Genomic DNA, 72,089 nt, shown 5'->3' on the forward strand with positions numbered 1-72,089 from the left:
AGCCTAGTTAAATGAAATTTTCGCAAGTGCTTGTCCAAGCAAGTCCGGCTCAGGAAAATTTTGACGAGTCCGAATGAGCCCCAAGTGCAAAATATATTTCATGAACTAGTCTGATTGAGCTCCACAATTTTTGACGACCTATGCTGTTAAAATTACACTAGGACACTAGTGTGAATACACATCGTCCTTCAATCACTTTACATTTACTGTTTGCAGGCAATGCCTCACAAACAGGCATGTTATGCAGATACAGTTTATCTTTCATCAGAGTACACTAATCTACTAGCTCTCTATTCAGATGTGTGTAAAGCTCAAAATCGAAGCGACAAATAAAATAAATGCAGAAATCTTCAACGCTCTTCGCACTGACTGGCTTCTCAAAATATGTTTTGTGCGCAAATGTTTGGCAACTCTGAAAGAATCAATTTATATGCTCATGTTATGTGTACATTACGAAAAACTTGAATTGCCAGGACAACTGATTGCATGATGTACACCACTGCTTCACAGAGGTTCAATTTATAGGAACGCCAAATGACTAACACCACTCTTCCATGACTGCACAGAATACCCGCATCCACTCTTTTGTAGCTTGGCATGCTGGTCACATTCATAGCAAAACACTGCCCTGCCGATGAACTCTAGAAACGCACTAAAGTGCTAAAGCAAGTAGAAGCTGCCACACCTTCAATTTTTTTATTCATCTACTCACAGAATGCAACATGCTTACGAGGCAAGGCAAAAATAAACAGGCTATGCCTGTTGCTTCCTTGATGCACGACAATGAAAAAGCAACACGTATTATGACAAAATAATTTATTTCGATATACAAGAGTATAAAAAGTCACCTCAGGTTTTGACATCTCTAAATAAACATCAACAAGTAGGGTCAATAAAACACATCAAAACAGCAGCCTGAGCGCCTCATAAAAACACACGTCAGTTAAAGCAACTCACACAGACACATACGTTTTCTCAAAACACCAAGTCCTACAGCAAAAGCTACCAGCACATAAAGCCCTGTGCTGTAAAATAATGGAGGACTATCACAGCCATCGCACCGACTTAGCATAAAAAAAATTAACAAGGTGCAGCTTGAAAAACTTTCAAGTGACATAACATTTGACACTCTTGTTAAACATTTGCTGGTGCAGTGCAGATTTTAGTGAGCAAAACCAAGCACACGCGTGCAAGAGATTCATCAAAACTCAGCTTGGCAGTTTAGGAACTAAGATGGATAAAACATATCGCAAAACCTTCCATTTGCAACCTGCAAATGAGATAAGATAAAAAAAATTCTTGCGTTACTAGAAGTTACTCGGCATTACCTGCACGAAGTAAAAGCTAAGCTCAATGAAAACTTGCTCTTGTGCATAACCAAAAAACACTGACCCTGTAGAAAATCATATTAACACTTCACACTTGGCTCGAGGGGTGCGAATACTATGCCTTTGAGCTCAAGCCCAATAAACCGTAAGGCACAACAGATTCTAGTAGCCTATGCTCAAGTGGTCTTGTGATGGAGATTAGAAGGAGACTGATACGTTGCTAAATTTGTTTGGCTGGCTCATCATCCTTTTTCATTGGTTATTTGAAGAGTACACAGTGGTATATGCCGAGTAGGGTAGGCACAGTACCATATTTCACAGCGCTGTAACACACAATAGGATGGCAGACATCAGCGATATGGCAGAAAGAAGACACGTCACACAAAAAATGAGCCAATGTACGGTAGTACTATCGATAAGCGCAGCCAAAGTGAAAAAGGTGACATGACGGCCTTTGTAACAGCTTTCGTCAAGGCATGCGGATGGCTAAGGAAATGAATGTGGGCCCACCTTGTTAGGCAATAAAAATGTGAACGCCGTAGAAAATACTTTGATTGCATCACATCAAGACAAGAACAATAACAAGCACTTTGATCCATGAAAAAAAAAAGAAAAAGCGAGACGAGACATGGTTGCGTGCACGGCACTTGTACACACCGGTGAGTAGTAGGGCCTAGTGTAACAACGATGTTACACAGAAAAGAGATTTCTTATAGCAGTTACGGTAAATAACACCAAGCATTCCATGAACTGCTTTTGGATGCCATGCTTTTTTTTTACATGCTTGTCATAGCTAAGAAAGGCTGCGTTCTTGAAATAGAATGCACTGTTTAACACAGGAAGAGTGCTTTCGGAATGATTTGTGCAGTTGTGGCATGCCAAGAGATTCGTGCAATCTAAAAAATTTGAAGCTCCATGACGATATCTTTGTTTGACACTAGCCACTGCCGCACACCCTGCCCCTCCATCCCCCAAATTACAACATACACTAAACTTATGAGTAGCTATGCTATGCTATTAAGTCCTAACGCGTTCCGAGTTTTGAGTTTCAAGTCACGAGTGTTGGCAAAAGTTACCAAGGTAGGAATGAACAATTCACCTGGAAAATGATAGTACCACTATGTTTTTTATGGTATAATAAACTTACACTGAAGATACGTCAATGCAACAACAAAAAGCAGCGATAAAAGAACCAACAGTTTTCATGATCAAAGCTGCCCTGTACTCATGCGTTGGTCTCAAGACGTTTCGGGAAAAAGGGCTGAGCGTCCCGCCACTTCAGACATGCGTCGATGCTACGCTGAAAACTTGACACCGAAGTGCAGCAAACATTACTATATATGTCTATATAATTATATATCTCATAATATCATGACTAAAATCTCACCATGTGTGGTCCATCCTTTAAGAGCAACGTAAAAGTTACCTGCGGGTTTGGCAGAGTGTTTAGCAACAGGAACACGATACTAATGGCACTGTATCACTCAACAAATCTGAGTGAATCACAAGACTAAAGTCTTGGAATGAAAACGCGAACAAAGAACCTCGCAGGATTAGGTGAGTTCTGCAGCATGGCTAAGCTAAACCTTGTTGGTCGGTGACATCACGAAGTCGGTCAGGTCCACGGACACGGCACGTTTTAGCGGCGACTGATTCTTCTTGGCCTTCCGAAGCCTCCGTTCCAGCGTTTTGCTGGTAAATTCTGCTTCGGAGAGTTTCTTCTGCGTTTGCTAGGGAAATGAAAGGAAGTACGATCAAAACTATGTGAAGAAGAATTATCGCACAGGGCATGTATAAATACCATACACTAACATTAGCCTGGTTTGCCATACTCTATGTTCCGGTGAGTTTTTCTATGCCAATAGCAAAAAATAAGTAATGTGGACCTAATGCAAGAGCAAGGGATTTCAGTGTGGCACTAACATTGACTGTATTGGTCAACTTAATCTGATTTATCATAAGGCATCTTCTTTTCCTTCTCAGTTTATAGAGTGACCTGACGAAAACCTAAATACAGCATTGTGACTTGTATTCTGTTTTCAACTTTTGATGACTTGCGACTACTGTGCAGCCCCCTCCCCCCCTTCCACATGCCTATGACCAAGTACCAATTTGCATTTCTTTATGTGCATTATCACCGCTAAAGAGCGGATAAATACACAGCCACAGCAAATGTGTACTGCTTAAAATGACCACCATGACGCCCATTCTTTCTTTTTCCCAATGCTCAGAAATGGTTGGCGTTCTCGCACGACCGCCGTCCAATGACAAGCAATGACAGAACTACTGTGGAGTCCGGGATACCCAGCGACTGACACAGCGACATGATCGGCTGTGCGCTCTATATGTGTACCGCGATTTGCTCCTTAGCGAGAACTGGCACGGCTTTTTTTAGACGTGGTACGGTCGCAGGCAACCGGTCGTCTACTAGATAGTTGTGTGCAGCGCTTCGCCTATTCGCGCACACTGTGCCGAGCCGCTTGCGCCTACTCCGCTTGAGAGAGCGCACAAATGTGGCCAGAAGCCCATTGCATCAACGCGACCATGCGAGCTTCCTGCAAGCGATGCTCCAGTGGTCCTGGAAGCAGGCGGAAGCGCGCTTGGGCTGTCGCCTCATGAAACATGCTACACTTGCTGTCTCGGTGCCTGTGATCCACAACGCGCAAGTCCTCAACAGCGAGCTGCTTTCATTTCTGCAAAGTGATGCACGCTGAAAGCAGTCCTGCACAACAATTGAGACGGTAGCGATCGGGGCCTCAATGGTCTCGCATAGTCGCCGGTTATTAAAAGCGTGCATTAGGAGTCGCCACAATTATGCGGAAGTCAGAATAATTGATTGGCCTATTCCGTGCGTTTTCAGCAGTGCAAGTGTACAGTATGGCGACCATCACGTAACATCCCCTAGCGATGCCTGTTGTCAACAATACTTTTGGTTCCAAAACAACCGTCTTGTGATGCAGCAATGGCACAAGTTAGACAAAAAAGACCCATCTGGAGCAGTATGGCACAGGTTTCCCACCACTGCAAGAACGACCCGAAGATAACGCAGCAAGAGACTTACCTCGAGTTGTGAGTTGAGCAGTACTTTTTCTGTTTTCAACGATGACAGCTTCTGAGCAATGGAGTTGATCTCCCGGTCTTTCTGGCGGCGCAGCTGCTCGAGGTGCTCTCTGCGCCGAGACTCCTCTTCCAGTTGTTTTTGTTGCTCGGCTCTCTCCTGCTCCAACTGCTCTCGCTTCTCCCACTCCTCAGCCAAGATCCTGCCAAAATGCCAAAAAGGTGGCTCAACGCTTAACCATCAACTGTGTTAAGAACTCGAACCTGGTTTTGCTACACAAGTGGTACATGTGAAACTTATTACAAACACCCTGGCTTTCAAATAACTGATCAGCACCGACTAAACACCTGGACAGGATACTGTATTTACTCGCGAAATTTGCGCACTTTCTTTTTCGCAATTTTGGGGCTCCGAGAAAGGGGGAAGAACTATTTAGGGATTTCGGGAACGCATACAAAATAGCTTTCAATAGTACTAATGCACATGATGTCACGGACGGGTTCTCTGAGCTGGGTATTTAAAGATGACAGCCACCAAGACTTTCTATCTCATTAGAGAACGTCAGTGCAGAGCAAGAAAGAGCGTCGTTCCCCCCTCCCGTTCTTTTGCGCTCTGCCCGCTCCCTTCTGTTGGCCAGCCGCGCCAAGGGGGAACACGAAAAATTGCAGGGGACAACGCCACTAATCTGAGGTCAGAGTTTCTTGATCCGCACGGTCAAGGAAGAGTTCATGCAGCACCTTAACTGGCTAGTACCAGAAGATGGCGGACACAGTGACATCAATGCAAGTTAGTTATATACATTGAAAAAAATAAAATAAATTGAAGCAAGAATGAAGTGTACTTGATCGTTTAACAGAATTAGCATGTACTTTAACCAGTCAGATCCGGTCATACACGGTCTAGTCTGAATCGCTGATTGAGAGGTCCAATTGAGAATCATCATCACGACCGCTGTCACCGCCCTCCCAAGTGCATTGCCCTCAGTTCTGTTCAGCGCATTCGAAAGTCCAATTTTCTTGGCAATGCTGGGAGAAACTAGGTCCTACAACATGGCAATACTGGAGGACCTAAGCGTTCGCACATAATTCAAAAGGCCTTCTTCGGCGGCAGAGAACTTGTGTCAGCAAGCGCGCACTCTTCTGCTTTTTCCCGTACTGATCGCATCAATCATCACACGAAGAACTGCACGCTGAGGTGTTTGGCGGTGACATGATCCCCATTTTCTTCAGCAAACTTCACAACAGCAAGCTTGAATTTTGTCGTCTGCACCCGCCACTGACGTCGTCCACGTGACCCTCCTGAAACCATACATCTCCGCATATGATCCTACTCTCCTTTAGGCGCCGAGACGGCACTGCCAGCGGCGGGAAGTTATATGTTACACGACATCGGCGACGAAAGAGCATCATAGACGACAAAGACGATGAAAGCGACCGAGCTCGTGTTGATGTTGCTGTTGTACTTCCATCTTGGCTGCAGCTGCCTCTGACTCTTCCTGTATATTTTGTAAATATATTTATTTCATTCATTCTCTCACCCCCGTGACATTTGGTGGTGATGCAGGATACAACACGATATAACGGAGCTCCGCAGTGGCCGACGCTTGAATTTTTCCACCATGGCAAATCAAGGACCCGCTCTCGCCGAGGCGACTACAACGACAACTGTTGTCCTTCCGCAGCTAAAAGATCTGGGCACGTTCTGTGGCACGGATGATGTCGACATTGAAGAATTGTTGCCATTATACGAACGTACAAGTAAGAATTACCGCTGGAATGAAATTCTTATGTTAGCCAATATCCTGTTCTACTTGAAAGGAACAGCAAAAGTGTAGTTTGAGAACCACGAAGATGAAATGGGAAGCTGGGATGCGTGCAAAGAAAAGATGCACGCCCTTTTCGGCAAGTCCGTGGGTGAAAAGGCAGTGGCCAAGAAGTAGCTGGCATCTCGTGCGCAAACGTCATCAGAGTCCTACGTGACTTACATACAGGACATGCTTGCCCTTTGCCGAAAAGCAGACAATGGCATGGAAGAAACCGAAAAAGTAGCAGACATATTGAAAGGCATTGCAGATGATGCGTTCAACCTTCTCATATGCAAGGACTGCAACACGGTCCATGCCATCATCAAGGAGTGCCAGCGTTTTGAGGCCGCAAAAAGTCGACGCATCACCCATAATTTCACTCGACTACCAAACACAGCAGCAACCTGGTCGTGTGAAGACGGGCCTGCACTACAGACGGCATTAACTGCAGAGCACGTGACGGTCATCAGACGTGAACTTGAAGCTCTGTCTCCTGCGTCCACGTGCTCCCATGCCTGTGACTCAAGCCCTCAGATGGTGCCACTGGTACATGCCATTGTGCGACAAGAGCTTTCCAATGCTGGACTAGCCTCCGAGTGCACTACAGCTCCCTCTCAGCTGATCGACCGTCGTCGACCGCCTGTTTCGTATGCCCAAAGCCAAAACCTTCCGGTGCGCCCTCGCGATCCAGCTGAGTGGAGGACTGCTGACGATCGCCCGATTTGTTTCAACTGCCACCGTATCGGACACGTGGCCCGCCATTTTAACACTCGGTGGTACTGGCATCAAGCATCCTATTGGTACACCCATCGCCCAGAGAGGAATCATGGACACTTTCAAACTTACTGGGAGTCACCTCAGGACACCAGTGAAGACGTTCCTTCTATGCCGCCATATCGTCGTCGCTCTCCATCTCCGCATGCTCACCAATCGCGTTCACCGCTCTCCCGTCGCCCGTCATCTCGCTCGCCCTGATTTCACGGACGAACATCACCGACTGACCACCTGCCACGGGAAAACTAGATGATGCAGCTCCAGGAGGTGATGCTGCATAGACCACTTGCCCACCAAATCCTCTGACCATGCTACCGACTCGACGCAACCTTATTGACGCTGAAGTAGACGACACACCCGCTGTCGCACTTGTGGACACAGTGGCTCACATATCAGTGATGAATTCAGAACTTCGTTCTCGCCTTAGAAAAGTTTTAACGCCACCCAGAGTACCACTCATCCAGGTCGCCAACGGCGGCACAATTCTTGTGCTTGGAATGTGCTCCGCGCGTATAAGTGTGGCCGATCGCTCCACGACAGTGCTATTTGCTGTGCTCAAGAAATGTTCCCATGAACTTATCCTCGGCATGAACTTTTAATCCGCCCACTCTACCCTTATTAATTGTGGAACCGGCATGCTTCAACTTGATTTACCATGTTACCATGACGACCCAACACCAGCTCAACACCGTCTGTATTCTGCAAATCACGTTCGCCTAGCACCTCAAGCTATTACTTACGTGCACCTGAGATCTGTCCCTCCTGTTCCCGATGGTGACTACATGTTGACACCTATTGCTGAGGCTCTACTAGCAAAAAATGTTGCCGTGCCTCACACACTTGACAGTCTTGGGAAATACAGCATCTCTTCCGATCCTATACTTCAGCTGGTGCGCTCCAGTTATCCCACAAGGTATGACTACAGCTGGTGCGCTCAAGCTGGTGCGCTCAAGCTACTTCAGCTGGTGCGCTCAAGTTATCCCACAAGGTATGACTTTGGCAAAAGTTTATTCTATAGATGCTGCCATTTTGGCGTTCGTTGCCGAATCTTTGTCCTCTGCTCCCGTTCTCCTCAAAGAGCGCAGCAGAAGCCACCTTCGACAAGATGATCGCCCCGGACCTTCTTCCAGCACAGACAGCTGATATTCGGCACCTGCTAAAATCCTACCGCGACATCTTTGATTTTGATGACCGCCCTTTGGGTCAGACATCCTTTGTGACTGATAGGATTAACCCTGGAGACGCCAGCCCCATCTGACGGCGTCCTTATCGCGTGTTTAATGCTCAGCGACAAGTTATCCAGCACGAAGTTGAAGAAATGCTCACAAAAGCCGTCATCGAACCTTCCTGCAGTCCATGGGCATCGCTGGTCGTGCTAGTCAAGAAGAAGGATGGCAGCTGGCGCTTCTGCGTAGACTACCGTCACTTAAACAAAGTAACACGTAAAGACATGTATCCACTGCCGCGGATTGACGATGCTCTCGACTGCCTACATGAGTCTGCCTACTTTTCATCTACCGACTTGCGATCAGGGTACTGGCAGATTTCTGTCGATCATCGAGACCATGAGAAAACCGCATTCATCACACCGGATGGACTTTTCCAGTTCAAGGTTGATTGATTGATTGATTGATTGATTTATGGGGTTTAACGTCCCAAAACCACTCCAGTTCAAGGTTATGCCATTCGAATTGTGTAATGCCCCAGCTACATTTGAAAGGATGATGGACCCTCTCCTGCGTGGATACAAATGGTTTACATGCCTGTGCTATCTCGATGATGTCATCGTATTTTCACCTACATTTGAAAGCCACCTTAGCCGCCTATCGGCTGTTCAGGAGGTTTTCTGGACAGCAGGACTTCAGCTCAATTGTTCCAAATGTCGTTTTGGCCGCCGGGAAATCACTGTGTTGGGCCACCTTGTCAGTGCTCGAGGCGTGCAACCTGATCCTGACAAAATTCGAGTTGTCAAAGATTTTCCCGTACCACGTTCCGCAAAAGATTTACGGAGTTTTACCGGCCTTTGTTCTTACTTTCGACGTTTCGTGAAGAATTTTGCTGACATTGTCCGACCACTTACGGAGCTACTGAAGAAGAACATGCCTTTTTATTGGGGTATTGACCAAACAACTGCTTTCAGCACCCTTACAACATTACCTACTTCCCCACCAATCTTGGCCCCTTTCCACTCGTCAGCCCATACTGAAGTTTGTACCGATGCCAGCGGACATAGAATTGGTGCTGTTCTCGCCCAGCGGCAACGAGGACAGAATCGCGTCATTGCTTATACCAGTCGCCTCCTTTCTCCTTCGGAGAGCAAGTTTTCCATTACAGAGCGTGAGTTCATCGCACTAGTCTGGGCAGTCGGGAAATTTCGACCATACTTGTTTGGCCGCACCTTTACAGTAATTACAGATCATCATGCCTTGTGCTGGCTGTCGTCCCTTAAAGATCCAACTGGACGACTTGGCCGTTGGACCTTGAAACTACAAGAATACAGCTTTGACTTGGCATACAAATTTAGCCTATTGCACCAGGATGCCGACTGTCTATCCCGTCCCCCCGTGGACCCACCCGACCTTTCAGCACGATTCTGACCCTTGTGTCTTCGCCATGTCTGCTTTCACCGACATACCCAAGGAACAGTTCAGCGATGTCCACTTGCCGTATATCAAGCACAGTCTACGTTTGCCCCACGTAGACCCGTCGCTACACTTCTTCGTTCTACGTGATGGCATTCATTACCGACGCAACTCTAGCGCCGAAGGACCAGAGCTACTACTCGAAGTTCCTGCGACACTCCGTTTCGCTGTTTTTGAACAGCTTCACGACACCCCAACCACTGGACATCTTGCGGTCACGCGCACGTTCGATCGCGTGCGGCGTAGATTCTTCTGGCCAGGCCTTTGCCGTTCTGTGCGCCAATACGTTGCTGCTTGCGAGTCCTGCCAGCGCTCCAAACATTCCACATTGCCACCAGCTGGTCCACTCCAACCAATAGACATACCCACCGTCCCCTTCTACCGCGTCGGTCTTGATCTCGTTGGACCATTTCCTACTTCTCTCACTGGAAACAAGTGGATAGCCGTGGCCACTGACTACGCAACAAGATACGCTATCACACGAGCGCTACCGACAAGCTGTGCCACTGACGCCGCGGACTTCTTGCTTCATGACGTAATTCTTCACCATCGCGCTCCTCAACAGCTGCTCACCGAACGTGGTCGCTGGTCGCTCATTTCTTTCAAAAGTAGTAGACGACATCCTGCGCTCGTGTTCGACGCGTCACAAGCTCACTACGGCCTATCACCCACAAACAAATGGTCTTACCGAGTGCCTAAATCGAACCTTGACAACAATGCTCTCCATGTACGTTTCCAAAGATCTCCTTGATTGGGATAGTACTTTGCCTTATGTGACATTCGCGTACAATTCGTCACGCCACGACACCGCTGGCTTCTCCCCCTTTTATTTATTGTACGGCCGCCATCCAGCGTTACCCTTCGAGACTCTGCTCCCATCAACTACGCAAACGGTTACAGAGTACGCCCAGGATGCCACTGCTCGGGCTCAAGTGGCCCGCCAAATCGCACGGGAACGTCTTCTTGGCTCGCAGCTCTCTCAGAAGGCCCGCTACGATAGCCATCACAGAGTAGTTTCCTATTCTCCAGGTTCATTGGTCCTCCTCTGGACACCATGCCGCCACGTTGGCCTCTCTTCAAAGCTCCTGTCTCGCTACTCGGGGCCTTACAAGGCTTTACGCCGGCTTAAAGAGGTCACATAAGAGATTGCTCCGTTGTACAGTCAGTCGTCGTCGTACGTACCTGCTACTGACGTCGTCCACGTGACCCGCCTGAAACCATACATCTCCGCATATGATCCTACTCTCCTTTAGGCACAGAGACTGCGCTGCCAGCGGCGGGGGGTTATATGTTACACGACATTGGCAACGAGAGAGCATCATAGACGACGAAGACGATGAAAGCGACCGTGCTCGTGTTGTTGCTGTTGTACCTCCATCTTGACTGCAGCTGCCTCTGACTCTACCAGTATATTTTGTAAATATATTAATTTAATTCATTCTCTCACCCCCGTGATAATATATTTACTGTAGCCCATCGCAAGAGAACACTACAAACACAACGGACGGACGGCGAAACCTAAACTTCCGAAAGCAACCAAGAGTGCGTTGCATCGCAGACACAGAGAACGACGAGAACAGTAGACCCAACAGGCGCATGCGTGCCTCTGGTGTCACAAGTTGTCCATGCCACGATGTGGGCGTGCAGTATCACAGTTATAAAGATGGACAGATCGAGGGGGAAAACGCCAGAGCAGTTCCAGCGATCCGTCAACAGGTTTGAGTGTTCGTGCACAGTATTCTCAGGGCCCTGGTTCGGGGGGAGTCCTGGAATGAAGGGACTTCTCACTCGCAGCCCGTTTGGCTGTGCTCCCCTCATTGGTGGGCCGCGCACCCGGGGTGCCCATCCAAAGAATCCAATAGTCCAAAGTGTCTTCGTGCGCACGCCGGCGAGCTGCCTTGGGCAGGTTGTGGAGCACTAAATATACCAGTAAATAATTTTTTTTGTAGAGCCAGCCAAATATTAGGAGTGCGGAAATTATGTGAGTAAATATGGTATATCAATAACTGAATGACAGAAGCTCACTAGCAAAAGACTTTCAGACATCGAGCGTCAGAGCCCTGATCACATGACTGAAGGAAGATGTAGTAGAAGAATTCAGATTATGTAAAACAGGCTTTCAGACATTGCGGGTCAAAGCCCTAATCACATGAGTGAAAAAAGATGTAACAGAACAATTCAGATTATGTAAAACAGCCAGACATCCCTTAGAATGCACATAAAATTAGTTACACATGTACCTTCTGCATTTTGTGTCAATGGAGACTTAGTAACTGAGGCTGGGATTAAATCCACCATCTCAAGGTCAACCCAGCAATGCAATAACCAGTGGAAACGCATACTAAAAACAGTAGCACCATTTGTTGCATCTTGAAGTCCCACAGCAATATTAGTCGACTGGCTTGCTCATGTTTACTTTTTTTTAAATTTCAATGCTATCTACTTTCCAATCAGAAATGCTATGTCATGCTGATAGCATGCACACTGTTCATGACCTGGAAGTACTCAGCTCGTGGCATTAAAAAAGGCATGCAAGCCAGATGATCATTATCATCATGTAACAAAGATGCGTGAAAAGGTTCCACTATACCATGGCTGGCATCTGAAATTAGTGCGAGAGCGGTGCTCACTATGGTCAATGGTATTATCACGTAGTTGTGACATTTATGAAGACAGTGGTCAGTAAACTCAAGAAAGAACTGTTTATTTGGCCGAACGTGTAGCCGGAAAACGGAAAATAATATTACAGCAATACACACACTTATAGTGGCGGACGTAGCGTCAGTCATCAATCAGCTGACTATCATTGGGCTGTGTAGTCTTTTATACATCACACGTCGAACTTCCTAGCCTTATCACTGTTGGTAGCACAAGCCCTGGAATAATCTTGAGTGTTCGCATCCTGTATGAGACCTGAACAAAACTATCTACTACACGCGCGATGGTTCTTGAACACTGGGGCGCGATTTGCGCCAAGTATTGCTCACAGTCTTTGTTGGTTCAAACCGAGCACACCAAAGTAACACTCATGACAGTATCTTCTTCACAAGTAAAGTAAAGTGGGACACGTGAGAGCATGGACACGTGAAAGCATGCACCTCTCTCATGCTTCAGAATGCCTGTTCGAACTTCTTTTTCTTTTTTTACCACGCCATATTTTTACCACGACTGTGTCTGAGCTGTTCATAGTAAATGTAGGTGGCTTTGAAAAATGTTTGCTATATGTAAGCTCAGTTACAAAAGATAGCATAGGAAAATCGTAAGTGCACGGAAATATGGTCGCTATAACCGATAGATCCTTATACCTGGGATCGTTATAAGTAGGTTCGACTGTACTTTGGAGAAGGCGCAAAGGGACAATCAAGTAGGCTATTCACAGAAGACACGGAGGGGATAATTCAGAGAAGGCATAGCGGGGAAGAAATTGGGTGCTGCGGATCAGCCACCATCACATCGTGGCGGCAGTCTGCCACTCACTGCTTAACAAGCACACAAGAGGGCCCTTTTTGCACAATTCAATGAGTTTCCTACAGCAGAACGTATCCTACGCCCCCAGTTTTCCAGGGTGCTGGACGTGCCTGATAAATACAAGTTCTTACTGGAGACACATTAACGGGTACGTATTACACATATCTTCAGTGGGTTATTTTTAGTCTTCGCCCAGTGCGAGTGTAGGAGCTGAGAAATCGTATTAAGTGGGAACAAATCAACAAAGTTCTGCTGTATTAACTGGTGCCTTTACATCACGGTGAGCTCACCAGCAGAGTCCTATATTAACCATGTATGATAACATGCTAAATAGTTTAATATAAATGCCAATACAGCACATAACACATACAATGTACAGTACTTAAGGATTCAAACGAGACATCAAATTTTTTAGTATGGGGACTGGCATGAGCTTGTGATAACGACATTATGTCGTGACGAATCTGATATCGAAAGATAATGTTGCCTTTGATCTGTGCTTTCGAGTCAGAATTATGCTGATATAACCCGTACCGAAAGCGGGGGAAATGGACATTTCTGCATTACTTAGCCCTAAATTGTTCTGTTTCAGTCCTAAATACTGGACCTAGAATGTGGTGCTGCAGATGACCGATTTACAATGAAGGCCCGTGGAAATGGGCCATTGTATCGCACCCACAGACCTCCCCAAGATCCGACTGTTGCAGATCCCGTCAAGTCACAAAATAGAAAAAGTGCTCTTCCTCAAGCACGCATAACCTTGTTACCATCACACAGCGCTTGGTAGCGCCACTGCCAAAGCACCTTCAGAGACTTCAGCCACTGTGGGAGCACAGCACCACCTCTTGCTCCAGGGCGTTCAATCTAATGACTAATTCGCCAGGAGAACATGTGTCATGAGATGTGGTACATGTGCCACATCTAAAGCTACAAAATAAAACCGGTTGTTTCAATTATTGAAACAATCAATTTAAGGGGGGAGGCTACAATCAGATACCAACTTTTTTGTTTATTGAGATATCTCAATGAAATTTTCAGGATAGATTAATATAGAAAGAGCATTAGAACTACTCCGAAATTTGGTTCTCCAGTTATGGTTCTCCAGTTATGGCAGTATGTTAATGGTTCTCCAGTTATGGCTCCAATCTGGTTCTCCAGTTATGGCAGTATGTTGATTGATATGTGAGGTTTAACGTCCCAAAACCATCATATGATTATGAGAGACGCCATAGTGGAGGGCTCCGGAAATTTCGACCACCTGGGGTTCTTTAACGTGCGCCCAAATCTGAGCACACGGGCCTACAACATTTCCGCCTCCATCGAAAATGCAGCCGCCGCAGCCGGGATTTGATTTCGCGACCTGCGGGTCAGCAGCCGAGTACCTTGGCCACTAGACCACCGCGGCGGGGCAATTATGGCAGTATGTCAGAATAGTGCACATGGTTCTCTTATTCAGGGCCTGGAGAACTTTCAAAAGATGCTGGTAGTGTAAAATTAACATCGATGATTCTCGGCTTGATACACCAGGGGTAACAGAGCTCTTTTTTTTTTTTTGAATTTCCTTACTGGAAAGATTTAACAGACCATCAAATTCAGTGTTTGTGATTGGGATATTATTAATCAAGTTTTGATTAGGTATCATAAATAACAGACACAATATATTAAAAAATGGGCTCGTCTCCCCCTCAGAAATTCATTCACGCACATAACAAAAAAAGACATGAAAATAGGATGAGTGGTTCCCCACATTTGGCTGGAACAAGCAGTCTCACTAGCCAAAACAGTTATTTTGAGAAAACGACATTTGAAAGTTTTGGGCACAACCCTGCAGCATAACTGAAGGTGTCCTTTGGCACTCTCTTTCTTTGCTGCCTTTCCGTCTTCTCCAAGGATCTCTTCTTGGCATTTTTCAAGCGCAGTGAATCTTTCTCGGCTACCCATTGAATGGCCATGTCGGGCTCCATTGATCACGCTCCATTGCCTGAAATTTCTGCTTCGTCGCTGGCATAGCGCCAAGTTCTCTTTAAACAGCAGCGCGTTGTTTACCCGCTGCCTCTTTCTCTTCACACGTAAGAAAACGTGTTCGCAAGTGCACTGTTGACGACGTGATCGCACTCTCGGAGGCGGATGAAGGAGAGGATGTGGAAGCCGCCGTCGGTAAGCAAAAGACACCAGCAGGCGCACTTGCAATGTCAAATTTTAGTACCGGTGGAACAGGAGTCCCGTGTTTAGGCGCGTCAATGCAACCACACTCTTGCGTAGATGAAGAAGCTGCACCACATGTACTGTCGGCGCGATCACCGTTGGAGTACGTGCAAGCGGAGATCATCGCTATGCGAACAACCTTCATAGTTCGCTTCCTTGCACCGAACACTTGTTGCGTCTTCCTTTTCGTTGGACGCATTGTGAGCGAATGCAACAACAGTTTCGTAAAGACAGTTGAAAATCGTCTCATGAACACGTTTGAAAATCCTTTTGTAAAAACAATTGAAACACGGAGTATGCGAACGGCTGCAACGATACACGACAGCGAGCGGAACAAGGAATGCCGGGGACGGACGAGCAGCAGACGATAGAGAGCCGCATTATGTGCAAGAGTACTACGTCTCCGCGCGCAGCAGCCAATCACAGTCTTCTCCTCCTTGAGGAGCATCACAATCACAATCTTCTCCTCCTTGAGGAGCATGCACATTGCCCAATCCCAGCGGCGCGTCTCTGCCGCGGGAAACTTCAAAGCTCTCGCGAGCACTCCAATCATTAGCAGTTTGCTCCTCTCCTGCACTGCCCCCGTAACCGTGGGTGGCAGGAAAAGAAAGTGCAAGAATTCACAAACAAAACACCGAAATGGCGGAGCTCTGTCAAGCAATCGAGAAACTGCGATCGCGCCAAGTTGGGCTGTTTTGAGTGCTCTCATGTCGCTCAAGGGCTGCGGTGGCTTGTTGTTGACATTATTTCAAACAGTTTCGTGATGAGTTAGACATTGATATTTACAGAAATGGTAGTTTACGAGACGTACAGTTGAGACCACATATAACGGCCCCACTTAAAACGAACTTTCGCTTAAAACAAACAATATCCGCGTGACCGTGAAAATACACATTGGTTCAATGGCACAAAATTGCACTTACAAAGAACGTCTCCGAGCGCCGCTGATCGGTTACAGCGAACGAAGTCGGCGGTCTGCTGCCTTTCGGACACCAATTTCGACCACCGATCAGGCATCGGCGCGGTGCCCATACATTTTTATTGCTAAACGCCGACCCTGCCTCCGCGACCCTCTAGTTGCCGCTTTCCCCAAGCCATGGAGGAAGGAAAGCTGTTTCCTTCCTCCATGCCCGACTGGTTTTTTTTTTACGCGCCCCTCCGTCCTTTGTCCTCCCACTACTCTGAGCACCCCGCATTGCCAGACAAGACCCGTGTTTTCACACTGCCACCGATCTTTTGACGACCGGTCGGCCACCTACCCTGTTTTTGATGGCTGGTACTGTCGTTGGCGTCGCCAGCCTGGAGTGACCAGACCATTTGCCAACATCATCGGCCACCGACTGTATCCGATAGTCTGCGTCTAGTGCACGCGCGTACGCTACCCCACCGACACTGATCATTTGCGATTCCTTTCGTGTTTAGGACTTGTTTTCGCTCACTTTGCACTAGGCTCAGCATGCCTTCCCCGTGTGTGCGGAAGCACGAAAACGGCTGTTGATTTGCGTAGAACAAATCGCGAAATATCCAAGTTCTTGAGGCCACCCAAACCCGCCGGTGCAACGAAACGATTTTCTGACCACGGCCGCCGATTCTTCGAACACCGCTGTGCGCACCGATCCAGGAGGCCATGCTTTGACTTCTGCGTGCGCAGGCACTCTTTCAAATTTTTTCTATGTGCGAGTTTCCCGGACCTTTTAAGCAAGCTAGTCAACCTGCCTCCTTCCCGTGTGTTTTGGTTTCTAAGATCGCCCTCCCGCTGCATCCTCCCCTCTCCTTATCGCAACTTCTTGCCCTTCTATCGCAAGTCTGCTCTTCTCTCTTGATCACAAGCCCTTCGCCCGTCTCCATCACTCCGCGACGCCCGCCACACTGGCTCGAATTAGTTTCGTTTTTTTACTGGAAACGGGCCCAGAGCTGTCCCACGCGTTCTAAAGGTGTGTGTCGCGTGTGCGCATCTTGCTCACTCTTGTTTTGCGTGTGTGGTCATGATGGCCGACGAGAGGACTAGCACGATTTTTCCTGCCGCTCAACAAAACGTGGAAAGTGTGACCGCTTGGCTTGAGCGTAATCCACGCGTTAGATGCCGTGTTGCGGAGCGCTTGCTCATAGCTGTTGATTACCTGGCAGCCAACTTGCCGCTTCGGGCGTCCTGGTATTCAGCTGTGGAGATGGTGAATATTTCGTAGGCGGCGTTGACGACTACATGGGCGCGAAACTGTTTTCGCGAGGCCGACTTTGTCGACGTCGGGCCCGATGCCGAGCCTGGAGCTTCCGAACTGCGGTGGCGATTTGTGGCAGCGCATCGTCGATTCCGACCTGGGAGAGCGGGTGGGACATCTGTTGCGGTGGGTTAAATACGGCAGATGATGATGCCGACACTGCAGAACCGTGCAAGGATTGGAGCATTGTGAATTAATTACGTGGCGAGAGCGATTTGGAGAAATCGGATTGCGAGAATGACAAAACTTTGGAGCCAGCGCCTCACGCAGCTTATGCCACGGGCCTCGGCAAACGAGCCCCTTGCCGTTTTAAATGAACTCGAAACCGCTCTCATCATTCCTGCTCTTTGAAACACGTGCATCACGGACTTTTTGGGGCTAAAAAGTTTGTGTTTTCACTCGCAATTTTCTTTAAAAGCTGTGTTCATTTACTACGAACTTCAGGATACTGTGAACAAATGCCGCGTCGCGCTCAGCTGCACTGCCCGAATATGTGGTTTCCTAAAAATCAACTTTTTGGCAATTTTTTTCGTTTTCAAAGGCAGCGTCCCTCCTTAGGAAGCAGGGGCAAATCACGGGCGACAAAAATAAAGTCTGCATTGACAAATACCTGGACTGCAAAGTCCGCACAATCTCCTCGTCCCTCTTGGCCTGCCTCTCTTCCTCGAGCTTTCGTTCAAGTTCCTGCTGAGCCGCTTCCAACTCTTGTCGTTTCTGGTGCTCACTTTTGAGCTGCTCTTCTGCCTGCCTGCGAGCCTGGGAGGACCAATAGAAAGACAATTCTCTGAAGGCATGAAAGCACAGACGTTGAGAACATGTCACTGTCAGAGGAGTTCCTAAAGCACAAATCCACAAGACAGTGAACAGGCATGCAATCAGCAACGAAACAGGCCACTTGCACAATCTGTCAATCAGTCCAAATCATTCAGTCACTTGGTTTTAAAACTCTAGCATATGTCGCTGATTACCCAGAAATGCTATGTGCAACAAGCAGCAGAAAGCCGCAACAGGACATACACCAGTGATGTCCCGCCATGTGTCACGCACACACCACAGCACATGTTCAATGATCGTGCATACAGAACGTGCAAATAAATTTAAAAATGCTCATGCGTGCATGAAAGAAAAAAATATTGCAAGATCTTTAGTAACAAAAAAATGAAGAAAGAAACCTATGAACATTTAGCCTTCCGCTTTCTATGTCAGTTAATCTAGATAAAAAGCGTTTTCAATGAACATAACAGACTAGACCGACTGTGTACTCCACCTTCGGAAGTGTTTTAGTATGCCATTTCTTACAACGACATATTGCTTTTACATTAGTATATACCACAAGCATCCCACGGGTTTCATGACAGAGCAGTCATATTCATGCCAGCAACATTGAAAATCTGTCACCAAAGCTGTCACATTAATGGATAAATGGGGTTCGGTTGTGCAGGCGACTGTGACGTCCATCGTGTCACTCATAGATGTTGCAGGTATTTTTGCACGTATGGTGTTTGGGCTCCAAGAGGTAAGCTATGAGTGTTTTGCACTGACACGGCACTGCCCAATCATTTAAAGCAAGAAAGTGACTCTCAGTAGAGAAAACGAATGTCAAACATGCTGATGAGAGAAAAAAAAAACTTTATTTACTGCTATGTGCTAAAGCTACAGCAGCTCTGATGCCCACCTATCGATTGTCTCTTCCTTGCTGCCACAAAGCAATTCCTACCTGGTATGTATATTTTAGGCTCTGCAATGTCCTGTTCAAGCAAATTTCCTACTTGAACTCAAACTGGAGGCATGTGTTAGATTTGGGGATGTATCACAATTAGGTGAAACAGTGCATTGTTTTTTCTACCTTGTGCATTATTCAACGAATCTATTAATCAAACTTTCCTCACAGGTCCCTTGATGTTGAATAAAATACTAGCCAAGTGTTCTTTTACATTCGAGATGCGCTACCTCTTTCTCCTTCTCGAGCTGTGCGAGGTGCTGCAGTCGCTGTCGCTCCTCTTCCTGCTTCCTGGTGTGACAGGCCTGCCTCTCGTTCCGGCGTTTGATGGCCAGGTGGCGCTGGTAGGAGCGATGTGTGTATGAGTGCTGTGCTGCTGTCTGGATGGCTGCATGTGGCAGGTGGTAGCACGACAATTGTAAGAGAATTCGTCGCTGGGATAGTTGGTTCATAACAGTAAACTGCAGAGCACAAATCAGTTTCCGGACATGACAGAACACACACAGTACAGGACAAGCGCTTATAGCAGCGGGGTGCTCTTTGCAGTTTACTAGGACGGAAATTGTTTTTGAGAGCAACTTTACGACACGTTAGCATAGTGATTCCTGCGTATAGTAAAACTGCCTATGCACCATGTTCACCTACTAATACATATACACTATGCTTAAAACTCAAAGAGAGCTAGTTCTCTTGTTGCCGGAATATAAAAACCCTAAAGCAAACGATCTCAACTGTTGTACTCACAGTAGCAGTTATTCTGCCATCTATTTATTGACAGTAGCTGTTGTCTAATGGTGCATTAAAGTCGACGTCCGATTTCCCAGACACTCAAGGGACCGGGAAAACATTCGGAAAATCGGGCAGTCCGAAAAAATGAATGCACGTGAAAACGCACCTTTTTTTGTAGGTATTTTTCGCTGACGGAGAAAGTAACGGCCGGAGTACAAGAGTCCCATTGCAATTCGGCTAATGCATCGTTTAGGTGGCTTTGAAAACAGCTGTTTATATAAAGAAAGAAATCCGACGTGGCCGGCGCTACCTCATAGGTCACCACTTGGGGGCAAAGAAGTCACCTATTTTCTTTTGCACGACGTTTTGCTTACCCGCAATTATATCTGCCTCAACGTCATGTTGCCGCTGTACACCAATGGCAGTGTCATCAGTGCTCGCGTCAACTCCGAGCTTGTTGGCTGCGTAGGAGATGGCCCTTCGATCTCCATGTCAGAGTCGTCGGAATCCTCCGTAACTTGACGAATGATTTCGTCATCGGTCAAGTCCGCACATAGCTCGAAGTCTGTCAGCGTCGGCGAAGCCCTCAAAGGTTATCCCGGCTGGAATCGACACGCCGGCAGCACACAGGTCGTCGAAGGCAACATCCGCGGATGGCAGTTAGTCACACACGCTGTCCACTTGGGGCGAGACGGTCGTCTCTGCAACGAGTGTGAAGCCCGCATGGCGAAAGCAGTTCCGCGGAGTCTCTTGCATAACCGCCTTCCACGATTCCGCTAGCATGCCGCAGCAGTGTAGCCGCTGCGGCATGCTAGCGGTCAACAGCGTAGCTTTTCTCGTTGTCAGAGCAGAGCCCCATGCGGCTGAGCACGCGTGATTTGCAATGATGCTTTGAGTTCCGAATCACGCCTTGGTCCATCGGCTGCAAGATTGCTGTGGTGCTCGGTGGCAAAAATTCAATCTGTATAGCCTTTAGGTTCTTGATGTGGCCATACACAGCGCAGTTATCCACAAACAGCAGAACTCTTCGATTTTTTTTGCTTGAACCTTCTGTCCAGCTTGCGCACGTACACTTCGAATTACTACTTCGTTACCCGCGCCTTCTTGTTAGCTTCATAGAGAACAGGCAGAGTCACTGCCCCCTTGAAACATCTTGGATGCTTCGACTTGCCTATTACTAGTAACAGAAGCGTCTTGCTGCCTGACATGTTGCTGCTAACGAGCACAGTCAGCTGCTCCTTGCCGTGCTTGCCGCCAAGGCAGGGGTCACCAGCAAACGCAAGCATTTTCTCTGGCAGCAGCTTGTAGAACAGTCGAGTTTCGTCGCAGTTGAAAATATCATTAGGTGGAAACTGCTGAAGCAAAGGCTGCAGCTTTCCAACCAGATATTCAGTGAAAACGGAATTGTCGATGCCGCCACTTTCCCTGCACATCTTCTTTAACTTCAAGTCATTGCGGCTCTTGAAATTGCGGAGCCATCCATCGCTGAACTTGAAGTCTTTCATGCGCATCTGAAGCGCGAAAACCTCTGCCTGCTGCTTCAGGATGTCGCCTTACACCAGGATTTTCTTTGCGATCATGGCACTGAGTCACACGAGCGCTTCCTTGAGCTTTGGGTAAAGACACTGGCTCGCATTCTTCTTTCCAGCCCGTTTATTTGGAAGCCACTTTCAAGATATCGCCTTGTTTTTAATCAAGTCTGAAACAACATCATCATCATCATCATCATGATCATCAGCCAGACTACGTCCACTGCAGGGCAAAAGCCTCTCCCATGTTCCGCCAGTTAACCCGGTCCTGTGCTTGCTGCTGCCAATTTATACCTGCAAACTTCTTAATCTCATCTGCCCACCTAACCTTCTGTCTCCCCCTAACCCACTTGCCTTCTCTGGGAATCCAGTTAGTTACCCTTAACGACCAGCGGTTTTCCTGTCTACGTGCTACATGCCCGGCCCATGTCCATTTCTTCTTCTTGATATCAGCAATGATATCCTTAACCCCCGTTTGTTCCCTAATCCACTCTGCTCTCTTCTTGTCTTTTAAGGTTACAACTACCATCCCAAATTCCGAACTCCCTCTTCACCACTACCTGCGACCAACCGCGTAGGACCTGTCTGATGACGGAGGCTTTCTTCTCCGTCATGAGCCTACGAGGGGGCTTTGTGCGCTTCGAAGGCGCGGACAAAGACGAAGAAGCAGTCAATGTCATCGCTGTAAGTGGCAAATTTGCTCTACGAAAAGCGCAGCACGGAACAGCTAAGACCTCTGTGGATGCTGAAGGTCTGGAAACGTGATCACTGAAGATAGCGTGCAGCATCAAATTATCAACCACAGACACGACCGCAGAGCTGACAAAACAACACGTGAACAAACACAGTGAAGTTTGGCTTGGCTAAGCCGCTAAGCTACAGCTGGCAACGGATTGACATTTGCGGTTTTGAGGCTACGGCAGCCGCGGCGCGGTGGTTGGCGGCGGTGCTGCTGGCCATACATGGGATGCGAGTACAGCGGGTTCGGGGATATGAAATAACCAAAATGGTGGCGTCAGTGGTGACTTTGGGTCGGCGGTTAACAGTAGAAAGTCCAGGAAATCGGATGCCGAAGGCTATAAGCGTATAGAATTTCGGACTTTTTATTACATTGACTCTATAGGGAACCTGACGGTGCCACAAATGAGTCCGGAAAATGGAGCATGTCCGAAATTTCGGACATCCGAGAAATTGGACACCAACTGCACATTGATTTTGTAAACAAGAGGTTTGTAAACAACAGGTTTACAGACCTGGCGCAGGTCTGCAAACCTCTTGTTCAAATGGCAGTTTGATATGAACTTTTTCCAGTTATGACGCACTTTACCACTCTCTCACAAGGCCATGGACTGAACACAAGATATACCACTGAGGCAACCTGACTGCAAAAATTGTATACAAACCAAATTAATAATAATAATAATAATAATAATAATAATAATAATAATAATAATAGGGCCCCCGGAATTCTCAAAAGCTGGCAGATGTCAGAATAGTAAGTGGTCAGATGTAGCACATCACACAATAGCTACCTGACATCCACTGCAACTTCGACTTGTAATCGGAGGCCGAGAGCTCGACAACCTTGTCATCAGTGGTAACAAGGAAACGATGACCTTTCCGAGTAGAGGAGTCACCGACTGGCTGCAAAGAAAACATGTCACGATGTGTTGCTCCTGCCAATAACAGTTTGGCAACAAGCCCGACAAAAATATGTGCCCGCCAAGCTTCATACTCTATTCAAATCAATGCAGGAGACGCGTTACAAACTGCTACTTAACTGTTGTTACAAAGTGTGAAACGTTAACATTGAGTGTCCCCAACCCTGATCAAAAGACTTCTTTCGATTATTTTTTTGTCGTCATGCATGTGGAAACATAGACACTCTTCTATTTTATTTTCAAACTTTGACAGAACCAAACGACCCAGCCAGTGCCTATGGGAATCAGCTTTTATTATTTCAATCCTGAAGTCAGCATCGACCGAATAACCAACTTGGTCATCTCACATGTGCTTGACAACCATAACGGCCACACTTGTGGTTCTAACAGCAGCGGCGCTTGTCTTGGCAGTGAGTGGACCATCCCGAGTTCAGTGAATGTACACCACTTCCCAACCCGATTCCTGTCTCTGACCTGTCCCAGAAAAGCTCTAGCACAAGAATGTCAACTCCCAATGAATTATTACTTAAGCCGATGCAACAGATGCCTACTTTCCTGGGGATAATTATGCACAATACCCCAGTGCAGGCTACGTGCCCTTTTCTTTTTTTTATTTTCAGCCCATCATTCGCATTCACAAAATCTTTCAGTTGATCGCGGTTGATTATGACTGCGGCGCCAGACCGTACCTCTGCCCGTGTGCGAGATGTGATGCAAATCTCGCCACTCTTGCGGCTTCCTTCCTTGGTGCCAAAGTAGGTGAAACTGTGAGGGCGCAGTACAAAGTACATCTCCCACCACAGGCCCAAGGTGGACATTTTCTTTTTGAGCAGTCCCTATAAATAGGAGTCAAAGAAAAAGAAAAAGAAAACAGGAAAGCTGGAGAAACATGGCACTGCCCTAGCTGTAGAACACTTCAGTCTGCAAGGCTTCGCTTGTTCATACAAGTACCCTTCTAGAAGCATTTTCCTGCATGTTTGTTCGCAAATGCATGTACCATATATAAAAATTTTTGGGTGTGGCAAGGAACCACGAAAACATGATTGTCTCACTAGAAAAGCAAAAAAAAAAGAACAAGGTAACGGTGTTCAAATGTCTGTTAGCATTAAAAATAAAGTGAATGAAAGTGCCTTTACCGAAGAGGCATTTATTTCGCGCTACATGAAAATGTGGGCTTAAGCACTCTTGCTTGATATTGTTGCTACGTAGAAACGGCAAGACACAAGACTTTGTTGCAACGAGAATAATCAACGCTGTATTAAAACGCAAGGACACAAGAGTAGACGCCCTAACGTCGTCTTCCTCGGAAAATTAGCAACCGCTGCTCCCTTTGTTCTCCTCTGTTGTGCCGTGGACTATTCATCGTGACAATAATATCGAGGCGGTTGTTCGCCACTGTTCCACAAAGTAGCATGCTGCTGTAAATGAAGACCTTTTAGTATTTATTTTTGACATCAGGGTGATGTATTTCTATGTTATTTTGTTCTGACCACTCTTTGAGAAGCATCATGGTCCCAGCTCTAGTGACCATGATGACGTGCCTATTCGGATTCAAAATAGCCAGCTGCGAGAACTAAAAAGATCACAGAGGCACCGTGGTGGCAGTCCTTACAGGAGTTTATTTTAATTATGATGCAGTACGTGTTAAAATATTTTTACACAGAATGAATAAAAATCTATCTGTCCTTTCCTATGCTGTTTTATGGTGTAAATGAAGCATTCAGCTTGACAGTCCTCTATTTTTGAGAGAAGTTTGTTGTACAGCAGGTAAAACAAACAGCCATTTTCGATTTTATGGGACACAAAAGCATGCAATTATCTGTTTCAAGGCAAGTGTAGTTACATATTTAAAAAGTGCTTAGTGGGGAAAGTTATCATAAAGTTAGAAATGCCTGACAGCCTCTTAACTTCAAAATGTTGTAAATGTTACTGTTCAGTTTTAAATTTTATGTTCCTGTGGTCATTGCCCTTAGATGCGAGAAATGCTGCCACAACCGACTAGTACTTGAAACATCTGCTGGCTATGCAATGTGCTATGCAATGTTCAACTACACTTAAGAAATTTGCTACCCCCAATGCATACCAGCCAAGTCTACAATAACACAAAGAGCTGGCAGAAAAACATGAAGGTAGCATCAGCTGAACTGCTATTGGAGGATGCTGATATCAGTGAGAGGGACTGAAGCAACGCAGCACAAGCAAAGGCCAGGTTTCAGTGCGATTCTTCACCTTTTTGATGACGTCTCCCACGTAGATGTCGTACACCTCTGCACAAGCTTCAACAAGGCCACACGGTTCAGACGATGCTGTGTAACGAGTTTCGAGAAATGCCAAGAAAGACTGGAAGTGGAAAACGGGCAGCAGAGTGGCCAGCTGACGAAAATCCTGAGAGTCCCATTCTTTCCCTAAGGCCTTCACGAACGTACTTGTCACCTGAAAAGATTGAAGCAATGATTTGCTTATCATGTGCCCTGCCACACCCACTCTATACACACATGCACACACACACACGCACTGCAACCAACAACATTCAGTCACTGCCATTATCTGTCTACATGCACGTGTACAACTTACTACATGCATGTCTACACTAGTGTATCTATATTGTTTCGATACTTAAGCAAGGTGCCTAGGCTTGTGTTAGCATGCCATGTACCTATAGTCAGTGCTGCCCACTGTACAACTGTAACACAATGGGCCGGGCTTAGTCAGGCTGCTGTAAGGCAGCTCTTTCCAGCAACCCTCTTTCTCCTTGCTGAGACGAAATGAAGCTTGGTTTGATTCTTTCTTGGCAGTTGCAGCACATAATGTGATCTTGTCCATAGCACCACAATGGGAGGAGGAGGAGGAATAAATGAGGAAGGACAGGGAGGAACACTCTAGACAGCTTGTCAGCTCTCTTGCAGTGTCACTTTCAGTGCACCATAATTTTTCTTTGTTTCCTTTGTCAAAAAATTACGGAACTACAACAGGGCTGCACAAAATACCGTGGCTACTGTCAGAACAAAGGGCCCATTTGGCAATATTTATTGACAGATATGATGTCTTGCATGATTCATGCAGTGCTAAAAACGAAGACGTGTAACGGATTGTACAGGATGAGCATAATCTGTTTGCGATTTTGGTCAATTCAATCTGTTTTACTTTTTAGTCTTTAGCGCTGCATCAATCATGCAAGTACATATACCAACCAGAATGCACAAGCTCGTTCATTTTGTAATTATAATCAAGGCACACCTTTTATCAACCCTTTGGTTACATTGAAAACATGGAACTACATAAAAACATATCTGAGTGCACATGAACTGCCGCATGCAGCAACAGACAGTTTATGCACATAAGCACATTAAAAGGCTATCATATATGCTAACTTTCAAGTATGGATGACGCATGTGCTGACATTTGTCTGGCCTTGAGAGAACAGAACCTACATAGGAAGGGAGCACTTTTATACACGCTACTAACAGCAGAATGAATATTGATGAATGAACAAATTACAAAACATGATCCATGGTCAACACCCTTTGGCATACTTGCGACTGAATATACAGCACATTTAAAAAGCAGCAAATGGGGCAGCAGTGCCACGTAACGTTGCAAAACTAACCTCTTCAACTTCTTCTGCGACCATGATGACCTCTGTCATGTCCTTCTGAGATGTCCGCAGCTCTCCCAAAAAGCAGAACACTCGAAACAGCTGTGCAACGCATTTCTCGGGAAATGCGACAAACTCCCGATCAAGGTATTTCTTTTTGCAGACAAGCCAGCACACTTCTTCAATGTGATCCCTGTATCTAGAAGACATTCGAGAAAAGCTTAAGCACAAAAACAGCACCACTTACTTTGATAATAAAAGGCAACTAAAATAAGTAAAGGCTATGAAACAATGTTTGCGATTCCCAAACTCGAATTTCATCCCAACATTTTGAAATTAGACACAGGGCCGAACCATAATACAAATACGAGGCTTGCCATAATGGGGGAGCTTTGGATAAAATTTGCCAACCTGGGGCTTTATAACCTTCACCTAAAGTTATTTCTAAGTACGCCTTCTTACATTTCAGTCTCTAAAATGCGGCTGCCGTGACCAGGAACCAAACATATGACCATATGGCCTCTAAATGCACAAGCATCGCATGAACATTTTCAATGGATAACCTGGTTTCGACCTGCCCTGCATCGGGAATAGGTAGCTCCACAACAGAACTCACTTTTTAATAGTCTTGAGGTCAAGAGTGCTGGGGAGACCTTGAAAAAGCTCCTTCAGTAGGTACACCATGTATTGTTCAAACTGTAGTTCTTGCGTACTGCAGTATTCTTCCAGAGCAGCCTCTGCCCTGGTGTAACCGAGGACTGTTCCTAAACTTGACGTGAACACCTGATTTGGAAAAGCAGGCAAAAAAAGAAAAAAAAAAGGGGGGGGGGCGCAAAAGATTGCTTACTTTCAAAAGTGTAACACATTTGTAGTCGTAAAATAAGAAAAATGACAGTGAAAAGCTTGTTCCCAATGAATTCATAATAATCCATTCTTATGTCAGCTTCAAGTAACATGTATGGCAGTGATGGAAGTGAATTTTTACTTATTGGAACACACTTTGGAGCAGGGAAAGTACTGTTTTGGAGCAGCCATAAGTGTTTTCAGAGCAGAAAAAATGTTAGTTTAGAGCAGCTATTGGTGCTTCAGGAGCAGATACAAAATTTGCCGTATGCCAATTGGAGTTGCAAGCAATGTCCAAGCATCTTGCAAGTTATATTTACCCCGAAATATATTTCACAGAGAGCAATCAATGTAAATTTCAAGAAGCAAAGAGATGGATGGTTGTCAAAAATGGGCCGTGGAATGAGCTATATATTTAAAATACTAAAGTTTGTGGCAGAAATAAAATCAAATCATTAAGGGTGAGCACCACAATTCAGAAGTAACCACAGTCCCACATAACTGTTGCCAAATCAAGTAGATAATTGGTGTGAGATGAAGGCAATTCAGCTCATTTTCACATTTAACCACCGTAGCCAACAAAAAACCTGCAAAATGAGCTATATGCTTAAATGGCAGATCTTGTCACATATATGAGATCAGAGTCGATAATGCTACACCCTATGTAGTAGCATACTGAAATGCTGGTATACAGATTCTTTTCAGTTTCTTTAGGAGTTATCAACTGGTCAAATAGTATAAGTTTGTCATCCTCATTCTCTCAGTGCCATTTCTGAGCAGGATTGGAGCAATTACTAACAAACAAAAATTGCAGTTTGGAGCAACATGGAGCATCAACACATTTGCACAGCGCAAGACTACGAGTAGCGACGGCGTAACTACAGAAGAAGAAACAAGGACAGACAGAGCACTGACTTCAACTGAAATTTTATTAGCGATAACGCTGAAAATATATACTCATGACAGAACATGACCGCGCAATCGCACAACCTATTGCATCACAGCAAGACAATCATCATCTCATTATATAGTTACGACGCCACAGCTCAGCACAATTTCACGATCTATTGTGTCGAAGCCAGAAACTCGATTTCTTTTTAAATCAGAGCAAGCGAAGGCATGCTGATACATCGATCACCTAGCATTTGGATTTCATTGGCCTCCATAATTTCTCGTGTTAGCTGGTGACTGTGTTTGGCCACAACAGTGCACTTTTCGAATTCCGGTCTGCAACCACAATCTCTGCAATGAATGCCCAAATGACCTTGCAGAGCTGAGTATACATTGTAATGATGCTCCTTTGTTCTGTCACGAGTATATATTTCCAGCGTTTTCACTCATAAAATTTCAGTTGAAGTCAGCGCTCTTTCTGTCCTTGTCTCTTCTGTAGTTACGCTTAACTACTCGTAGTCTTGCGCTGTGCAAATATGTTGATTCCCAATCGCCTACTTGCCCAAGCATCTGTCTTATCATGGAGCATCAGTTCTCTTTCGGAGTAGTTTGGAGCAATTGCAGCAGCACTTCCATCATAGGTATCACAAGGATGAGTGACGTCGAGACATGAATTATGCTGCGCGCATGAAATCACAGTGTGAATAGCATGAAGGAGACAATATGCACAGTCGTGCCCAATGCGAGTTGCAACATGCTACCCAGTCTCAAATTGACCAGAGTAGCTATGCAGTCTTGCTAGTCTGTGATGCTTCTTGGGTATGGACGCAAAAAGAAAGTGTATTTACTTTCTTCCCTTCGTCCTTGTCATGCTGCACCCTTATACAATAAGCCCGGCTCAAAGCAGTGCCACGTCCCGCATGGGGAGGCCGACATACAAAACAATCAGTGACGTAACACTCTTTTGACTACAGGTGTCTGCAAGACAAATTTCACGTTTTCCGGTGTTACAGCACAAGCTTGGAGCCCTTTCAACAATGGTCATCATGTTGCAACTCCTACTGAGCACCACAGAACATTATGAATCTGTTGTTTCATGAGCTTGGCATACATAGAATGCACACAGCATAACATGTACAAGATGCAATCCTGGCCACTACTTTAAATGGTATACCAGAACACATAAACGAGATGGTGCACAAATGCACGTATCTCCTTTACCCACTTATACAAGCACAGGCTAGTGTTGTCTGACTGCTAGCACCGCAAAACTTTTTTTTCTCCTTCATAGTGATTGCCTGAGCTTCCAGTATCAAAATTCGTTGCAACGACAAAACTGCTAAAGGAAATGAGCTTGCGCGATGGAATGCCTTCCTCTGAATCTAAGCAAGAGCTACCAGTGAAACTTTTTCTAACGCCTCAACTTCCCTTTCGTGGCATCATACATCATGCCTGTCAGACTAGCCAGCCGTGATTCAATACAGATTGCCGCACGTACACCCATCCTTTTATTTTTTTTATTTCCTAACTTTATGAAGCAAAAGAATGTGCATCCGCTTGCCAGTGTCGTTGACACAGCAGCACGTCATCATGGCTGGTGCCATGAGCCAAGGCTACCAATAAATGGCAAAATTTGTGTAGCATCAACCTCAAAGTTGTAAGTTTGCTGCACCCAGAATAAAAGAGAATTTCAAGGGATAGTTTCTTTGTTTGACACAAAATTAATGAAAACCAGCTAATAACATGGCTGAGGAATGTATAGTGGAAATTAATTCTACTATTTCAAGTGTATTGCAGTAAATGCGATATACGAGATGTGAAAACAGCTAACTGGACGTAAAGACTACTTGATGCCAGTGGGAACTGATCGAAAGGTTACAGGTTTCGGTGCATGCAACCTTCGGATCAGTCCCTTGTGGAAGGATCGGTTCCTGCATCCACAGATTACAGATTTAGTCACCGCCAGCAGTAAGCCGTCCTTGCGACCAGCTCACCTTCTTCACATCTACATTACAATTACTACAATGCACTGAGAACAGTACAATTATCGTTGCTTGTACTTTCCGTGGTTTCATTATCGACTAAATTTTATTAAAATGCAAGTAGAGTAGTTCAATAATCTCTTCTGTGACGCTGCTGTGGTGAATGCCTGCACCGAAGCACAATCTCTAAAGCTTGACAAAACTTAATTAAGAAATAAAAGTTCACGATCCGTTGGACGCCCGCGCATTTCACGAATTTGAAAATGCAAGCACAGTGCCGAATCTAAATTCGCAACGTACGCAATGATCAGCACCCGAGTTATATCTGCAGCACAGTGATCAAAAAAAGGAACTGAAACGCGCATTGAATGCTGATGTAGCAACCTATTTACAGCTCTAAACTAGGTTCAATGGCATGCTTACGTACACGTTTCTGGAAACATGAGCGCGCAGACGGTTTAACACGACTCGCGCCCAAACACTTATAGAACGATGCTCGCGCAGTACACTGCAATCCATCACCGCTGACAAAGAAAAATACAGTCGTACGTGAGTCGACACGAAGTCCTCGTTCTGTGACACAGTTGCCCGCGACCTGTGGGCATTACGAGACTTCCGCGACCAACTAACGCGCGTCGCTGCGCATGCGTGCATTGTGGTAGCCCGAACTTTAGAAAGCGAGAGCACACGCTGTGAAGAACGCCCCGCGTCAACCAACGCATCTCGCGCCGGTTTAAACTGGGGCGAATGAAAGCAGTGCGAGAAGAAATCTCGTAGGCTGCGCGCGCGGCCTGCGCCGCGATTTGTACCGCACTCACGGACGGTCTTGTTCTAATCAATTCCATCTTCCTTGATTCAATGTCGCCTACACGGGGAGAGTGGAACGTGCAAAGACCAGCGGTCCCTCAGCCGCTGCCGTTATATTCCTATCAAGGAGTGACATCAGCGACATCGAGCCGGACAGCGCGTGTGGCAACCCGACATCCGCCACCCAGAGGCATTCAGTTTTTTTTTTCTTTTTTTTTCATCGCTGTCAATGAAGCAAATCCGGAGCAGGCTCGCGGTGCGTGGAAGCATCTAACGGTCCGACAGGGTTCACTGGACAACGCGCGCTGACGCCGAGTTCGGTACGAAGAGGGGCACATGCACGGGTCACGAGAATTTCGGGTTTCTTCCGCACGATCAGGGCCTCCTCTAATATTTCGGAGGCGCTGGCACGATACGACGAGAGCGCGACAAAAAGGCGCGCTGTGGGCGTCTTTTGCTCGGGTTTTCGTGATTCACGGACACTACGTATATTACTTCGGCGCGGTTCGATATAATTGCCTACCTTGAGGCGAGACTTGGCCGCTTTGCCCGAGTTGCCATCGCCGAGGGTGTCGAAAGCGTGCCATATAGCGTTGGTCACGTCCGTTTCCAGTTGACCCATGCTGCCGTTGCTGTCAACAGCACTCGGCTTCGCCATAATCTGAAAACGCACGCATTCAGCTGCGGGAGTGGGTGACAGGCGGCGACCACGGCTGCGGCGGTCCACGCGACTCTGGCACCACCTGTTGAGCGGCCGACGATGGCGTAAAACATGGCGACCATGACGTAGTATCAGCCCTCAAATTTGGATTGGGTGTTTGCCTTTGAGGTTTATCGCTGATAAACGACACCCAGGGCATAATATTGGACAGGCGAAAGGTCACTAGCTCTATAAATTTGTGTACCCGCTGCCTGCTGCTTCAGCTGCTACCACACACCAGAGGACGCTTAACTAAAATAATTTGGCGCTCAATTCAAATTTCTTTCGAGTGCTCTCGAGTGTGGCAACTGGGGCTAGTTGGTCGAGTGCATGGCCGCTGGGTAAAAAAGCCCACCGTGGCCGTGACTGTAGCATGCGACACGGTAGCATAATATTCGGGAAATAGATATGCGAGTTGTGTATGGCGGGTAAGCTGCAAACTGATGTCATTTGCTCTAGAAATAAAAGATAATAAACAGCGTATTCATACAAAAAACAACTGAAGCACGACAAATATGCGAACTTCTTATTCACATATGCTACTACATGCAGTGGCGAATCCAGAAGGGGGGGGGGGGGGGCAATCGGCCTCCTTTTTCAAAAGGCTGTGTCAGCATCTCCCCCCTCCCCCACTCGTCACTTTAGTGTTTGCAGTTTACCTCATATCCAGTGATGTTCCGTGCAGGGAATTTTCCCTCTTTCGGGGAACTTTCACCAGTCATTTTGAGCCAAAGAAAAAAAGGGAATGTTCGTGATGTTGCAGGTGATTTCATAAATGGTTAAATTCTCCTTTGAAGACCGATAGTTAGCGGTCACAGTGCGCCTTCACCTGCTTTAATCAGTTCTGACGCATGCACCCCGCAAGAATATGCCCTTTGAGATTTGTTTCTGATATTTACGTGCAGTGATTTCTAGTTCACTAGTAGTGTTAGACTTGAAGCCCACAACATGCAGTGTACTAACAGTATGTAAATGAATAAAGTCATGCTCTTGTTGCGTGGCAGTGGAGGGGTTCGTCATGATTTCAAACGTCGCCAGTACGCGAGACACATGTAATTATAGTATGTGCGTGCGTCGATGGGAGCGGAAATTATTACTGTTGTGCAAAGAATTCTGCTGAGAGTTTCCTCAAATTTTGTAAAGAAAAATCCCTGAAATAGCGAATTTTGATGTCTCTGAATGGGAATTCTTCGGCGTAGTACGGAACATAGCTGCTCCTATCACCAATGAAGACAAATGGGTGATACCACATTGAGTGATACCACAGCATCCACAATAATGAGTGATACCACAGCATTAATTAACAGTCTTGATGCTATGAAGCGGTTGTTCTGCTAGTAGAAACAAAAAATAATGACCACGCCCCTCTCTCTGGTGTTACTTAAATTGCCCCCCCCCCCTCCCTAAAATGAGTGGATGAATCCACCCCTGACTATACAGGTTACAAATGCGGATAGCGGCTGTGAGTACAGGTTGTGGATATGTTGAACATTTTAACATTGGAACACTGTTAGTAACGAATAGAAATTATTATAATTATGAACCGACACGCACTCTCTTCATCCTCTTCGTCTTCACCTTTGCCCCAAGAAAATGCGCTCTGATTAGAAATGTGTAGAATGCTATAAATCTGATGAGCGAGAGAACGAATACCGAGAGAAAGAGAAATGAGAGAGAAGATAACACACAAAAAAAGTGTGAAGACATAAAAGAGGAAGCAATAGGCAGAGAGAGAAGGAAAGAAATTATATATCTACAGACAATGAACACGGGAGAAAAAACAGAGACAAGGAGAAAGATGGAGAAAAAAATAAGGAGAAACAGGGACGGCCACCCAGGATTGAAATTTCTTCAGGCTTAGCCCCACTATTGTTGAGCTGCCTTATGCATCAGACAGCTTACTCGCGTCTATTGTGGAGCTAATAAAGCTGTTAGGTTTAATCCCTCCTTCTGCCACTAAAGGCAGCCCACTGCAACAAGCGTCCTTGCCGAGTACGGGGTGGTTTTTTGACAGCCTAAGAATAAATATAAGCTGCACCCACGAGGCTGCATTGCCCTTATTTTGCATGCGTCCGTGCTACAAAGAATTTAGTTACCAAACAATGACAAGCATTTTCACGCAAAAGATTATTATTTCGCAATACTTCATTGATATTGAAATGAAGACACCAAAGCTCGATAAAGAAACTTGGGAAGGCACGGAGTTAGGCGTCAGATTAGCAATATACCTGTTTAAATCGCAACTCCCATTCTGCTCATCTTGGAGTCCACGAAGAAGCAATATACACCTATTGAAGGTGACGTTTCTGCGTGGTACCTAATGCCAGATTTAGCGTAATGTTCAAAATAAAAGAATCATTCTTTTGTGGTTTCGCAAAATGAGACAGGGGCAATGATCACATTTCATAACGTGGTTTGCAATTTTTTGTTTTACTAAACTTTTGCTGCCTGGTTTTTTCGCTGTCTTCTGTAACTATGGCAACTATGACTCAAGTGAAAGATGGAGAAGTGATCCTAGCATAGAGTAACAGACTCTACAGGAAAATCTGCCCTAGGGCTCATGCATTAAAACATATATAACCACTCGGGTGCTGCCATGATGGAACGATAATCAGCTTTCGGGTGATGGACGCTCGCAACTGCATGCTGCAAATAACCCTTGGCATTTTTTTAGCGTTTCGTGGACCTTTGTTGCATCGCAGTAGCAAGATCGCAGCCGCCATCTTACGGTGGGTACGGCTTCACTTCTGGGCAATACTTTCTACTCCAGAATGTTTTTTTTTTTTTTAACCTCCTTGGTTGCAGGCAAGTTGGAGAGCTATTTTTCGGTACGGATGAATGCTATGAACGACACTGACGCTTGAGGTAAGCTCGCCACCCGGGAGTGTTTGTCGTTCACGAGAGTGCACATACTTCTATTATAAACGCGCGGAATGAGAGAAACGCCTAAAACGACGCGTTGAAGAAACTAATCGTGGTGACAAGGTCCAGATGCATTACTGCACTTTACCAAGAATGATGAGAGGTCTGTGGTAGGTATAAGAGGCGTGTTTATTAAGGAGCTCAAAGCGTCTAAAAGACACCACGACGCATTATACAGCGTGTCTGACATCTGTTGCCGTAGACTCAAAGGTCTTGGATTCGACTCCCGATGACGAAACTTTTTGTCTTCTGATCGTGCGTATTTTTTACCTTACTTCTGTGACTGAAATAACTCATTAAAGTCTTGGTGTGCCGCGGCATAAAACACTTTCGCGTTAAAAAGCCCGCGGTTAGGCCATACGTGCACAACGTTGATCACAACCTTAAGAACGTGGCTAACCGGTATACAAGGTGCCTTTGTTGTTCTCAGCGTACCTTAAAGCCTGTGCCCACAAATTCTGCAACGCCCCCCACCCCCTTAGTCGGAAGAGGCACGCAAGGCCGCATGTCACTCACCTGCTCGGTTGGCGTGGAGTATCAGAACCCGCATAGTTGCGGTATAGGTATGCATCGGCCAAACAGGCTGGTGCACAAACGACAGAATTAATTGAGGAGCATAAACTGTCCGTGAAAATGAACTTTCGGCACATTTGCCTGTACATTGTGTTTCCTGCACGTGTGTGCCTATGTTTTCCAGCATATGCATCCGTGGAAGTAATGATACCTCAGTTCGTGAAATTATGGAATCGTGCTGCATTAAAAAGAAAGGAGGTACATGTGTTAGTGAAACATGCGTTGCTGTGCAATGTGGTGAATTTATTTTTTTTCGATTTTTCATTTAGTGGATTTTTTATTTTTCTTGTTGTCAATCTTATCGCGTTTTTTTTTTCTCTTTTATGTCTCGCATGTGAGGCGACGTTCGTGCGCATGGTTGCCACGGTTATATATTTCACTGATTTCCGAGAATAAAGTCAATTGGGAGTGACGCCCTTTCTGTTGTGTCGTCAAATTTTCCTCCTCGGTGGTACGCGCACTTTTGTATTTCAGTAAGCATGTGCCAAGTAGCCCAACAGAAACCACCAGGCCTACGCGAAACGCGCAGCACAGTCACAGCGAAAGCTGGAACAGCGGCCTTACAGAGCTTTTTCTAAACACTCTTTGGGTAACTGCTGTCATTTGCTGGGTACCCACTACGCCATAAATAGTCATAATTTTTGTGTAGTAGGCCAGCATGTCACTATACGCTATCCTTCGTCATTCTTCGGAGAAGTTTGGTATTCCCAGCGCGGAATTCCCAGCAAGTGTGTAGCGGATACCACACTTCTCCGAAGAATGACGAATGATAGCGTAACGGATGCTTGCCTACTACACAAAAATTATGATTATTTATGGCGTAGTGGGTACCCAGCAAATGACAGAAGTGAACCAAAGAGTGTTTAGTCGCTACGCACTTGCTGTGAATTCTGTGCCATTTTTTTATGCAGTGTCTGACGACGATGAAGATTCATACCTGAAGTGGGTATGCATGCGCTCCAGTTAATAGGCGATCAAGAACAAGTTTTCTAATCGTTTGAAGCATTGAATGACTTACTCGTTACGCAATTAGCACTGTGTGACGCCTGGTTGTTCCTTTGATGTTCTAAAACACAATTCCTTTCCCGACATCAAGCCCGCATGCCCAAGTCCAGTTTATAACCTGCGTGGCTCAGTGGTATATTACTGGGCCAGTGGCACGCAGTAAACCCTGGCTTGAATCCCATTGTGTCCTTGGTATCTTTTATAGGATCTTTTTTCTTATTTCTTGCGATGCTGGTTACGGACACCGGCGGCGGACAACTACATTGCCGCACGTGACCCGTTGTCTTATAACATCTTTCGCTGTAAAAGTTTTATTAACAGCATGGTCACATTCCCTGCGCATGGTTCGCATTACGGGTATTCTCAATGTACGTGAGATCTGTCGGGTATTTCTACTAAAAACTACTAACCTTTCGAAAGAGCTGATATGCTAGCTTTTTGAAACCAATTTTATAGCACGCCAATGTCAGCATATCGAGGGCACGAACATACCAGCCTCATGAAAGCAAGGCGTTCGTTAAAAAGTTATTTCTAAGTCACGATCATACAACCTATCGGTGTCTTGTAGTCTTATATGGTACTCTTCCTTACGCCAAAATTGAAAGAGCTGAAATGCTAGCTTTCTGAGGCCAATTTTGTAGCACGCCAGTACACGTGAGCACGAACATGCCAGCATATCACACCCTCATGAAAGCAACTGAGGCGATCGTAAAAAGTTATTTATAAGTTAAGATCATACAACCTATTGTTGTCTTGAAGTCAAACGATTTAACATGGTACTCTTCCCCGCGCAAACATAACGGAATAAGGTGAAAAGAGCAGTGTGAAAAAAGGCCCTCCCATTTTTTTCAAGGATGGCCTATCTCGACACCGATCTGCGCCTGGAGGGCGTCGCTGAAGGCCATGTGGGGTCCGCCTTGATATCCACGGTGGCAAAGGAAACAACGGAGGTCTTTCTGCATGGTTCCTCCAGTTCCTCCGCCTCCCATGCTCTGTTTGCCTCTTCGGCACCGTGGTGTTGAAAGGCGCTGACCCCATCGGATGATGGCGTGAACGGCCTTAATGCTTTCGGAGCATCTGCGAGTGGCCGAGAGTCGGTTATGGACAGGATACCACAGAAAGCAGCGAAGGACGTCACGCCCAGGAAAGTGCCGAACGTCATTTCGTTCGAGCGCGCCAACAGCGAGCCGCCGAGCGCCCCGAACTGACCAACGGCGTATGACGCGCAAAAGCCCATGCAACACGCCTGCGCGGGAAACACTTGGGCCGTGTGCAAGTAGACAGGGTACATAAGCAAGGTGATCAGGACCCGAAGCACCATGCCAGCGACGTCCATCTCGGTGGGGGCCGGGTTTATGAGGCTCCACACCGCACAGGCAGCACTCGTCAGGCACAACAGCACGCAAAGCGTGATGCGTAGTCCCATACGCCGCATGCTCCAATAGGTGACCGCGACCAGGGGTGCCAGCAGAGCCACGAACAGCTTGTACCCCGACGGTGTCGGGGCGACCGGCGACGTGCCGGCGCCTCGGAAGTTGATCCCATAGAAGCCGAAAAATGTGGTGAACCAGCACAGCTCGACGGGCAGCGCGGTAAAACGAAGCTTGCGGATGAACGCGTTGGGAGAGACCACGAATGTCGTGTCTCGACCCAGTTCCAGTCCATCGAAACTCTCGCGAATGTGGCGGAACGCGTCTGCCGCCCTTTCCGCGGACACTCCGTTGACCAAGGCGGCCAGGAGGACCACCTGCTGGGCTGCTCGCGTTCTCCAGTGGGCCAGCAGCCAGACGGGCGATTCTTCGATTAGGTACACGCAGGTGACGAGCAGTGACGTCGGCAGCATGAGCACCATCTCCGTCATTCGCCAGTTGAGTCGGTACAGCTCGATGAGGTAGTAGATGAAGGGCAGGAGCAATGGGCCGCTGGTGGCGTATATGAGCACGAACAGGACCTGCCGTTCCTCGCGTGTCACCTCCAGGAGCAGGACCAGGGCAATCACCGTAATGCTGCTGGTGGCGGCCGACACGATGACACGCGAGGTCACAAAGAGACTGTACGAGCTGGCGCCAACGCACCCGAAGCCGGCGATCAGGAGAGCGATCACCCAGGCGTTGATGACGGGCTTGCGGCCCCAACGGTCTGCAGCCATACCGGAGACAGGCACACAGACCAGGGCTCCCGACATGTAAGCGGCCGACGCGAAAGGCAGCAACCAGGAACGGTCGCACACCAGGTCCCACTCGCTGACGATGCTGTCCTGCGGACTGGTAGTGTTGTAGTGCCAACCATTGCACGGGACCTGTGCGCAATACCAGCATCGGGAAAGAAGAATGAGAGAATCGGACACCAACAGACCATGATGTTCAGCGTCCCGAAGCGTGTCAATGCGCGACAAGAAATGCCGTATGGTGCCAGGAAGCATTCGCACCACTTTTGACTACATGAATTTCTGTAAGACTTAGTTGGTACAAATAAAATTACAGAAATTAAACTAATCTCTCTACAGTGCAATGTAATCAGTTTAAGCGAGTAACTTCCAGAAAATTATATATGACTTCCCGAATTGCTTTTAAATGAAACAGGTTCGCTTAACTTGTAGTGTTGATTGTACGAAAAGATGAAATAAAAACGGAACGAAGACCAGTTAATCTAAGTACCAAGCCTCGAGAGTGTGAACAGTTAGGTAGGCCCTAAGAGAAACCACGTAGAATCTGATCTCGAAGCCTTGCAGAATGTTGCTATAAGAGCATGGAGCTTGAAACACCAGAAAAGAGAGGTTAACGATGTCTATACACATTTCACTGACTGTCGGACAGCTCAAAAACGAGATGAAGAAAGTTCAAAGGCACAACTGTGAACCCTGAAGGGGAAAATGCCAAATCCCAAATCTACCCGCCAACAACAAAAGAAGAGAGAGATTGAGAGAGAAACGTTTCGCGCAGGAAAGTCCAAGAGAAAACAAGAAGATTGGTCTTTTTAGAGCCCGTTACAAACTCTCTTCGGGGAACTGATGCAGTTAAAATTACATATGCAAGTTATCTCGTACGCCACAAGCCACAATTTTCTTGAATTAGGGAAGCATTCACTGGAAGAGGCGTTGTATGGAGATAGGCTACCAGACGTCAACGTTCAAGCATCTAAGTCAAACGATCTTACAGCTGCCAAACGCCAATAGACATCCTGCAAACTTCTACGCTTGTCCAGTGTTAATACTTGGTTCACTTTCGTGTCATATACCGGTTCCAAAAATATAGAGATACATTCGGTGCTTGCATACGGAGGCGAGCCACCCTGATCACCGTCGCCCCATTTCCCTGTGAACGCATGGGCTAAAGGTAAAGAGAGGTCAAGAGCTTCGCTGTGCAAAAGAATAAGTACAGTCAGCTCCACGTCGTGAAAACCACCCGACAGTGAAGTTGGAAGTGCGCGAGTGTATGCGAATATGCACAACACGTACGTCAATGAACCTACATTCATTACCCAGCTGAGCGCCCGACTGATTTACTACAGGGTTATTCCACCAGAGATCGACACGGGTCCAAAAGTTGATATTTTAGATTTCATTGAGTATTTTATATTTCGTGCACCTCTCACCAGGTAGCCCGAAAGTCAACTTCGTTTTATTATTAACGGCATAACTTACGAGAAAAAATATCAAACTTCACACAACACGGAGGCACCAACTTCGTCACCTGTCATTTTCGAAAATCGCAGATGCTATAAGAAGACAAATATTTTTGTTTCAAGGAAGCTGTTTTTTACCTGAAATGTATGTATAATGAAGAATGAATTCATATGGTTTCAAGTTTGCAGACCTTAAGAAAATAGCTTTTAAAAAAGTCTAATTTTGCGGCAGTTTAAAATAAGTAACGTATTCCCCCCTTTTTTTTCTCCGAAAGTAATGCAAGCAGCGTTTTCAAACTTGACAAGTTTTAAGGATATAGTGTGTTCATTAGGTACGTGAAATATTGCTGGCATAGGGCAAATGTAAATTTTTATATATTGCCTCAAAGTTCTCATATTGGCAAAAGTGTACTCCACAGAAATTTGAATAATAAAAAACCCATCTTTGATTTTTCCTAAAATCTCGTAAATAGACAACCGAAGGCCATCATACAGTAATATAGAAAAACATGTTGCATTATTTTGTTTTTAGCGACAATATTCGTGGTACAAATCAGAGCTTTTCGAGAATGCGTTGATAAGTTGAGAAATCTAGAAATCGGAACAGAAAAGCAGCAATGAGCTTCAAACGCGAGAAAACGGGACCGCATTTGGTCAAGAAAGGCTGTTTTAGCAGATAGGAGTAACTATTTTGAATACGATATTCTACAGTATCTGAATTCACTCTTATATGTAGAGCACTGAGACTTAGTAATATGTGGTCCTTCTCCATTACTGACACACAGATGGAGCTGCTTTGACGGCCATGTGTTTCCAACACGTTGGGTAAGAGAATTGAATGTTGAATAAGTTCATAAACGATTCATAACAAATTTTTATCATTTGGGGCACGAAGACTGCCGCATTAGACTGAAGAACACGCTTTAGGGCAAGTTGTCATCCGTCGTCTGCTCTACAAATGAATTGCTATGCGCCGCATCTCGGAGGCAATGCTTTAGATCATATGGTTCAAAGTAGGGACAAAGATTACGCCACCCGTAATTTTATCGACAAAAACATTGCGAAATTCATTTTAACGTACTATACTTCAGTTTTGCATTCGCACTGCGGATACTTGCGCACGCTGTTTTACGTCTGCTCTCATTAAAGGTGAGAGACATAGGAACAGACGACAGATAGATCACTTTCGTGGTGCTGGTTTCACGCATAGTTGCATTGCCAGTAATTTGAGCCTCAAGGAGCGTGGCGATGGCTGACCACTTCAGCCGGGATAGAGTTTTTTTGTTCAGATTACCTCATGTTGCATAAAAAGAAAACACCTTATCAAAGAAACTTCCGCAAGGTCGAAGACATCGGCCTGTTTGCCCTCCAGAAGCTTTTGCCGAAAGCTGCCCGCCATGCACATAACAACGACCACGTCTGCCAGAACTGCTTCAGACGCCTCAGAGATATGCTGTCTTTGTCTAATGGCTTCTCAGCTGATGAGTTTTTGCCGGAAGAAGAAAGAGGCTGAAGTCAAGAGCGGTGCGTAAACACACCTGAAGCATTGTCACATATGCGACTAGAGAAGCTGCATGCGCAAAATAGCAAAGTTCATGCAGAGCCAAGACAACTTAGCAGCAATTCTACAGTAACCATGAAATGCCACCGTAACGTGTGTAACCGCCACTTTCAACCATCTCTAAAATGCAGTGTGCGTGCCCTGTGGTTCAAGAACTTCAAGCAAGCCTATGAAGCGTGTTCTTCGTATCAAGAGCGCATGCGTTTGTTGACACTGTTGCCGAGCGATACAGAGCGCCGAAAACTCCAAGCGCTTATACCAAACTTGTCAGCTTACATGATATACAGATCCACACGCTGGCGCGCAAAACACGGGATATGGTTAGCACCAAATGCGGTAAAAAGGACACGGCTGAACCCAATGGACGTCCAGGCAGCTATGGCTTACTACTCCAAAGATGAGTATAGCTGCTCTCGGCAGAGTCCCAACAAAAAGATGTAGTATCTGTTATTATTGACGGAAAAAAGGGAGCTTGTTTTGAAAAGGTTTATGACCCGTTCGTTGCGATAGGCTTACCGTCTCTTTAGAGGAGCTAATCCCAACACGTCTATTGGGCTCTTAAAGTTTTATTCACTGAGGCCGAAGTGGGTTCTTCTTGCACCGCACCAAGAAGTGTGTCTTTGTATATACTGTGCTAATGCCCTACAAGACGTCACCGATGGTGCCTACATGGCGCACTTCTTGAAAGAACTATGTCTTTGCCGCTCTCCTACAAGTGATTGTTTTTTAGGCCATTGTGACTATTATGCTAAGCAGGACGTTTTGACAGCCACATGTTTAGGAATCCCTGAAGATATTGAGGTAGCCTATGAAGTATGGGAAAATGGCGATCTAGTAAACAAAAAAACAGCTCAGGCAAGTGCTTTTCTGCGAGAGCTAAGTCTATGGTTCGTGAAGTGAATTACCCATGATTACATAAGATACATTCAAGAATTAGCAATACGCCGGGCGAAAGAGAACCAAGAAAAAGAATCTTGCATTTTTCACTTTGATTTCGACTAAAATTGGACAGCCATTTTACCGAATGAGGTACAGTTGTATCACTGGCACAAAAGACAGGTGTCTATATTCACGTGTGTCATCACAAAGAAGCAATCAATTCAAAGTTTTGCCGTCATCAGTGATGACACATGCCATGATGCTGCACATGCCTGTTTTGCTCTACAAATAATCCACAACTATATGAAGGAACAACCTAAGCCTAACACGCATGTTACTCATGTTTCTGATGGTGCATGCAGTCACTTCAAAAACAAGTACCAGTTGTTCGAGTTATGTCAGAAAGATAATATATCAACAAAGTGGATTTTTTCGGCCACATGACATGGCAAGAACTGTTGTGATGGCGTTGGTGGCCTAATAAAGCATCAGGCTACGCTCTACAACCTCAGAGCAGCAAGCTCAGCTGTGATTATGTCAGCATCTCAAATGGTGGCGCAAATGAGCACGAAGCTCAAGAATGTCAAGCTGCTGTGTGCAAATGCAGACGAGCTAGAAACATTCCGTCAGTTTAAGAAGAGCCAGTGGAAATCGTTGCCACGTGTTCCAGGCATACGTTCTTGGCATGTTTGGCTAAGCACATCTGAGGGCACTGATTGTGGTCGTGTTTTGTTAGCGTCACGTACTGCTAAATGTGATCTGCAAAAGATGCAGCCATTTTGAGCGCATCTCTTGTTTCACGCAGTCACCACCAAATTACCAGTGAGGGTACTTCAAGCGCATATGCTTTTTCTAGCGAGACCCAACACTTGCGTTGGAACATTTTCATGTTTGAGTTTGAAACATCTGCAAATATATCTGCATCTGCAATTATTCCGAAACATCTGCAAACGTTTGAAACATCTGCAAATATAGACAGATGTTTTGCAACTGAGTTACAGTGTCGAAGATTTCCTCCATTAGAGCTGTGTTATCAGGAGCATAAATGCGCATTCATGGGTACGTATTTGTCACAGTGCTAAAACAGCCTTTCTTCACCAAATGCGGTCACGTTTACTCGCGTTTGAAGCTTATTGCCGCTTTTTCGTTCCGATTTCTAGATTTCGCATCTTATCAGCGCATTCTCGAAAAGCTCTGATTTGTACCACGAATATTGTCGCTAAAAACAAAATAATGTAACGTGTTTTTCTATATTACTGCATGATGGCCTTCGTTTGTCTATTTACGAGATTTTAAGAAACATCGAAATGGGTTTTTTTTATTATTCAAATTTCAGTGTAGTACACTTTTGCCAATATGAGAACTTTGAGGCAATATATAATAATTTACATTTGCCCTACGGCAACAATAATTTACGCACCTAATGAACACACTATATCCTTAAAACGTGTCAAGTTTGAAAACGCTGCTTGCATTACTTTCGGAAAAAAAAATGAGGAATACGTAACTTATTTTAAACTGTCGCAAAATTAGACATTTTTAAAAGCTATTTTCCTAAGGTCTGCAAACTTGAAACTGTATGAATTCATTCTTCATTAGACATACATTTCAGGTCAAAAAGCTATCTTCCTTGAAACAAAAATATTTGTCTTTTTATAGCATCTGCAATTTTCGAAAATGACAGGTGACGAAATGGGTGCCTCCGTGTTGTGTGAAGTTTGATATATTTTTTCTCGTAAGTTATGCCGTTAATAAAAAAACAAAGTTCACTTTCGGGCTACCTGGTGAAAGGTGCACGAAATATAAAATACTCAATGAAATCTAAAATATCAACTTTCGGACCCGTGTCGATCTCTCGTGGAATCACCCTACAGCTAATCATGTACCACCACCATCATCATTTAGCATCACCATAAAGAACATCAGCTTTAATAATTCTTCCTGCCCCCTAGTCACGTGACCCACGTGACGACTACGACAGTTTCTACTACTACGACGAACGTTAATAGACAGACGGCGTCGCCGTAAAAAGTTACCCCATCTCCCACTAAAGGGAACCATGCGTAGATAGGAAGCAGCACACGCTAACGCACACACTGGGTGGCGGCGCTAACGCTTGCACTCAACGCCGCAGGAGAGAAACCTGGGGAGTTGGATAGCACGCAGTGATGGACAGGTGTTTCCTATTGGAACATGCCAATCGCTGCTGATAGACAATGCGACACAAAAGATTCCGATTGGGCACAGAAGCCTACAGTTCACTTTTAACGCGCACGCTGCGGATTTTCATTCTTCAACGACGCACAGGAGAAATCTCCCACTGGCACTACCTTGTAGGTCAAGATCCAGAGCCTATTTCCACGGGGTGGTCAGTGAATGGTTGTGCAGTGCGTGCACTCGGTGTTTTAGGAGTTTGCTCTTTCGCCTGGTGGGTGGTCTCTCGTCGTTGCACCGGTGTGTACACTAGTGCTCATTCCTCCCACTAGAAGCGCAGCTGTCTGTGTCCTCTCTCAGTGTGTGTATTTTTAGCGCTTGTTTCATCACGAACCTTTACCAACACGCCCAACTGGCAGTAATCCTAAAAGCGCAGCTGTGCTCCTCGTTTCAAGAGTGCTCACTAGACAGCGCGCCCCCGCTCAGGCGACGCTCGCGCCACCCTCGGCGCGTGCTCTAGTTTGGTAGGAGACCACTAGATGGCCGCGCCTATATATAGCGCTCGCTCTCGGCTTGCTTCCTTTCTCTTTTGCTGGACATTACTTGGTGAGTGTCTATACCGCTACTTACTAACCCCGCAAACGGCAAAGCGGTGTGGAGGGCTCCCGAGGCGGCTGCAGCGCGGGCTCACCATCAGGACCTTTCTCAAACTTTCCGCAACATCCTATAATCAAGGTCCTCTGGCTTTGTGCTTCACGGATCACAAAGCCATTATACTAAAAGGAAAACATTCCTCGAAGTGTATGTGACCCGTAAATGAGCTGTTGAACAAAATGTATATATAGCATCAGTATGTAAATATCTGTATATAGTACATTGGTATGTAAATAATAAACATTGTGTACCCCAACAACTCTCGTGTCACGTTTTTATATGATGATAAATGAGCATATTGTGACGCTTCACGTCGTGCCAACTGACCGCCATTACCGCAGTACCGAAATTGTACGCGTTTACCACATGAAGCTTTTCACACGACGTTCCTCGTCACCTTGACTACCCACCCGATGCGACCAGGCTGGCCGCTCCCACGTGGAGGGAATTAGTGTAGGTATCTATTATGCGCTTCATCCTTATCTGGACAGCAGTCAATCATCATCACCTGTTCTGGCTGACAGTCATCATCGTCTTTGAACGTGGGCTTCATCTTCGGGTCCGTTGCGCTTGTTCGCTCCCGAGTTCACGGCCAATGAACCTCGTCGCTACGGAGTCGTCATATTATGTACCGAGGATTCATTGTTTACCGGATTTAACCTCTCGAGCAACATACTTCGTCATCATTCACTTTGTGGATATGCGGGAATTTTTTCAATCAAGAAGCTCGCTAGCAGACGCCTCCTGCGTTGGCGTTGTGAGGCGAGAAAGAGATTGGGCCTAAGAGAAGGGGACGAGCGCGCTTGCACTGTAATGGTGATACCACCACACACTGGATTCAGCTCTACCATAAGGCGCTTCGCATCTAGAACGCAGCACACCCACCTGAAATGGTAGATTGTAGACGGCACACTGGCTCAAGCTGCCGTCGGGGAGCCGTGGTACGGAGGCGTTATTCCACGCGGCACTAGGTTCAACCAGGCCGTCGGGTGGTCGACACCAGTGGTCCACTGGTCGAGCGATGAGCCAGTACGAGAACGCGTGGCACAGCAGCACCAGCGTGGACATTACGCCAAACAGTAGCACGCGCCGCTGGAACGCACCGTGACCAAGGACGTCGTGCAGGCCAGTGATGACGCCTTGCACTTCGGTCATTGGGTCGGGCAGGAGACAGATGCCGCCCGAATGGCTCTGCTCGGTGGTGGCGCCTACTCCTCCGCCAGCAGTGGGAGCGAGACTCACGTTACTCATTATGCCGAGCGACTTGTGCGCGTCCACAGAGGTTCGATCGATCCAAGTGGGAACTCGACGAGACTTGAACGCGGCCGATGGCTTCCTTCAGTGGATTCTTCTTCATCATCTGCTCGTGCGACATGAAAGTGCGTTGCTTGCTAGCTTGTGCCTGTGATTTGGCTCTTACCCACTATAGGCACCGTCTGTAGTGACCAGATGGAGGTCCGTCGCCAACACTGCCCCGGCCCAAGTTCGGTGACAATGGTTGCAGGTATGGCGCCTCGATGCGCGCGGACCGGGTATGGGGCACTCTTGTCGTAAGTGTTGTGGACCACTGACCACGGTGACGTTGCGCGGAAGGTGCCCAGAAAGTCAAGCGTGTGGTGAAGAGGCAACACTGTGACTGCCCGCGCGGACAAGCGTGTATCATTTCATGGCCAGCACTCCACTGGAATAAATGGTTCTAAGTTACGTGGCCTCCTTGTTTGACAGCGCGTAAGAATGCTCGGATACGGCATGGGGGCAGCGGTGACACCAACTGCACCATGAACCACACAACACAAGCGACCAAGCGGTGAGTATCCAAGCAGAAATCGGCTTTCAGCATGTCCGACGAGGGGGAAGAAGACACTGCACGGAGAGCCACCGCGGTGCTGCAGCATGATTACATCAACGCAACTAAAAGATTACCGTGCTAGTGAACCCCAAGCTTTTCAGATCTTAAGTTTATAATTCGTAGTTATGTGTATCAAAAACAACAGATGGTTTGACCGCTTGCTCAGCAAACATTTTTGTTTTTTGGTGGTATTAAACTACTTTTTCAGATTGGCTTCATTTTCATTTTAGTTCCATTTAAGTATCCTGCCGCCCGGTTCTTGGCCCATCCCCCTCTGTGGGTGAGCGCCATCCATCAGAGGTCATCATCATCATCATCATCATCATCATCATCATCATGGCGGGAACTTCTTCAATCCTTTCGAGGTCGAGTTGCCCGAAAAACTCGATTTGCAGGACCCGGTGGATTGGAAGCGCTGAATTGCTCGATGAGAACGCTACTGGCTCGTTTCGTCATTGCATCACCGGGAGAAAAAAAAATACGCAGTTGAACACGGTTTTCTATGCCATTGGGAAAGAGGCGGAAGATATCTTAGCGCCGCTGAAGCTGACAGGCGCCGCAATGGCGAACTATACGCCGGTAAACGCAAGTTTGATGAGCACTTTATATCATGCGCGAATGTAATCAACGAGATGCCAAGGTTCAACAGTCGTGTACAACAACCTAACGAATCGGTGGAAGCATTCATTACGTACCTAAACATAAACTGGCAGTGGTTTGCGAATACGGTGAACTCATGGACTATACTGATCAACGACCGTCTCGTGGTCAGACTATTTGACGTCGGACCTAACGAGAAGATGCAGCTCAATCCCAAGCTGACGCTGCGATCAGTGCAGGAAATCGGCGAGGAACTCTGAGGTGGTAAAGCAATAGTAAACTGAAATTCGCCGCGAGGAGCATCCCACTGTTGCGGCCGATGAGATCAGTAAGTAAGGCCACGGAGGGGCATCTCGAAAGAAACAAAAAAAACACTGTCTCGAGCACCCATAGAGTTTCTCAAAATTAACTATAGAGGGCACTCTGGCGCTGCGATCGTTCAGCGACCATGGGAATGATGGGTATAGTACACACATTTGCCTAGTCTTTGTACTTGCGGGCGGCGAATCGTACTTGCGGCTTTGTTTATTACTGGTTACGGTTTTGTTTTGAAAGAAAGAACGAACCCTTTTGAACTTAGGGACTTAATTCAAAATAGTAAGCTTAAAAGAATAAGGTTGTGAAGCGCAAACGGTGAACATTTGCTAATTTATGTTTTCGTGAAAAAACAGCTCCAAGCCTCACGAGCACATACGGAGCCATAAGCCGGCCAGAAGTACGAAAATTACTCAAATGTGTGTACTACCCATCATTCCCATGCTCGTTGAAGCGCCGTGTGTTGCAACTCCCATAGACACTAGCGCCAGAGTTCCCTCTAGTAAGTATTGTGTGAAACTCTATGCGAGCACCTCCTCGCTGTCTACGTACCATAAAAAGTGGTGGCGCTGGAAGTTGTCGGTGATGCGGGTTGAGCCGACAGATGATGTTGAAAGAAAATGGGAAACCTTTCTAAGCTGTAGAAGGGATGCATCCCTTCTGATCAATGAAAAGATTAGAAGAAAGGGAGCTCAGTGGCTGGCAGAAAAACATAAAAAAAGATAGAAAGGCAGCTGCGAAATTTTGGAACCATCTAAACTCCCTAAGAAATGAGACGAGCCTAGGGCAGAGTTTTATAACTACAGCCCAAGGTGCTAGGCTAGAAGGGGACGAAGCTATTTAATATATAAGAACAATGGTGACAGAAAAATTTCAACAAAGAAGTACTTAATGCACCACAATAGACAAGGACGAATCAAGTGGTGCAATGGCTCCATTTTCACAACGAGAGTGGGAAAGGGCTGAGAAAAGGGTTCCTAGTAGTACATCAACAGGCCCAGATGGCATTCCAATTAGGCTGATAAAGACATTAGGTCCGAAGTCTAAGCAGGCTTTGAGAGAGGCAGTGAGCAAAATAATAATCGACGGTGAAGTTCCCGATGCATGGAAACTTAGCAGGATGAGCATGATCTATAAAGGAAAAGGGGACAAAGCTGACATAAACAACTACCGTCCTATAACAGTGACACCAGTGGTCTACAGGCTGGCGATGCAGATTATTAAGGAAAGATTGTAGGCATGGATAGAGGATGAGGGGGTGCTGGGGGAACTGCAGAATGGGTTTCGGAAACCCAGGAGGTTGGAAGACAATCTGTTCTCACTGACGCAGTGCATCTAAATAGCAGAAAAAGAACACGGGCCCCTGTGGCTAGCATTTTTGGATATCAAGGGAGCGTACGATAGCGTGGTTAAAGAGGAATTGTGGGGAATACTGGACACACTAGGCGTGGGACATGTAGTCACTAATCTTTTAAAGGGTATCTATAAAGGTAACAAGGTAGTTATAAAGTGGGAAAAACAAGTATCCAAGCCTGCAGAGGTAAAACGGGGGCTTAGGCAGGGGTGTCCCCTATCACCCTTATTATTCATGATGTACCTACAAGGATTAGAGGCCAAATTAGAGGGAAGTGGACTGTGCTTCAACCTCTCTTTAGTCAAACAAGGACAACTTATTGATCAGGCACTACCAGCATTAATGTACGCAAATGATATAGTGCTAATGGCCAACAACAAGGAAGATTTGCAGAGATCGATGGGCATCTGCGGTAATGAGGGAGATAGGTTAGATTTTAGATTCAGTAAGGAAAAATCAGCAGTCATGATTTTCAATGACAACGAAGGTAGTGAGCTTAGAATACAGGAGGTCACGCTAGAGATAACAGATAAATACAAATATCTGGGCGTATTGATAAGCAATGGGACCGAGTACCTGAGGGAACACGAAATATACGTGACGACTAAAGGTAACAGGAATGCAGCAGTGATGAAAAATAGGGCACTGTGGAATTACAATAGGTATGATGTTGTGAGAGGAATATGGAAAGGGGTCATGGTTCCTGGGCTGACGTTCGGCAATGTGGTCTTGTGCATGAGATCAGAAGTTCAAGCAAGATTAGAAATTAAGCAACGTGGAATAGGTAGGATTGCTTTAGGAGCTCACGGGAATACACCAAATCAGGGAGTACAAGGTGATATGGGATGGACATCATTTGAGGGCAGGGAAGTTAGCAGCAAGATAAAATTTAAGAAGCGATTGAGAAAAATGGGGAAGGAGCGTTGGGCTATAGGAAGGTTTTCAGCTACTTGTACATGAAGAATGTCGATACAAAATGGAGGAAGCTAACCAGGAAATTGACTGGTAAATACTTAGAAAACAGCAGGCGGCCAAGCCAAAAAGAACTATCGAGAAGAAAGTGAAGGAAACGGAGACTGACATGTGGAGAATGGGCATGATTAAGAAGTCCGCACTAGAGATCTATCGAACGTTTAAGTAGGAAATTGCCAAGGAAAGAATCTATGATAATACTCGGGGTAGTTCTCTACTGTTTGAGGCCATGACGGGAGTACTGCGAACCAAGACATATCGCGCCGAATACGAAGGAGTAGACACAGTATGCACTGCATGTGTAGAGGAAGAAGAAACTGCCGAGCACTTCATAATGTTCTGTAAAGGGCTTCACCTTATAGCTCAGGATGATGGTGCAGAGTTTTTCAAAGCACTGGGGTTTAGGGACCGGGAGGGCAAAATAGACTTTAAGCGGGTAGACTTAGCTAGAAGGACGTTATCTGATTGGTGGCTAAAGTCAAGGCACGAGTGAAAATTAAACTCTTCACTGCAAAGTACGAATCCTCAAACTCACTTTTTAAAGAACAAAAAATGAATCCAGTTTTTGGTTCATTCAGTATTACGGCTTCGTGGCGCTAGCCACCGCCCGATCTAAAGGGTACAGCCATATCCATCCATCCATCCATCCATCCATCGATGCGGATGAGCCCGCAACCACACGAATACGCAGTGTCCAACTGCGGGCAAGCTGTGCAATAGCTGTTAGAAAACAATTCGGCAGATCTCACGTACCTGGGGATCGACATTATGCAAAGCCCGCTGAGGTAAGGTGACCGTGTTGCATTTTTTTATTGAGCGATACGCAATCAAATGACGCTAAATATATTGCTACAGGGCGCCACAGATGAACATAATATGAAAGAGGACGATGTTTAGTGCGAGCTCGTGCAGACTGGGCTCCATACAATATGTATACAAATGTTGCACGCACAGACATATAATGAATTGTTGCAGATGTTTATGTAACCAGTTGTTTGCACTTGCGCAACGACGTAAACTGCAACATGCGTATTAGCAACACCAGAAGCTGATATGAAGCGCTGATGCTCGCGAAGATGCTGGCCCTGGCCACTGCTACATAAATCAACTTAGGCGCATGGCAGCTAACCACAATTGACGTTAACCCGATATGGCGGCTGTATCAAATAAGTACATATGTAATGTTTATAAAATTGGGTAGGCAGCACTGGAACTACTATATATAGGCGTTTCACGAGGATTAACGTCTATTTGAAAAGTAGTTCCGAGACCTGGCGTAGCTTTGTGGCAAAATGCTTGATTGCCATGCAGAATGCTTGGGTTCGATTCTTGCTGGGACGCTGAAATATACTTGCATTTGTCGGGGTGTCAATGATGCCTGTCAGGTTTTTTTTTAACACTGACATTTACTCTGTGCCTTCGTTGGGTCGACGCTACCGATGTCGAATATTGCTTAACGCTCACGCGTTAAAATTGACCATGTACATGTGTTCTCGTTGTTCCTGGGCAGATACCAAGTGTCACCTGTGGCACATACCCGCATATTAGTGGCACATACCTACCCGTGGGTTTGTGCCACTGTCTGGCGGGAAGTCTCTGACGATGTACGCGACGGGATTTCGACATTATTCATGCCTTGACGAGCACGTTATATTCCTAAAATAATCTTACCTTCCCATGACAATTTTGGTTCACGCCAAGTTAAGGGGGTGACCACGACAAGATAGATAGATAGATAGATAGATAGATAGATAGATAGATAGATAGATAGATAGATAGATAGATAGATAGATAGATAGATAGATAGATAGATAGATAGATAGATACGCTCAAAGTCGCCGAAGTTCGCTAAGAAATGCTTCGCATTTAAAAAGGCCACTACGCAACAATGTGCTTTTCAAGTGCAAGCAAGAGTGACATCCCCAACCGTTCACCCGAGCGACGACAGTGTGTGGAGAAATTGCATCTAGGTAAAGTCATGATGTCTAGGGAGCATTGGAGAGTGAGGGCAACGGTGACCAGCACATCTCTCATATTCAAACTCGACACAGGTGCTGACTGCACTGTAGTGCCATTAAAGGACTATCATGCACAGGGACAACATGGTACTTTTGGAAACAGCAATCCAGGCCCTGACTAGCCCAGGTCAAGCGCCAATCGACACAGCAAGCTACTTTAGGGCAACGGCAGAATGGCGAAACGCAAGAGTACAAGAGAAGGTCTTTGTCATCAAATGGCTGAGAGAAGCTCTTCTCAGTCGTTCAGCAGTAGAGTTACTGGTCATAGTGCAGCGGCCTTTGAAGTTGGCAGAAACGCTTGACTGTGACTCCTCTGACATTCTGGCACAGTAACCCCAAGCTGATATTAGGACTCGGGTAAATGGAGACCACATAGCGCATCAAAGTGACCAGCGACGCTAAGCCCGACTCAGCTAACCAAGCCGAGTGCCTATTCCTCTTCTACCTCTCATTGAAGCGGAACACAAAAGAATAGAATAAATCGGCGTCATATACAGAACGTGCAGCATGCGACGCAGTGGGGCTTCCCAATGATAATAGCAAACAAAATGAACAATAAACTATACTGTTAACTATGGCCAGTTTGCGAACGCATGCTGCTGCCTATACAGTCGATGAATGCCTCGCCAAGATAGCCGGTTCAAAAGTCTTCAGTAGCTTAGACGCACGTGCAAGCTACTGGTAAGTCCCCCTCTCTCAAGAGTCGCGTGAGTTTACAACGTTCATGAAACAGATTTAGCTGCGTGTCCACAGCAGCCTTATAGACGCGGTCTGTCGTTGAAAATGTCTAGCAGGCTGCGTTCGTACGACTGCTGCGGGAGCGCAACTAAATCTGTCTATAGGCACCCGACAGTGGACCAGAGGGCGCGACGAAGCTTTTTGGGCTAAAGTTACTGTATATGCTAACTTTAGGTAGCATATACCTAAAGGTAGCATATACAGTAACTTTACATTGGGCCACCTCAGCATTGTTGGTACTGACTGCCAGGGATACTAAGAGAATGGAACGCTCGCTCAACACAGTGACATGCTGAAATGTCAGTGCCCCTTTTGGCACGTTTTCAAAGAACGCTTCTTGGGCGCTTACATAATCAGCCGTGACCCCCTTGCTCAAAACTAAAAAAAAAGAAAGTGATATGCACATGCAAGGTCTGTTTTGCTGTGTCTACTCGCTAGGCATGTCGCTGCGACTTCGGCAACGGAGGCCGAACTGCTTCAGTTGTGTTCATGGTTGTTTTGTTGGTACCTACCGTCGCTGATCCATGTGTCTGCGGCTTTGGCAGGGTAGGCGAAGGAGAATCCGCAGAAACCATGTTTTTCATTGCATACTCCTTCATACCAGCCGAGTACAATCCGGGTGGAGAAGAAGATGGGGAAGCAGGGCGTTGAATGGGCGCTGCGGATGCAAATGCATTGGATTTTTCTGACTAACTTCAAAGCCGACGGGGCCGCTTTGTGATGGTCACTGTAGCCTCGCCATGCGATGTATAGTCTCTCGCCATTTGCCTCAATACAGCTATCTGATTTTTTTTTATTTTTGGGCAACTTTTTGAGAAAGCTTCGTCGGATCCAATGCAATTTGAACACTTGAGAACATTGGCTTTGCAACTAGTCGCGGGATGGAATTTAACGTAGCGAGAACATACTAGTTTGTCTTCGCATACACTTCTCACGTGACCGAGCTTAATGCAGTTGATACATTTCAGTGGTTTCGGCACAAACAGCCTTACAGAGTTTATGAAGTGGCGCACCTTTACTTGCGAAGGTCCCCCATAAAATCTGTTTTCGTGCAGCGTTAGGTACCCAAACGGGCAACCTTGACGATGACGCTAGATTCATTAGCTGGCTTGACCAGTCCACTCAAGTGTGAGCTGAGAAAGGTAGGGTCAACATGGTAGATAATACCAGTGGTGACGTTGGAGCCCATCTGTGTGTAGGAGCGAGCGTTGATACGGCCCAACTCTGTGACGTTGGTAAGACAGCAACGACAGCATGCGAAACATCAATCGCCATGACTTTCTTACACGTGTTCACTCTGATGTCGATGATTTCCTCTGGCGCCAACCATTCGGGCAGCGCCAAAACAGATTGCCTGTTGAGGCGCTTCACATTGCCGTTGGGCTCGGCAGGAACGAAAATGACGGTGTTGGCCTCTGGCCCTTGCGGCGTTCTTTCATTCGGTGTGTTCGGGCACAAAGAGGTCCTGGCATTGGAAGACTTGGTTTTACTGCGCTTACTCGCTAGGCTGTGTGTTCTGGCGCTACTATCGTATGACGTAAACTGCATTGCCGGGTGTCTATTACTCCATTTGGGTGGTTCCAGTTCCTCAGACTACTCTTCGGTATTTCTACGGGGCCAGAATTTTACCAGCATGTGTTGTTCGGAGTTTTAGAGGGACTGGACGGACTGACATGCTCACAAGATGCTATCATCATGTCCTAAAGAACACTTGAAGGACATGATGGAAATCTTCCCAAAGTGCTGAGTCGTCTCTCAAAGGAAGCCATCACAATTAACGTCAACAAATGGGCATTTAGACAGAGCAATGTGATGCTTCTGGGACACCTTATTTCCGCAGACGGCACCAAAGCTGACCCAAAGTGGATGCCATCACACATATTAAGGCACCAAAGGATACGCCCGAAGTTAGGTCAATCCTTGGATCAGCAAGCCATCTGGCACAGTTTCTTCCGGGCCTTGCTGACATGACTAAACCACCGAGAGACCTCATGTGTGCAGTTGCCGAGTGGTACTGAAGCCGGGCACAACAGCAAAGCTTTGAAACTGTGAATCAGGTACTAAGTGCAACACCAGTCCTCGTGCACTACGACACAAAGAGGCCACAGACTCTGTGTGTGGATGCATCGTCTTATGGCTTAGGTGCAGCTCTCCTGCAGCAGTTGAATGAAAGGCCGCTACCAGTGGCATATGCCTCACGTTCACTCTCTGAGACAGAACACAGATATGCGCTAATTGAGAAGGAAGCCCTATTTCCAATACTTGGGCATGTGAACACTACCGCAAGTAGCTTCTCGGCTCATCATTTCACGTCGAAACAGATCCCAAGCCCTTGGTTTCTCTGATGACGACCAAGCGCATGAATAAAATGAAAAGACAAACCACAGCACTGCAGTTTGTCCTTCCTTCTCTTGGGTGTACTAGTCGTGTCTTTTAAAATATTGCCACAAGGCAGTAGTGGGATTGGGGCATAAAGCAGTAGAGGGTCCCAGACTGAAAGAAAAGACTACGAAGTGGATGGAGACGGGTTCCAGCCCGCCAGTGCGCCAGGCATTGTCATCACGTGTAATCGTTGTAAATATCTGTAAATATACGTTTTCTTGTAAGATTATTGGTGGAGATGCTGGGTACGCCTACCTCTGGCTTTTCCGGCAAACCAACACGGAACTTCGGAGTGGTCGCCACCTTCATTTTCCTGGAATGGCTCAACAGGCCCACCCACAAGAGCAACAGCAGCCGCAGCTGCAGCAGCAGCAGCACCAGCACCAGCAGCACCAGCACCAGCACCAGCAGCACCAGCTGCCTCCTCTGATTCTCCTGCCTCCACGAGACCCCGGAACCTTCTCGGGCACAGGCAAGGACAAGGTGAATGTTGAAGATTGGGTCGCTTTGTACGAGCGCGTGAGCGAATACTATAGGTGGGACCCTACGTTGATGCTGGCCAACGTTGTATTTTACTTGCGGGATACGGCGCTCACCTGGTATGAGACGCATGAGTCGGAGTTGACCAGCTGGGACGTTTGCAAATTGAAGCTTCTCGAGTTATTCAGCAGGCCATTTGGGCGACAGCAGGCCGCGAGGAAAGACCTGGAATGTCGCGTGCAGACATCGACGGAATCGTATGTATCCTACATACAGGACGTATTGGGCCTCTGTCGAAAGGTGGACGAGAACATGAGCGAAACTGACAAAATCGCTCACATATTGAAGGGAATTGCCGATGACGCCTTCAATTTGTTGATCGTTAAAGATTGCGCCACCGTCGACGCGGTTGTGAAGGAGTGTCAGCGCTTCGAGCACGCCAAGAACCGTCGCATAACCCGCCAGTTTGCGCGTCTGCCTAATACTGCAGCCACTTCGACCTGTGAAGACAGCCCCAAGTTCACGCAAGCTACATCGTCCGAAAATGTCACCCGAATCGTTCGTCGTGAACTCGAAGCAATGGCTCCTGCAGCCATCGCCTCTGACGGTCCTAAAGACAACGCATCCACCGTCTCCCTCATCCAAGCCGTCGTTCGCCAAGAAATAGCAAATCTCGGCATCACACCTGTTTGCGCCGTTCGCCCCACCGAGAGCTCGGCTTCTGTAAACCAGATTCCGGTGTACCCTTCACGCTACCCTTCCCGCTACCGGAACCCTGCTGAATGGAGAACGTCGGATGATAGACCGATCTGCTTTCACTGCTCTCGCGCCGGCCACATTGCACGCTACTGTCGCAATCGTTGGTCATCCAATTCATCTTGGAACACTGGGGCATGGCGTCGCTTTGAAGGCAGTTCTCGCCGCTTTTCTACTCCGCACGATCCACAGCCTGCTCCTACTAACGTTCAGGGCCGAAGGTTCAGCCGGTCACCATCACCCCAAGGCCGCCGATTTCTCTCGCCGATGATTTCTCGATCCAGGTCTCCTGCACGACCTGGGCCCTCAACCTCGGGAAACTAGACCATGCAGCTCCCGGAGGTGACGCTGCATTAACGACCCATTCTGCAAATCCTCTATTGACGATTCCTACACGCCGCAATATTTTGGACCTTTTGGTGGATGACGTTACCGTTACAGCCCTCATAGACACTGGTGCACACATTTCAGTCATGAGCGCTGCTCTCTGTATTAAACTGCGAAAAGTGATCACGCCTCCTATTAAGTGTGCAGTAATGCTTGCCGATGGGAGCACATCTGCCGTTCTCGGCATGTGTACCTCTCGCGTGTGTATTGCTGGGCGCCAGACCGTCGTATTGTTCACCGTGCTTGAGCAGTGCCCACATGACGTGATTCTTGGCCTCGACTTTCTCTCTGCGCACTCCGCCCTTATCGACTGCTCGACGGGTCTTCTTCAGTTGGAACTGCCTTTTGACGCCGCTGTTGCCCATGACGCTCAAAGTCGCCTTTGTGCCACCGAGTTCCTGCATCTTCCGCCACAAGCCGCGACTTACGTGCAGCTCGTGTGTGATCCGCCTTTGCGCGATGGTGAATATGTCGTTTCACCTATTACCGACGTTGTGCTAAAGCACTCCATTGCTGTTCCGCACACCGTGGTGAGAGTATGCCACAATCAGACCCATCTGTCTCTTTTGAACTTTGGTTTCTCCACGCATGTGCTGCCTGCTGGTATTAAACTAGGCGTCATGTCGTCGTTGCAAGAGTGTGATATTTCTGAACTGTCGGCTCAGCAACCTACTCCGCACGTCAACTTGCTCACTGCGCCCAACCTGTCAAGCATTGACATTGCCAAAATGATAGCACCAGATCTTTCGCCCTCCGAAGCACAAGACCTCCACCGTCTGCTGACATCCTATGCGGACATATTTGATCTTGACAACCGCCCTTTAGGCCAGACATCAGTTGTGACCCATCACATCAACACCGGCGATGCCAACCCAATTCATCGCCGCCCTTACCGCGTCTCCGCTGCCGAACGCTCTGTCATCCAGAAAGAGGTCGAGAAAATGCTCGCCAAAGGCGTCATTTTATTGCCACGCCTATATCACTCTGTGCAAAAGTATGTCGCCAGCTGCGACCTTTGTCAACGTCGAAAACGACCAACATCGCTTCCAGCTGGCCTTCTTAACCTTATTGAGATCCCTGCTGAACCATTCTACCGCGTAGGGCTCGACCTTCTCGGGCCATTTCCCACTTCTGCATCCGGGAACAAATGGGTTGCCGTGGCGACCGACTACGCGACACGTTACGCGATCACCCGCGCTCTTCCAACCAGCTGCGCTACCGATGTCGCCGACTTTCTGCTACATGACATCATATTGCATCACGGCGCTCCTCGACAGCTCGTTACTGATCAAGGCCGATACTTTTTATCTCGCGTCGTCCAGGATATCGTACGTTCCTGTTCCACGAACCACAAGTTCACAACGGCATACCATCCACAAACTAATGGACTTACAGAGCGCCTGAATCGCACTATCACGGACATGTTGTCAATGTATGTTTCTCCAGACCACCGTGACTGGGACGCAACGTTACCCTACGTCACCTTCGCTTACAACTCCTCCAGACATGACACCGCAGGCTATTCCCCGTTCTACCTTCTTTATGGACGGGAACCCTCTCTGCCTCTTGATACACTCCTTCCCGCTGGTTCAAGCTCCCCTGTCACATACGTCCGCGATGCCATAGAGCGAGCCGACGCAGCACGACAGATTGCCCGAGAACGACTCATGCTTTCTCAAGCCTCTCAGAAAGATCGATACGATCGTCACCACCGCGAAGTTTCGTATGCACCAGGTTCTCTCGTACTCTTGTGGACCCCATGTCGTCACATCGGCCTCTCAGAAAAACTTTTATTTCGCTATGACGGACCATACAAAGTCCTTCGCAAGATCACCAACCTCACCTACGAGATACAGCGAGTCGTCGACGAAGCGCACTCAATGCCACCACCATCCACTGTTGTGCACGTCGTCAGACTGAAGCCTTATGTGTCACCCAACACTCCCCTTTCGTGACAAGCACCGGGTCGGCGCTTTAACGCCGCGGGGTAGTGCCACAAGGCAGTAGTGGGATTGGGGCATAAAGCAGTAGAGGGTCCCAGACTGAAAGAAAAGACTACGAAGTGGATAGAGACGGGTTCCAGCCCGCCAGTGCGCCAGGCATTGTCATCACGTGTAATCGTTGTAAATATCTGTAAATATACGTTTTCTTGTAAGAATATGTTCAAGTAGACATCGGTGGTCGGCGGGGGAGAGAGAGTAAAATAGGGGGGGGGGGGCGCAGAGTGGCTTGTGGCCTCTCTGTTTTCCTCGCTCCGAGTCCGAAGTTGCGAGTGACTAGGCAGGCGTGTGACGCTCCAAAGAGGAACTGGAGACAGATGACATGTCACTTTCCGTTGTATCGGCTCGAGAAAGGGTGCTCGGAGCGGAGCTCTCCTCCTGCGCGCCGGCTGGCGCTGGTGACGAGTGATTCGCCGTGCGGGAAGAACCCGGAATAGGGCTTGTGATTGTGGCTGCTGCAAGAATAACCACGGGTTAAGAAAGCATTGAGGCGGCTTTAATGTTGCGTTTTTTTCTCGTTCTTGTTCACGTGCTCGTGTGGCTCATACATACTTTGGAGGATTGGCGAAGAATCTCCGTTTCGTCTTTTAGGGGCGAAGCTCCTACGGCGAGACCTGGCTGGTGCTCGTGTGGCGTCAGTCATTGACCATCCTCTGTATACCCGGTAGCATCTCCATTCTCCTACTTTAAATGACACTGTTTCATAAATATGCATGCAAACCGCAGTTGGGTGACGATATATTAGATGACGATTTGCTTCATTTCTCGTCTCGTTTCCGAAAGGACGCAGTCTCATAGGCATGCGTACAATATGGCGGTTTGGTGAAGGTACGCTTGATGGTGTTGGTGGTGCAGCTGCTCTCCGATTGGCTGCATGAAGCTCCGCCGGCGCTCCCGTTATCTCTCATTCCCTTGGATCGTCACCCTACGAGTGCGTTTCTCGGATCGTGCTGCTCGGTGGACCATAGGTGACGAGAAGCGCCGGGTGCGGAAGACCGCTGCAGCTCGTGCTCGTTGACAGGATCCCGAGGTGTGGACGGACGCACGGACGCTTCGCCCCGCTCATCATCATTCACTCCGTGCATATGCTGTAACCTTCTTTCTTTGTTTTACCCCATCCACCATCATTTACTCCGTGGATAAGCTGAAACTTTTCTTCTTTCTTTTCGAAGTAGCTGGCACGGTCGTCTCTTTTTCCATTTTGGGTGCTTGGCCACCGCGGCTGCCTGTTCCTCCTGGAAGTCGCCTACCGCCTTCCGGAGTTGAGAACGGGTGCGCAGCGAGGTCCCAACGGCCTCGTCCTTGTAGAGCTCTTCGGGGAGCTGCTTAGTCTCCAAGTTTAGCCCTCCGAAGGGCTACGGTTCCCAGAATATACCATACAAGGGCTGCGCGTACGGATACACGCACTGCGACGATAAAAATAAAAAAAAAACAACTGGCGGGAGCACGAAGAAAAGAAATGGCGGCATACCTGCGTGCTACGCTGGCAAAAGTCGTCGAAAGGCGATAGTGTTCTGTCTTGCGAGAGAGAATAAAACCGTTATTTAACGTTCTGCACGAAGAAATTCGCGAATAAGTGCTGCGTGAAATACGGACGCCATTCAGCAGTAATTTGAAGAAACGAAATTTTTTTAGAATGCCAAGTCACTGGTAAGTTGCAGCACCGTGTAGTTTTAGTGAAGCGTAGGAAACACCGGTTTATTTTGTGGGGATAGCTGTGCATTGCCAGCACTTCGTAATAAGCACTGCGGTATATATATGTATACATCTATGCAGTTTATAAAAAAAGTAACACACTACCTAATGATCGTAACCTTATTGCGCACTGCTTAAAAGACGAACACTTGCGATGAAGGACTAGACGGACACAAGCGCACACTTCCACTGCTTCCGCGACACACCTGTCTGCTTCAATGTCTGACGCTTGCTTAGTAACTTGTCGTACACATGTCAGCAGCTCTGGGGCTTGTCTTTTTTGCTCAACCGCGTATTTCAGTCCTAGTGCTAACGTACGCCTGACGTAGGGAAGCAGACAGGTGTGTCATGGAAGGAGTGGAAGTTTGCGCTTGGGTCCGTCTAGTCATTCATTCCAAGTGTTCGTCTTTTAAGCAGTGCGCACTAGGGTGACAATTAATAGCTACCCACTCGCCCAAGCAAGTACCCTTAATAACTACGTAATGACTTTGTACTGATCTTGTGCCAAAATAAGTGTAATATTTGTTTTTGATTGACAATGTCAGCACGTATGAAAGCCAAAAACAAAATGAAGCTGACTGGACACTCAAGAAGGGGTTGAACTGTCGCCATTCTCCTGAATCGAAGGATAAAAGCAGAAAGACCCACACCGTGAGGCCCTTCCGTTGTGTTTCCACCTGCGCGTGCTCATTCAGCTTTCATATCTCACTTTGCCAACATGGCTCGTACGACAATGTCATCGTATCGCGGTACCGCCAAAACAGCCTCAAGTTTCATCATAAGTAGCTGAACAACTTTGCACAAATCCGTCAGCCGACGAAGTAAAAGAGGCACTCTCTTCGATGAAGCATGGCTCAGCATCCGGGCCGGATGGCTTGCCAGTCGAGTTCTATTTAACGCTTTGGGATGACATTGCTGGCATTTTCACCTGTTATTTGCCACTGCTTTGAGAACTTTGATTTCCCTGATAGCTCTCGTGATGGTCGCATTGTTATAATGCCTAAACATGACCCATCGTCAGTTCGGCCAGAGGAGTGAATACCAGCTGCGCTCTTCCACGTTGGTTACGAGGCTTTCGAAGCAGTTATCACACGGTGTTTGAGAAGCCCGATGCCTTCCTTATTAGGAGATAATCAGGTGTGCTCTATTCGTGGAAGAGAAATTCACAGTCTCTTCTTTGTAACACGTTAAATAATTTCGTACACGTTGACAAGACCAGGTCGGGGACTCTTGGTTTCACTTGATCGATAGAAGGCATTCGATCGCCTAGAACATAGCTTCATATTTAGTGTAATGGCAGTGTTTGGCATCTCACAAAACTCCAACGAGGTTTTTAGAAGCGCATACAGAAATACACACAGCACGCTGTTTCTTGATGAGTTCGAGCACGCTCCCTTTCTAGTCACCCGTGGTGTTCGACAGGATTGTCTTCTATCCACGGTACTTTTTGTACTCAGCCTCGAACCATCCCTGCGCTCGCTATTTGCTGATCCATACTTTCGAGGCCTTCCACTACTAGGCAGTGGTGCCATGAAGGTGACAGCATTCGCTGATGAACTCGCCCCGTATATGAAGAACGAGGATAGTTTATCACGTGGCCTACGACTTTTTGCTGAGTATGGGACTATTTTAAGGGCACGTTACAATTTTCAAAATATCGATATTTATTCATCGGTTTCGCAGATGCCTGCAGCTCCTGTTTTCGGTCTTCAAAAAAGCGACTCTATCCACAATCTTGGGCTGTAAATTACTGGCTATGAACGACTCTATCTCTGGTTTCGGGGGCTTTTGGCGTAAAAGAAGGTGCCCCCAATGGGCATCATAGCACCGAGTTTCTTTTCAAAGTCCTTCACGTCGAAATTGGTTCTTTTCGTGGCTTTCACGTCAGTGCCGTTCAAGGTTTTGCCGCGCTGACAGTAGACCAGGAACACGAATCGATGCGTGCCCGTTCCGGGTGGTGGAGTGGGGCTCTCGTACAGCATCACCTGCTCACCCTTGTGTAGCTCAGTCGCGCTCTTGGCGTTGATCACCATCCAGTGCACCCTGCTTCGTTCCGTAGCTGCGTTGACGGTGGGAGCGTCCGGGTCCACCATGATTAAGGCGAAGGGCGGGACGCACTCGGTGGCAGTGGCACCGTCCAGGGACACCGACTTAGGTTTCAGGCATGCCTCGTAGGGCCACAAAGAGCCGTTAATGACCACCGAAACCTGAACCCGCCTTCCGTAGACGACTTTTAGAAGGCCTTCCACGGGACCTTCCAGGGAAAGGTCCTTCACCAGTCCCGATGACGTCCATACTTCCGGGGGCTGCAGTGAACGTCCATAGCGCGCTGGAACGCCGTGGGCAGCGTCTTGTCTGTAGTTCCATAGCGCGAGGAAAAGAATCGACGATGACGAAATGTGGACGAAAGCCATCGCTCCCTTGCGCGTGATTTACCAATGCTCAGACATGCCACCGCTTCGCCTCACTGCGACGAATAATTCTTGAAAGACCGATTGGTATGCTCAGATTGCCAGTCAATACATCCACCCTATCATCGTTTGGAGCCAGTCGGTTGGGTGTGGGCCGCAGTGCTATTCTGTCAGCGCTACATAAATTCATTCAGGCAACCTGAAGGATACGCTGCTAGGGGTACTGCCAGATATGTCCAATTCTTTGTCCCCCTTCCTCATTCTTGTTAATTTGTTTTATAAATTCTGGTTTATCGCATTATTCTGCACTTTTTCAAGTTTTTTTAAAGGAACATTATTATTGTTCCTATCTAATTTCTCTTTCTTCTTTTAGCAAGCGATGCAAAAAAATTATCTATTATGAGGCACAGTGTGGCCAATCCTCCATGTGGGTATGAGCCAAGATATCCTATAGGCGACAAGACAAGACAAGACAAGACAAGATGTGGAACTCGCAGATCGGGCGATCTTTGGTGACCTGCTGGGTGAATTTTTCGTGCCTGTACCTCGGCCTGTAGAGTGCTCGTTCCTGTTTGTATAAAATATAGTGACGGATGCTTTTTCGCGGCTAGAGTTGCGTACGAGACGAGTTTTGGGCTGTGCGCCTGCCGCCTGTTTCCCTATTCGCTGCAAAGTATTGTGCGGCTTTGTTCTGATTTTTTCTCCGAGCCTTTTCAACTGACAGCTGCCAGCGCGGCGCCCCTTCCCGACAGGCTTTGCGTGCCGTGTGCAGTCTTTATGCGAGTCTTTTGAGAGCGCCGAAGGGTGCGCTTGTTGCGGATGAGCCGTATCGATAACAGCATCTCGTCGTTATAGCGTAGCCGTGACCACATCGAAACCCACAGGATATTTCTCAGTTTTGCATGAGCATATATGCTCGCGCGCATGCAAATGTACGTAAAGTCATGCATGGAGCCTGGTTGAAGCTCATCGCCCCCTTCCTGTCCCCGCCTCTCGAAAACAATTCTGGCTGCGCCCATGCTTTTTGTTGCAATGCCGGGAAAGGCCCTTTTTATCGCTTTTTGTCCCTCAAAGAAGCGGTGACAATACATCACTCTAGCTTCTCTTAAATATTTATCAACGCTTAACACGTTTGTTTTTCGCACTTATTGAGGGTGGTGGACAGAGGGTTCAAGCAGATCGAGAAAGGAGAAAGACGTCGGACTGTGATCGCGGGCCTGCATCGAGCTAAGATTTGTTCTAAGTAAACCAACAAATCAGTGGTACTGCCAGATATATCCAATTCTTTGTCCCCCTTCCCCATTCTTGTTAATTTGTTTTATATATTCTGGTTTATCGCATTCTTCTGCACTTTTTCACGTTTTTTAAAGGAACATTATTATTGTTCCTATCTAACTTCCGTTTCTTTTTTTTTTAGCAAGCGTTGTGAAAAAATTATCTATTATGAGGTACAGTGTGGCCAATCTCCCGTGTGGGTATGAGCCGAGATATCCTAGGCGACAAGACAAGACAAGTAAACCACTGCTGCGTGCCTGTAAGATACCCCTTTGTAGGTGATGGAGGTGCTGGGTACCGATGCCCGTACCTCTCGCAATACTACGATACATTCGCAAGGACTTGTAGTAATGGGTGACGATGGAGTAAATGTAGGCGCGTGCCTACTTCGATGATTGAAGATACTACACCTTTATTACGACCACGAAACTTTATAAAATGTCTCTCACTAGAACGCATACCCTACTTTAGTTATGCACTGGAAATTATTACGTGCCCAATAAAGAGCAATTAGCACAAAAATTAAATTAGACTCATTACAAGCAGAGCTGATAATATCTTGACGTGGTGCGACTCTATAATGCGAGGATGTGAGCTTCGCATCCTTGCCACTCACCCTCTTTATGGCTTTCGCAAGCCAAACTCCCGGAGCAGGAGTATAATGTTGAATTCCAATGGCAGATCCAGATAAGCTTTTCTCTGATCCGAGTGGAGCAATCATATTCCGATGGCAGATCGGGAACGTGAACTGTGTATTCCAATGGCAGATTAAGAGCAACCACCGATTATGGATTACTTCGTGGAGCAAGAATTCTCGCTCCACCGAAAATCGGCAGATTTTACCGGAAGGTCGCTTGACGTAGTTCGTGCGCCCGCCTTTCACAGCCTCACGGCGGTATGTTTGAAGTCGCGGGCAGGAAAACGCTTCGCCCCCTTCCCCGATGCCCCCTCGCAAGATTTGCGTGTGTCGACAGCTCCAGTCGAGGCGTATGGGTTCATATCGCAGGTTTTGCGATAGCAATCTCGCTCAGATCTACACGCTCCGTTGACAATCCAACCGAACGCTCGCTATCTGCCATTGTAATTGGACATAAGCAACAGTATGCTCCCGGAGCCGGAGTGGAGCATCACGTGACGCACACGCATCGTCACGTCACGTACACGTCACGGTGTGTGAGAGACGAGACGCGCCTTTCTTTCTATGCCGTTAATGCCGCGCTGTGGCAACACCGCCTAGAATAACTCAAGCCCATCGTGACGTGACGGTGCTTGCCCACACCACTCGCTCCACGATTTCGCATGCTGCCAACGGTTTCTTATACTTATACTGTTGGTGGTGCACACGGTGTTGATTGATGATTGATATGTGGGATTTAACATCCCAAAACCAGCATATATGATAATGAGAGACGCCGTAGTGGAGGCCTCCGGAAATTTCGACCACCTGGGGTTCTTTTACGTGCGCCCAAGGTGCACATGGTGTGAAAATAATTTAGCGAAAGCTAGAATTTCGTATGAGCGCTTTCTATAAGACCGAGTAAATTGCTAATATTTCAGCAGGAACTGCAAAAGAAATTGGTCCGCTTTTAGAAAAACGGAGTGCTGTTTGGTCGTACTTTTAAGCGTACGATTGAAAAAAATCGCACGTTTCTGACATCCAATCACATACACGTATTTACACATTCAGTCAACTTTCCTTTGTCCCCTTAACACATACTAAAAGCATGCCAACAGGACATTTTTACATTTTTGTCCAATGTAAAGCAAAAAATATAATAACATAGACGGGGAGGGCGCAAAAATACAAGCACCAAACTTCTCTTTAATGAAAATATCGCTAAGCCACGCACACATCACTTCTTCTTTTAATGTTCACGCTTGCTTCGCATGCGGCACCATCTTTAGAGGAGGAAGGGGGTAAATTGCACTGCATCATTTTTAGTTTGCACAAATTGTAATAGGCCGTTCGTCCCCGCATTCACTATCAAGCGCATCACAGTATCTCATTTGTGTCCATTGGCGCATGTTTTTATTTCCGAACAATGCTCAACACAGACATTATCGTTCACAGAACAACACTTGGTGATCAGTGAGAAAGGAATTTTTCGTGAAGCTTCCATGCACTGGTAAGCTTTTGTACTGCAAGTTTTTTTTTTATTTAGTACCATTTCATTTTTTTCATTTCATTTTATTTCAAGTTCTCTTATTACATGAAAATACACAACACTGGTTAGACCCATAGCCACTGGCTAGTAGGGGGTCTAAATAAATATGCATTTAAAGGAACAGATTGTGTTAACAAAGCAGATATTTTATAAGTACACTTCAATCATACAAAAAATCGAAACAAAATATAAGAAGGAAACATATTTGTGATAAGTCATTTGCAGTATTTTGCAGCATTCTTCCATGTAAACAACGGATTGTATGTATACAATACATCAAATACATAAAGGTACGTATACCATGTCATGTATGATTTTGTTAGACATATAATCTATACATAACGAAGTGGAGATTACAACGAGGTGTGTGTTAGCGTACCTGTTCATTTTTCTGCAAAAAGTATTTTTTAAGAGCACAGGCAAAACTTATGCTTTCTTTTATTTGGCATGGTATATCATTCCAGACCTTTACTCCAGCAAATTGTAGCAATCGTTTGCCATAAACATTGTTAGTAGGCGGAAGATTGAAATTATGTAATGTGGCACGTCTGGTAAGGCGGCAAGAGGATGAAAATACTGATATATGAAAGGGCAGGTTATAAGAAATGACATTATAGACGGTAAGTGCAATTTTTTGCTGTCGTAAATTATCGAATGGCATGATTTCCATATTACGAAACAATGGCGCGCTGTGTTGATCATATCTAGCATTGTTTATTATTCGAAGTGCTCGATTTTGTAGTATACGTAAGGGTTCTAGATATGTTTTAAAAGTCCATCCCCATGAATCTATGCAATATGTGAGGTGACAATGAAAAAATGTGAAATAGAGAATTCGGAGAATACTACTTTTAAAATAATTTCTAGCGGTTAATAATGTACTGCATCCAGATCCCAGTTTAGCGCATACAGAGTTAATGTCGCTTTGCCAGTTTAGCTGGCTATCGAGAATTACACCCAGATATTTGAATTCGTTCGTCTTCTCAAGCACGCAGTTATTTATTGTAATGCAAATGGACTCATTACTTATATCTCGATAACGGGAGTGGAAAATAGTGTATTTAGTTTTCTTTGCATTCAGTGTTAGTTTATTCGCTATAAACCACTGACAAACATTTTTTTAGTTCTACATTACTTTTATGCTCGAGATCCCTTATATTGTCTGAAGTAACAATAACGGCTGTATCATCAGCGTACATTAGCATCTCCGCCGACGTCAATATGTTTGGTTGGTCGTTTACGTACAGTGAGAACAGTAAGGGTCCAAGAACGGAGCCTTGTGGTACCCCAGTGTGTATATTTAACAGGGAGGAAGTGAGATTATGCATAATCACCATTTGTTGACGTTCGCTCATGTAACTAGAAAATAAGTCAAAAATTTTGCCACGTAAACCGTAGTGTCTTAATTTCATTAGTAATATATCATGGTCAACTGTATCAAATGCTGTCTTTAAATCAAGAAAAACTACTGCTACAAGGAGGTTATTATTTAATGCTTCGTTAATTTTTTGTGATAGAGATAGTACAGCAGTGGCGGTGGAATGGTGCGCCCGAAATCCATGTTGCTCGGCGCATATTACACGATATTTTTCTAGGAAGACGCGCATCCGTTTTGCTAGAATTCTTTCAAATATGTTATTTATTATGCTTAAACAGATATAGGTCTATAACTTGAGGGATCAGAGCGATCACCCTCCTTGTACACCGGTACTACTTTAGCAGTTTTCAGACAGGATGGGTATGTTGACGTACGCAAGGAGTGGTTATATATATGGCATAGGATAGGGCCTAAGACGTCAATATTGTCTTTTACTATCCGCGCTGTGATCCCATCTATCCCGCTGGCTTTATTGGTGGCTAAATTAGCAGTAGTGTTTTGAATTTCGTCGAGACTAATGTTGTGTACCGCAAACGTATTCGGCAAAGACGGCGAAAAACATTGAGGAGTGGAGGAAGAAAACTGCATTGCTAACGTCGGACCAATTTTAGTGAAATAATGATTAAAGTTATCTAGAGTTCGTGCATCAATAGAATCAGGTAGCACGTGTTGTCGTGGTTGATTGCCAACAACTTCGTTTACGATCTCCCAAGCTTTTTCAGAGTTGCCCTGAGCTTGCTCTATTAGGCGAGAGTAATATTCCTTCTTTCGCTGCCTCGTAAGGAGCACGGATTTATTCCTGAAAATTTTGAACTGGCCAAGGTAATATTTATTATTTCTATGTTTCTTCCATTTATGGTACCAAAAATCTTTCGTCTTCAGCAGGTCAAGGATTTCTGCTGTCATCCAAGGACATAGCGGGGTCTTATATGAGCGCGCAGATACGTTTGAGCGGCTATTTCCAATGGCTCTGATAAGGAATTTTATTAAGTTCTGAAGTTCAACATTGACGTCATCGTTATATAGACTGTCAGGGTCAATGGCGAGAATGAAGCTTCGTAGTAAATTGTAATCTATTTTGCCCTCTGTTGTGATACGTGGTGTGCTGCTTTTTCGTGTGTCATTTATGGAAACAAAGACAGGAAGGTGATCTGATATCGCTTCATCATAAACGCCAGCCTTCATACCAGATGTTATGTTCGTCAAAACATGGTCAATTGTTTTTGCTGATGTACTAGTTACCCTTGTACGTATGTTTATTAGGTTACGAAAATTGAATGAGCTCAGTAATTGTGCGTAACTGGTATACTTAGAATTATGGGTGTCAATATTCATGTCTCCAACGATTACAACCGGGTTGCTACAATTCGCCGACAGATTAAAAAAAGTTTCTTCCATCTTGTCTAAAAATCGGTCAATGTTTGAATTCGGGGGTCGATAAACGACGCCGATTATACCAAAAGAGTGTAGTCTAACAAAAAGAGCTTCAATATCAGCGGAGCTGCAATTCAGTGATGATAGCTCCGTAAAAGCGTAGCCCCTTTTCATTAAAAATGTGACGCCGCCGCCACGTGAACAAGAATCACGCTGATGCGATAGGGTTACATATCCAGGAACATGCACTGTCTCACCCTTCTTTAACCACGTTTCCGTGATCGCTAGTACATCAAAAGTGTGGACATGTTTTGATAAAAAAAGCCAGAAGCAAGTTCACGTTTTTTCTTATACTGCGGATATTGCAGTGGAAGATATTAGTACACGTATCGCTGAGTAGTTGATCTACTTGAGGTATCGTGACTGCCATTTTATAACAAAAGGCGCTTCCGGTGGTCTATGCGCAGAAGTACCTATACTAGTTTCGCGAGGTCATCTTCACAGGAGATGTGAATGACCTTCGAGTTCTCCGATTTCCTTGCCAATACCTTTTCTTCAGAAACCCAGACGAATCTCCAGTTTTTGTCTTTTTTCCTCTGTATGGTCTTACTTAGCAAAACTTTATTCTCGAGACACAAGTGTTCGTTCACGAACACGGGTACATTTGTCTTGAAACCAAGCATCGCTGTATTCAGCCTGTTCTTTCTTGCCGAATTTAGGACCTTATCACGCTTAGACCGCGACACAAACTTTACTACGATATTTGGTACATTGTTTGTCTTTGTTGGTACTCTGTGCACTACGTCCAAATCTTGACTGGTCAGCTCAACTCGCAAACAGTCAGCAATCTTTTCCACAACTTTTTCTAGGTCTTCGTTCTCGGCAAAAGGAATACCTTTCAATTCAATATTGTTGCGCCTCGAATATTGCTGCAGGTCAATCAGCTGTTTTCTTGTGTCACAAAGCTCTTTCTTAATTTGCGCGTTCTCTTTCTGGAACTCGAGGTTACGGTTTTTTGCGTCATTGATGTCTTTGCGCAGCGATTTTATTTCTGTTTTCAGTTCATCGAAACTCTCACTTGTAAAGTTTACAGATGCCCTGAGAGATGCCAATTCAGCCTTTATAGCGTTGTTCAAGGGATTGACTTTTTCCACATGAGTCTTGATATCAGAAAGAGCATCAAGGAACTTAATAGTCATCTCAAGCAGTACCTTTCCCAAGTCTTTTACAGTACTGGGCGCTTTTTCGCTAAAAGCGTTGGCGAATTCTGTCAGGGCATCAAGTTTTTTTTCCATCCTGTCGTCTTGTACACACTTTGTTTAAAATTGGTTGAATAGCATCAAAAAGGGTGGTTACATAAGGTGATTCAGGTTCAGAGCAAATCGGGAGCCGCAAATAGAAGAATTGCGCTTGCTCGCACTAATGAAAAAAAGAAGTCCCACCTGCAATGTGCAGAATAATCAGTTAGACAGTCGTCCAAAGGCGGCTGCCCGATCTGCTCTGAGTAACAGTACATGGCTGAGGGTACATGTAACAGTACATGGCTGAGAAAGGTTCAGCCAACCCCAGGAAATGTTTAATCGTTTGAATATTTAAGCCTTCTATGTTTTTATCTTCTTAAACAAGAGCGCCGTGGCATGATTCGCATGACAGCTTTTTTTTTAAGGCGACATGCGCGCAGTATCCAGCGACGTAGTCATCGATGTGATGTTTTGCAGCAGTGGTAATGTCATCGGTGATCATAACAGATCCTATAAAAGCCGTATTGTCTTGATTGTCTTGTATAAGTCTGTCAGCATCACTGGAATTTTCCGAACGTGAAAATTCTTGCAGTTTCTCCAGCTGGGGAAAACTGTGGGCACATCATCTTCCTTCACGCGTATTTCTGTCACTTATAACTGGAAGTCTTCTTTCAGTTGTCTCGTGAAAGTGAAGCTCGCATACTTATTTTGAGTAAAACATGAAAAAAATGAAATGACAGTGGAAACGTCATATTGTGAAAATCACATCTCATCAACTCACTGCTGTTTTGCAACAAAAGTGAAAAAAAAAACTAACTCAGAAACTTTCGTTCAGTGAATGACATTCACTTTTGTATACAATCGTATACATAACAATAGTTCACCAAGTGGTTTCTGTGTACTATGACAAAACCTAAAATGCTAATTATAATTGTTGCTTCTGTTTACTTACCTTCGAATGGCTGCTCCACCATGGTGGTCTATAGTGGCTAAGGTACTCGGCTGCTGACCCGCAGGTCGCGGGTTCGAATCCCGGCGGTGGCGGCTGCATTTCCGATGGAGGCTTTGGAAGTTGTAAAGTATAAGTATTTTTCAAACAACGTCTTCTTGAAAAATTAGAAAGAGCTCTAGAGTTTCTTGAAGGGGACACTGGAAGGTTAGTCAGATGTGGATTCCTGGCGGGGGGGGGGGGGGATAAGATCTTCAAAGAAGAGGAAGAGAGAGTGAAAAGGTACATATCGCGACCTGAAGTACGCACCAGAGTTGGTAGTCTGTTTGGTCAAGTAGTAAGCTACATCAGGCGATAACTGATAAAGCTGTACCATACTTCCTATATTAGCAGAGCGATTGGAGGGCTCGGTTATTGGAGATC

General features: G+C 46.3%; 3 protein-coding genes across 3 annotated transcripts; all 3 read right to left on the minus strand.

Moving 5' to 3' along the window:
• Positions 1–2,695: 2,695 nt before the first annotated feature.
• On the minus strand, positions 2,696–31,994 carry LOC119173209 (switch-associated protein 70). The gene is made up of 10 exons (XM_037424163.2): positions 31,779–31,994; positions 27,349–27,515; positions 26,745–26,931; positions 25,367–25,570; positions 23,827–23,973; positions 23,009–23,120; positions 19,449–19,606; positions 18,109–18,254; positions 4,390–4,588; positions 2,696–3,058 (listed from the first exon to the last, which is right to left on the minus strand). The coding sequence occupies exons 1-10, from the start codon at positions 31,911–31,913 to the stop codon at positions 2,909–2,911; spliced, it is 1,605 nt and encodes a 534-aa protein (XP_037280060.2). The 5' UTR covers positions 31,914–31,994; the 3' UTR covers positions 2,696–2,908.
• Positions 31,995–36,926: 4,932 nt separating this feature from the next.
• LOC119160765 (solute carrier family 22 member 7-like) lies at positions 36,927–46,578 on the minus strand. Its single transcript, XM_037413001.2, has 2 exons — positions 46,213–46,578; positions 36,927–38,754 (listed from the first exon to the last, which is right to left on the minus strand). Exons 1-2 carry the CDS (start codon positions 46,576–46,578, stop codon positions 37,315–37,317), a joined length of 1,806 nt encoding a protein of 601 aa, XP_037268898.2. The 3' UTR covers positions 36,927–37,314.
• A 15,991-nt stretch (positions 46,579–62,569) lies between these two features.
• On the minus strand, positions 62,570–63,424 carry LOC119160758 (protein D3). Its single transcript, XM_037412987.2, has one exon. The coding sequence runs from the start codon at positions 63,285–63,287 to the stop codon at positions 62,640–62,642; it is 648 nt and encodes a 215-aa protein (XP_037268884.2). The 5' UTR covers positions 63,288–63,424; the 3' UTR covers positions 62,570–62,639.
• Positions 63,425–72,089: the final 8,665 nt, after the last annotated feature.

The sequence above is a fragment of the Rhipicephalus microplus genome, chromosome 3 (assembly GCF_043290135.1).
Source record: "Rhipicephalus microplus isolate Deutch F79 chromosome 3, USDA_Rmic, whole genome shotgun sequence".
Classification (NCBI taxonomy): Eukaryota; Metazoa; Arthropoda; class Arachnida; order Ixodida; family Ixodidae; genus Rhipicephalus; species Rhipicephalus microplus.

Excerpts from the sequence above, each read along its gene's own strand:
- LOC119173209 (XM_037424163.2), bottom strand. The coding sequence starts at position 31,913 with ATGGCGAAGCCGAGTGCTGTTGACAGCAACGGCAGCATGGGTCAACTG. Across the intron at positions 25,571-26,744 it reads TCGCAGAAGAAGTTGAAGAG|GTGACAAGTACGTTCGTGAA; the intron begins GTTAGTTTTGCA and ends CAATCTTTTCAG. Across the intron at positions 4,589-18,108 it reads GTGCGGACTTTGCAGTCCAG|GATCTTGGCTGAGGAGTGGG; the intron begins GTATTTGTCAAT and ends GCATTTTGGCAG.
- LOC119160765 (XM_037413001.2), bottom strand. The coding sequence starts at position 46,578 with ATGAGTAACGTGAGTCTCGCTCCCACTGCTGGCGGAGGAGTAGGCGCC. Across the intron at positions 38,755-46,212 it reads TCTACAATCTACCATTTCAG|GTCCCGTGCAATGGTTGGCA; the intron begins GTGGGTGTGCTG and ends TATTGCGCACAG.
- LOC119160758 (XM_037412987.2), bottom strand. The coding sequence starts at position 63,287 with ATGGCTTTCGTCCACATTTCGTCATCGTCGATTCTTTTCCTCGCGCTA.